This window comes from Rattus rattus, chromosome 4 (assembly GCF_011064425.1).
Source record: "Rattus rattus isolate New Zealand chromosome 4, Rrattus_CSIRO_v1, whole genome shotgun sequence".
NCBI classification, from domain to species: domain Eukaryota; kingdom Metazoa; phylum Chordata; class Mammalia; order Rodentia; family Muridae; genus Rattus; species Rattus rattus.
Window position 1 is genome coordinate 119,702,068 of NC_046157.1, and position 72,089 is coordinate 119,774,156.

The window sequence follows — 72,089 nt, forward strand, 5'->3', positions numbered from 1 at the left end:
GGATGTGTTCGTCCTTATGAAACACTGTGGCCTGGGTCCCAGTTGACTGTCATCATGCACCCCTTGACCATGTAGATGATACTGGGTACTCAGTCCTCTGCGGCTGCACATAGAAAGGCCTACGATGTATGTTCTCTTTTACATGTGGTGTGTTTTTCTGTTTTTAGGAAGGTAGCAAGACCTTGCCTGTTGTCATGACTTAATTAGCTTAGTGAGAGTTGGAACAGCCGCTAGATTACATATTGTATCCTAGTTAGGATTAAAGTATATTCGCTGTAATTAGCAACAGTGCTGCAAAAAGCCACCAACCGGCCTTTCTGTTCCCTCACAGGAGACCAGGGTCCTGCCAAGTGCTGTCACACGAGTTGACATCTGGCAAGTCCATCTACACACATCTTGAAGTTCATCAAGAATTTTAGTTGGTTCTAAAACCCCATTCATGAGTCAGTCTCTTTAATGCAAATGGGCTTTTGCAGATCATGAGTCAAAGGCCAGGAACACTGCAATAAACGGAGAATATTAGGAAGCTCCTGTTTCTAAAGAGAAACTCCTCACCAAGACCAGCTTCCTATTCTGCAAGAGCAAGTGCCCACAGTGCAAATGCCCTGAAACAGTGTCCCCTGTACAAGTCCCACTAGGTAGCATCACTCAGGGTGTCACCAAAAGATACACTCCTGGATGCTCTAGGAAAACTGTCTTTTCTGGTATCTGGAGACATCTCTTGGCTACAGCACAGCATCTTTAATTCTCTCTCTGATTTTCTTGCCTTAGATTAGCAGGGATGTTTGCAATTGTCCAGGGCCTGCTGGATTATCCAGGATTATCTCCACATCTCAGGGGGAGCAGTTAGTGACCTTACTTTATGTTGGTCATGTAATCCAACAAACCTGTAGGTGTTCTTTTTTTTTTTTTTAAGATTTATTCATTTATTATATGCAAGTACACTGTAGCTGTCTTCAGACACACCAGAAGAGGGCATCGGATCTCTTTACAGATGGTTGTGAGCCACCATGTGGTTGCTGGGATTTGAACTCAGGACCTCTGGAAGAGCAGTCAGTGCTCTTAACCTCTGAACCATCTCTCCAGCCCCCTGTAGGTGTTCTTTATAGGATGCAGACACATGCTTAATACAAAACCTTGCAAAGCCTGTACTGAGTGAGTTGATCGGTTGCAGTCTTCCAACACCCAAGGCGTGATATATTACATAGAGAAAAACATTGCAGAGACCCTCTGTGAAGTTGTTACATAATTTGAATAATTCAGATTTTGTTGAAAATTGCCATTGGGATGGCATCTGTCTCCATTTGGTCTCGGTTTGCACCCTCCACCCCCTGTTCTCTCTGTCTTGCTCACAGACACACATTCTGGTGTGTCTGTATACACATGCACACAGATGTATTTTCTGACGTTTCAAGTCAATATCCTGCCAATAAAAGTGTTAGGCTTGCTTTGCCCTCCTGCTTGTCTATGTGTGTACTTTGAATTTTGTTTGTGAAGTCCTATGTCTTCCTTCTTAGGTTTAGATTGGCAGTCCAATTAGCTATTAGAATAGCTAATCTTTATTAAGACCTTTATTAATCATTAAAACAAACCAAATCAATGTTGTTATTATTCTTTTTAAAATAATATTTTTCTTTGAGATTTTCATATATGTTTGGAATATAGTCACACACACACACCCAAGCTACCCTTTCCATCCTCCCATCCCTTCTCATGAGACTTCCAGTCTGCTCTTCCTCCTGTCCCCCTTTCCTCCCCTCCTCTCCTTTTCCTCCTCCTCCCCCTCCTCCCCCTCCCCTCCTCCCCCCTCTCCTCCTCATCTTCCTCCTCCCCTCTTCCTCCTTTACCTCCTCCTCCCCTCTCCTCTTCCTCCTCCTTTTCACCCATGGATTCCCCTCTTCCTCCTCCATAACTCCCAAACCACTTGTCTCTCTGATTTTTTGAAAATGATTGCCCAGAGGGTTCCTCTGGTTGGATGGGGCATTGCCCATCCCAAATTAGAATTTAGTTCCCTTATCAGGGCTCCTTAAATGTTTCCATGTATAACCTCATGTCACTGGAGAGTAAGCTTGCATGCTAATGAGATGAGCTTGTTTATTTTTCCTGAGGAATTAAATCTCTGCTCAGTATTTGTTTCTACAGGATAAAATCATTTTTAGCATTTTTCAGAGTTGATACCTTTATTTTATAATCATCAATGCTGAGCTCCCTGCTTGACATACAGTGTACAAAATAGCCGAAGTGTACGTAGAAATTGTTGGAGGTTCCGTTGGGATTGCCGGGCCTGGGATTTAACACTTCTATGAAGCTCATGTTGGCAACACAGCATTTTTTTTTTTTTTTAACTAATTTGGAACTTCCGTGGAGAGAGGACCAATAGCAGGAAACTGTTAAGTCTTCTCCCCTATAATTAAACTATTCTGCTATTCTAAAAAACAGAAGATTTTGTGTGGACAGGAGGAATCTCAGTCTAGACTAGAATCTGAACTTAGGCGTTTGGGTTTGTGTAGTGTGTTGTAAATACAGTTTCCTGCAGGAAGCTATGTGATTCATTGGGGTGAGAACTTAACTTGATTCTGAATTTCTCTTTGGTTACACATTCATAAGTCTTTTATCGTTGCCAAATGGGTCATGGCCTTCATAGCTTATGCAGTCCCTTCTATGCTTCCAACTGACTGTTTTAAAACTTGGGTCCTAGATAGAAGATTTTGTAGGGTGTCATAGAGGTGAGGGCGGGTACAGGGTAGAACGGGGCTTGTCATTGGATGAGAAGGAAGGATGGGGGGAGGAAAGTTTGAGGGAAGGGGAGGAGACTGGAATGGAAAGGAGGAGACAGGGAGAGTAGCCGCAGAGAGAGCATGGAGGCTGACGTTAAGATTCCACTCTGTGTATTTACAGGTTGTTATGAATATTTTAAGGGATGGATGTGTACAGAGCTTTGTATGTTTAGGTGGGCAATTATATCTTATCAATTGGATCACAGGCTGTTGTGTTGTGTGTTCTTTCTTGTGGCGAATTAAGTTTAAGAGAGTGTGCGGCGGCTGGGACACTAAGCCGCCATGAAGTTGGGATGTGTGTTTCTGGCATGGAAACCTGCCTTGGGAACTGGATGGGTAGAGAGATTGTTGCCAGGCTCAGAGAGAGGCCTTTGGCAGTGTTGTATGCGATGGAGCAGAGCAGTTGAGAGGCTTTGCTTACTGAGATTAAGATATCCATCAGATATCTTGGGGCAGTATGTGCTGGACCTAGAGCAGTAAAAAGACTGTATTAGTTTTTATAATTTTACAAGATTTTTGCCTTGTTTCTTGCTCTGTTCACCCCCAAGGAGGGGGGTGGGGCACAGGAGAAGATGGGAGGATGTCCTGGTACCTGGCTGTTTCTTGGAGGTTCTGATGATTGGCGGAGAGGAAGGGCTCCCAAGCAGTGCCACCTCCCACAGAGGAAGAAAGGATCTGTTAGGCCTCATAGTTCAGAAGAAGGAAGTTCACCATGGCACTGGAAGCCGCTTGGTTGTGACCTGACTGGAAAGGAGGGAGAGGAATACTGGGGGCTCAGCTACCTTTCTCCAGTTTTTTCTTTGTATTTAGTCCAGGATGCTATCCCATGGATTGGCGCCACCCATAATCAGGATAGATCTTCCCTCAACCAAACCTCTCTGGAAACAGCCTCATAAACATACACACTCCACCCTTCTGCCTCTTATTAATGTCCACGGGGTTTTTCTGTCCAGTCAGGTTGACAGTTTAAACACCATAAGGTACCCAAACATAAATTGTAACGTTTTACCACTGGACCCTAGAGGCTTGTGGCCATCTCTTCATGCAAAATGCATTCATTCTATTTGAAAGACTTCATACTCTATCTCGACAGTGTTAGAATTCCAAAGTCTTTTCCAAGACCTGAGACAAATCTTACCTATGAACTGCTATAAAATAAGAACAAGTAACATTCTTCCAATATATGGTAACAGAGTAGGAGTAAGAATTAGGGCATAACAAGGAAAGATCCCACCAAAACAAGACTGAAGCCTAGACAGAAAACACCAAGTCTTGTACCTCCATATCCAATATCTGGGGCATCTGCCCCTGGGCCTCCAGTTTTGCCTCCTGAAGTGCATGTGGCTTTTCCTTGGCTAGATGCACTCGGTGCCTGCTGTATCCCTTAGCAACCGCTGCATGTTTCCGGCCTCTCTGATACCCTGCTCTTGGCTTAGCAGGAAGCTGTGTTTTGATAAGCCTTATGCTTTCAGCATGCACTGAAATAAATGCATCCAAGTCCTCCCATAACTACTGTGTTGATGCAGAAGGAAATTCAGTAGAGAGCTTTGGTTGGCTGGATATCAACTGATTTAAATGATGATCTGTTCCTATTTAAAATCATTTTGGAAATTATATAATTCAGCAGCAGACCTGGTATTTAAATGGAATCCCCTGTGGACCTCCTTTTTATTATGGCTATCGTTTCTGTCCTTGACTTTCAAAGAGATGCCCACTGTGATGTTTTTCAGGTCTAATCTGATAGAGAAACCAGATGTGGGAGCTGCAAGCTGGGGTGTCCTCTGAGGGCAGGTAGCTATTCGTCTCCGGCTTTGAGAAGAACTTTGTGAAGAACTTTGTGTCAACTCCACCCTCTTGGATATTATGTATATTATATGTACAGTGTACAAGGCATTTCTTCTTCCCAAATGATTTTTATCTAATGTGGTAATTATTCTTATGTGCCTGAATGTGGTAGAAAGTGTCAAATTCATGCCTCCATGGGTCAGGTGCATGAGTTACCTGTGACTCTGAACTCATGAGGTAAGATCAGGAGAACTCTGTCAAGAGGAGAGAGGGGTTCGGGTCAAGCATCTTGTCCTTCCTCCTTCCATAATTGAGGGACATACCCAGTCAGTAGAGGGGCTGCTGCGAGAACCCTTGTGCATTTTCTACCTGAGAAGGGTGCAGTTGTTGTTAAAGTAGGTCATACCTGTGTGTATTGTGTTCTTTCCTATCTAGAACTTCCCAGATTGACTTCATCAGATTTGTGCCATCTTTGTTGCTGTAATAAGCTGTACTTTGGAGTAGTGTTAGTATGTATTTTGATCTACACAGCAAACATGTCTTGACAGACATTTGCAATTACAATTACATGTGTTCACCATCTCTCTGCATCGCTTGCTTCTGCCCCCTCCTCCCTCTTGGCCCTGTGTCTCCAGAGATTTTTGCCTTTCCTAGAATGTCATATAATGGAATTGCTATTTAAGAGCTAGTTAGGAGACAGCAAGGCAGACTGTTCAGGGGATCCTACCACAGAGTTCTACCGTCGAGAAGAGCTCAGTTCCTGTTGAGGATAAGTGGGAGTTCACAGCCTGACAGGAGGAGGGTGGTGTGGTGGATCCTGGAGGAGCCCACCTCACAGGATTCTTGCTAACGGAGGACAGGTGACCGATCAGCCATCCCACGCAGCACGGTAGGAGCCTAGGAACCTGGTCAGGTGTCAGCGGTGGATGATTCTTGCTAACGTAGGACTGGATGATGCAGAGATGGACACAAAAGCTACAGAGAACAGGGTTCCAGGGACTTCAGTAAAGTTTGCTCAAAGGAGACCCCGTGTCCAAATGCACATGCCCAGCCTTTCTGGCCTCGCTGGCTGCCTTCAGGTCTAGGGAGCGTCTGCATTTTCTTCTGCTCTTTCCCTAGCACTTAAACATCCCACCGCCAGGCGGACGGTTGGTTTAGCAGTTCACCTCCTGGAGGATATCTTTGGTTATTTCCCACTTTGGGCAATTTGAATAAAGTAGTGAATATCCAAGTATTGCTTTGTTTTCCGGAATGATTTTATATTTATAGGAACAGTTCTGTACAGTTACTTATGCAGGAAATTAGCCCCTAGCTAATTTCTCCAGTGTTAACATATTACATTGAATTGTCAAAACTAGCTAGCCTGGGCGCGTCGCTGTTGTCTAGGCTTTGTTTACATTTCAACTGTATTTTTACAAATTTTCTTGGTGTATTTTGCCATCCATCTCCAGATACCTCAGTGCATTGGTAGTACACTAATTGAATTTGAGTTTATAGGAGTGGTTTGGGTGTGTTACATTTATTAAATATCTTCAAAATCCTCAGCATGTGCTGAAAATAGGGGTGCAAACCTATCAGCTGTAAGGGACGGTGTCAGTTGCCAAGTGAGCGCTTTAATCATGAGATTATTATTCTGAGTGTTTTGCCCCCAAGTTCGCATCTAGCGTCAGTAAATGCGCAGTGTGCTTAGTGCACTGAGAGGGGCTGCGGGCTTTGATTACAAGATGCTGTTTCTCAGCAGCACTAGGGCCTACGGGTAGGTCATTCTAAGGGCAAGTGCTTCAAGGGGCTGGGAGGAGACTGGGGGCAGTGTGGCCATGGGAGCTGTCGTTGACAGCTTTTCAAATCTGTCAGAGGAGAGGGGTTCAGGTAGCTAATGAGCATCTTTAAATGTTTTGCTGGCAGAAGGGCTCCATGAAAGATGACAGAAGAAGTCATTGTCATAGCCAAGTGGGACTACACTGCCCAGCAGGACCAGGAGCTCGACATCAGGAAGAACGAGCGGTTGTGGCTGCTGGACGACTCCAAGACGTGGTGGCGGGTGAGGAATGCGGCCAACAGGACAGGCTACGTGCCTTCCAACTACGTGGAGCGTAAGAACAGCCTGAAGAAGGGGTCCCTGGTGAAGAATCTGAAGGACACGCTAGGTGAGTGTCCTTACCCCACCTGGAATAGCAGGTCATCCTACAGGAACAGCCAGGGTTAGCACTGCTGCTTCAGTGTGCGTGTGCGTGTGCGTGTGTGTGCGTCTGTGTGTGTGCGCGTCTGTGTGTGCGTGTGTGTGTGTGCGTGTGTGTGTGTGTGTCTGTGTGTTAGATACGTAGTGTGTGTATGCATGTGTAGTGTGTGTGTGCGTGTGTGCATGCGTGCGTGCGTGTCTGTGTGTATGTGTCTGTGTGTGTATGTGTCTGTGTGTGTGTCTGTGTCTGTGTGTGTGCGCATGCGTGCGTGTGTGTGTGTGTGTGTGTCTGTGTGTGTTAGATACGTAGTGTGTGTATGCATGTGTAGTGTGTGTGTGTTAGATATGTAGTGTGTGTATATGCATGTGTAGTGTGTGTGTGTTAGATATCTAGTGTGTGTATGCATGTGTTGTGTGTGTGTGTGTGTGTCTGTGTGTCTGTGTGTGTTAGATACGTAGTATGTGTATGCATGTGTTGTGTGTGTGTGTTAGATACGTAGTGTGTGTAGTGCGTGTGTGTGGTAGGTGTATAGTGTGTGTGTACGTGTTGTGTGTGATAGGAATGTGGGTAGTGTGCGTGTGTATGTGGCTGTGTATACAGTGTGTTTGTGTGTATGGAGTAGGTATGTATATGTTATGGGGTGTGTTATATGTGGTAGGTGTGTAGTGTGTGTGTGTTAGATATGTAGTATGTGTTTGCATGTGTAGTATGTGTGTATGTGTGTGGTAGGTGTATAGTGTGTGTATGTGCTGTGTGTGGTAGGAATGTGTGTAGTGTATGTATGTATGTGGCTGTATATTCAGTATGTTTGTGTGTATGGAGTAGGTGTATATGCTGTGGGGTGTATATGTATGTGGTAGGTGTGTAATATGTGTGTGTATATGGTAGGAGTGTGTGTAGTATGTGTATGTGTGTGGCTGTGTATTCAGTGTGTTTGTGTGTGTGGAGTAGTTGTGTATATATGTTGTAGGGTGTGTTGTATATGGTAGGTGTGTAGTGTGTGTATAGGTGTGTGTGTATGTATGTGCTATGTGTGTGTGTATGTGTAGTAGGAGTGTGGGTAGTGTATGTATGTGGTGCCTGTGTGTGTGTGTATGTGTATGTGCTGTGTGTGTGTATGTGTGGTAGGAGTGTGTGTATGTATGTGGTGCGTGTGTGTGTATGTGTATGTAGTGTATGTGTTTTGGGGCCGGTATTAATGTTGATAGCCTCCTACCTACTGGGGTTTTATATTGAGATCAAGATTCTCTGGATAAATTATACAGTTTGGGATCTTGGGTAAATCAACTCCTCCTCGTGGTGCTAAGGACCCCTACACAGCTGTCTGTCTCCTTGTATCCAGACAGTAGAAGACCCTGACTTAGAATCATGACAAGTTTAGTAGCTTTTCCTGTCAGTGTATCACCTTTTATCTTACAAACTCCCATGCTGGCCTCTGCACACAGAAGGAGAAGGTACTTCTCCCCCTCGTCTTAGGTGATAGGATAGTTTATTCCACAGCTTCGGGCAGTTGGTTAATGTGTAGTTGGGGTGATTAGCAGCATGACATCAGAAGTCTCTCAGATGGACACCTCCATAAGCCCTGTTCGGTTATCACATTCTTCACAGCTGTGCCTCGTGTCTTCCTCTGGTATATTAGTTCATTTCCTGACACTGTAACAAACTGCTTGAGGTTAGGCTATATAAAGAACACTGCTTAATTTGGCTTACACTCATGGTTCAAAGTCAAGTGGCTGTATGTATATCGCCTTCTTGGCAAATTTTCAGTATGGTACAAGTTCCTTATGGCAAGAGACCAGGATGGATAAAGAATTGTATGTGTGTGTTTTTGATACTGTCCTTCTGTAAACACCAGAATTTATGCAACTGCTATCACCCAAAGGCCCCACCTCTAACCACTGTGATAGGAACCAGTTTCTTTCTTACTACCTCTGTAGGGGATTAAATTCAGCACAAGGTAAGGAGATACATTCAAACCCCAGTAATCCATAGCACCTGATCAGACAGGGGTTCGCTACCTCAGTGGTGGGGAAGCATACCTGAGTGTGTACATTGTCCTCACCAACCATGGTTACTGCCTCAGATTGTCTGAGAATATAATTGGGAGGGCTCTGTGGAAGGACAGCTGAACTGAGCTGACAGTTTACAGTTGCTGCCTCCTCAGGTAAGTATAAAGTTGTCTATAGGCAACAAGGCCAGCTCGCCACTTGAGCTTTGTCGTGGAAGTAAGCCAGTGTCATCACCTGGGCTGAGTGTATGTAGGCTTTTTTGTGTGTTACCGGAAGAGAATTAGTTTCATTGGTGGGGGCAGGGTGAGGGGACTATGGGAAAATTGAAAACAAAATCACACTGAGTGTGGTGGGTGTTGCAGGGAATCCGTCTTCTTCCTTGTAAAATCCACAAAGGTCACTGCTCACCCTTCAGTGGGTGAAGCCTTCGGTCACTGGGAGGGATTTTGTGCTGTGGTTGGATTTTTCTCAGGTTATCGGTGGCTAGTGTAGACTCTGAGACTGCCGGGAAAGCTCCTTTTGTTATTAGCATTCTAAGTCTTTTTTTTTTTTTCTTTCTCTATACTTTCTCCCCTGTGTATTTTTTTTCTTTGGTTTAAAAACAGTCACTGGAAAGAAATGCTTCTGTCCTACTCTCAGGACTCTCAGTGAGGTGCGATAGATAAAGAGGCATGTTGAATGGGTCAGTGCTTCAGTGTGGTCCTGAGAGTATTTGACTGATTTTCTAACCCCCTCTTAACACACCCTCTGTAGTAATGTTGAGCATTGTTGACATGTTTTGCCTCAAAAATATCTCAGAATTCCATAAACCACAGAACACACAGGACTTGGAGGTGGACTAAGTGAGCCTCCAAGGTCATGGAGAGCTCCTCGAGTGACTGCCTTATTGACTTTCTTAGAAGTCAAGATAAGGCATCGGGTCGGAGCTCCGGGCTTTATCTTTGCCCAGTATATTCAGATTTCCCTGCGTGTGATCAGTTCCTCTTGTTTCACAACCCTAAGTTACAGAGCAAGGCAGCGCATCTTCCCCCTGGTGCTGGGCCTGCTTCCCTGTCACCGACAGACTGCCATCCAGCCCTGCTGGAATGCTTCGACTGCTAGAAAAGGCCAATTCCATTTTTGGAGAATACAGATTGTTAGAAAGTGCTTCCTAAAATAGAATCGAAATTTTACATTTCTCAAACTTCCTCCCCTTGGCTCTGACTCTGCCCTCCATCCAGGGCTATGCCAAGCAGAACAAATCGCTTTAGTGAGTGACAGCTCTTCTGTGAACTTCTGTCTCGGTTTCAACACATAGTTCTTTGGAAACATTTGCATTAAGCATGAAAGATTGCAAAAATACAGATAAACTATGTTTTAGATATCCATATTTATTAATAGGAGTTGATTTTTATAGTCAAGGGGCCTTTGGGATTCAGGGGGAAGTAGCTCAATTTTTTTTCCTACAATTTATCTGTGCATGCACATACAAAGGGGGGGGGGACATGTGCCACAACATGTATGTGTGGGTCAGAAAACAACCCACGGGCATCTGTTCTTTCTTTCTACCATGTAAGTCCCAGGGTTTGAACTAATCAATCAGGTCTATAGATTTGATGGTAAGCACCCTTATCCATTAAGCTAGTTCACTGGCTTGGTTTCCATTTTTAGTACTTTGTTGTTGCTGTCTGTTCCTTTGTTTTTATTACCTGTCATGATCACCGTTGCTATTGGACAAAGAGAGATCTTGTTATCTGAGTACAGGCTTCCTGTCGAGGAAGAAGGGGAGGCATCTTTACCACGATCTCTATGTGTGAAATCTTCTTTCTCTACAGCCCATCCTCCCCCAGTTTGTAGGCTGGGTGCGAGTGCTTTCTGTAATTCCTCCTGTCTCCCAGTATCTCTTTTAATATAAACCCCAGAGGCTAAATGTAACCGTTTGAGCTTTTCTATGCCTGTCCTTGGTCTGAATAAGGACAGGGAGACTTTTTTCTTTTTAACACAATGCTTTTGGCCTTAGCTTAGGCCAACTCCCCAACCATCTTTTAACTTATATTAACCCGTTTATTCTATTCCATGTCTATCACGTTGCTGATTTTCTCATTTTCATGCTTCAAACTTCCTCTGGGACTTGGCGGCGAATCTTCCTGTGCCTGATTCTCCCAGAGTTCCTTTCTCAGTTGGTGTCCTACCTTCTAGTCTGCCTTTTGCTATAAGTCATAGGCTTTTTATTTTAACCAATCAGAACGTGCCTTAGGCAGGCAAGGAAGAACAGAGACACATCCTTACACAGTACATATAGACATCATCCTTGCAACTGTCTCTGGCTTCCTGTTTAGTTACAGACTCTGGTGTGTCCTCAGAGTTAGAGCATGAGTTTGAGACTGGAAGGCGTCTCTGCAGTGTGAAGGTATCAGAACAATGTTGACTTACATTGCCTACCCCTTCTTGTAACAGAGTGGTGTCATTTATGTAGAATTTATACTACTATGGGAATTCATGCATGGATTATATAATACATGGCCAATCTGAGGGCCATGATAGAACTTCTGTAGTTCATGCCCAGTTTGAAGTAAATTTCACCTGAGTCACCAAAGAGCCACAGTGCTATGTACTAGAGCGTCTGTCTGTGAGGGGAGGAGGCAGTGGTGCTGTGTGCCTTGCCTCTGCTGAGCTCCGTTGGAAACTTGTCACACACAGTGTTTTCTTAGAGCTGATTCAAGGTGACAGTGTATTTGACAAAAACAGCTCTTGAAAGTATTAACATTCTTTCCTTTTAATAATTTGTAGTTGAGTAAAACATTCTCATCTCACATTTTTTTTTCTTGAGGGCAAAACATTTATCTACTGGATCTCCTTTCATGCTCGGATCCTGATCGTGAACAGTCAAGAAAATATTCCCATGCAGAGCATTGTCAAGAGCTGGTTCTGCAGGCGGTGTACTGATGTAGCTCTGAGCTCAGCAGTGAACCAGCCCAGGCTACTTCTGACCTTGACATTACAACTTGACCTGTATAACAGTATAGGCTTGATATTAGCTTTATGCTAAACCTTTTGAGATGGAGACACTTCTCCCTGGGAGATAATTTTCAAAGATTCTTTGCAAGTTTCTCAAACTCAATTTTTGTTGCCATTCTGACTCTAGCTAGAATCCACCATAGCTCCAAAGGAGTTGAACCTTGCTTGGGTGACTATGAACAGTAGATGAATTGAGCAGAAGCAATGTGGCCTCTGAAAGGATGAGAGGAAAATGGGGGTGAAGAAAGGCAGAGGTCAAGAGACTGGCATACCCCGATCCAGACCAGGGTGGTACATGTTTTCTTTGCTTTCACCAGTTTCCCTCCTGGGAGCCCTCAGGCCCTAGGGCTTCTCCGTAAGGGGATCCAGCCTGGTATGAGAGCTCTCTGGCAGACAAGGACGAGAACTATGAGCATAGAAAAGTAAGTTTTACAGTGAGTTCTTAGGGAATATTAAAGATACAATGCCTTTCTTGGGGACAGAAATTTTATTACACTTATTAGCAGCTTTCATACCTCTGTCAGGTTTGGTTTTTAAATTTGAGGGAACTAGTAAATGAATTTCTTTATTTAAAAATTAGATGATTAGACTAACAGTTGACATTCTTATAACTAGCCCCACCAAGACAGAAAGGGCTTGCCTTGTAAGCTGGTCTTGGCCTTACCATATATTCCAAATGCCCTTGAATTCTCAGCAGCCCAGAAGTCCTCCTTACTCAGCTTTCTAAGTGCTGGGGTTATGGGCATGAGCCACCTCATGTGGCGTCTCACGGTTTTAACAGTAGGACCACACAGTCTTTCAGGGTACCTTATATAGATTTCGTATGTTTGGAGAAAAGTAGTGTGTGTACCTGATTCAGATACCTCTCTTTGGGGTGGGATGGTCACCTGTAAGAACTGTGGGCCAGATCCCAGGGCCAGGCAATTTCTTTCCTGTTAGTGCCATCAGATTTTGCCTGTCTTCAAGCATACCTGTTTTCCCACAAAGGATACTTAGAGTCCCTCAGTCATTCTAACTTTTGTCTTCAGTCAGTCTGTCAGTGAACTGGTAGTACGTAGGAGTGGGCAGGAGCCAGGTGTCACAGAGTGCTAGGGCCATAGATGCCTGCAGCGCTTGTCTGATGAATGAAACACGGAACAGCTTGCAAGTCTCACCGCTCCCTACCCTTGCCAAATCAGCTTACCCCACATACATTTTTCCTGTCAACAGTAAAGATGCCAGAATTCTGCCTGGAAAGGATTTGGGAGCTTCAGAAAGCAGGATGGGGCTCTTGAGCCAGTGGGCATGTGAATGTGCTTTTTTGACTTAACATAGAAAGACATAGGTTGTTAAGTTAAGCAAAATGTGTGTCGTCAGTTGGTAACACCACTCCTGCCCTGAGAATGGCACTGTGGCCTCCCTAAGAACACCAGATAGGAAACCCAGAGTACACTTCAGCTCTGTCGTGTTTTGCCTGCATAGAGTTGACCATCTGGGTTGATTGGCAAGCCTCTCCATGCAGTAGATTGAAAACTGTCTCCAAGTCAGCCTTTATGGAATGTTGGAGAACAGTTTGGAAACAACAAATTTCTCATTCTGCACATGGAAAACTAGGGCTTAATTATCACAAATGGAGTGGGCTCCCAGGTTAGCTGGTAATAATGAATAACTGTGAATTTCCCCAGTTTGATGGATGCCCTTGTTTGTAGAGTTAGAATGTGGTCTCAGCAGCTTTGTCTGCTGTGGATCCTGGAAACAGGGTCCCTGTCACTTGCTTTGCATTAAAAGCATACAGACCCACTTAGGGAGTTCTTTAGAGGCCTCCCTGGACCTAAAGGCATCTCATGGTCAAGTGGATGCTATGGCATGAACCCCCAGCTCTGTAGGAGCATTTGCAGTGGTATAGTGACTCCAGTTTAGAATTAGCCTTTGAGAGACCAGACAATATCATGAGTGTGCACGGTGATGGAATTTAAGACATGGGAAAACAGCAGGTGGCTGGGCATTCTTCTGATTCCTCGTCAAGACGTTGTCCTGCCTGATTTGGAACTTCCTGTAGTCAACCTCTCTAGGATGAGAACAAAAGAAATGCCTGTTGCTTACTACATCTACTCAGACTGGACTGGTTTTTAGTCCCACCCCCTCTCATTATTACAAATGTGGGGTGTGGGGTGTGGGTGTGGGTGGTAGGCTCCCTGCTTTTACATTGTGAGGAGACTAAGTTCTCGTTTGGGCATCAGAGCACTAACTGCAATTACCGTGACTGTAAACACTCTCCCATGATGCCGGGCACGGCTGTAGCTGAGTTTGGGAGAACCTGGGAGGTGAATCCAGCAGCCTGGCTCTCATGGAGGTCAAGTGTGAGTGTGATAACCCTTGGACATCCCTTCTAAGCCAAGGTGGGGTGGAGAGCTAAATGCCAAAAAACAGTTTTATTGCACGGATGGCAGTGTAAACTGAATGCTTTCAGTAAAGGTGACCTGATGGGATGTCTTCAGATCAGGCAGGGCGCCTGGTCAGATGCTACTTCATATGCCCGGGTTTGAACTCAACTGAGGCTCACCTAATCGGAGTAAATAACGTTTGTCCTCATCTAAGCCATAGCATTATCTTTGCTTGGTCTGATTAGGGCTAAACTGTGCAGCTTGGCAACCATCTCTGTAGTGAGTAGAAGGAAGACTCCAGAGCAGTGGTTCTCAACCTTTCTAATAACTGCAGCCCTTTAATAAAGTTGCTCATGCTGTGGTGACTCCCAACTATAAAACTGCTTTCATTGCTACTTCATAACTGCAATGTTGCTACTTTTATGACTTGTAATGTAAATATCTGATATGCAAGATATCTGATATGGAACCCCTGTGAAAGGTCATTTGATCCCCAGAAGGTCATGACCCACAGGTTGAGACTCATTGCTCTAGAATTGAGTCTTAGAATACCAAGTAATTGCCACTCAAATTTGAAGGACAGAATCTATATCCTTAGTGCCCACATAAAAAAGCAGATGGGCATGAGGGCTCGCTTGTAATCCCAGCATCAAGGAGACAGAGATAAGAAACCCATGGGGCAAGCTGGCTAGCTAGACTAGTTGAATTGATGAACCGTGGGTTTAATGAGAGACCCTGCTCACTAAGTAGAGTGGAGAGTGCTTGAGTAAAGCAGCCTGTTACTTCTACACATGAGCAAAAGAAATCTTACCAAAAAATTAGGAATATCTCTGGGCTGGGTTAAGTCTTAGAGTGGAGTTTTAGTACCCATGAGCATCCAGCCACAGGGAACCTGAATAACAGCAGGGGTTGGGGTCTAGCCACATGGAAGGACAAACAAGCTAAGGACTAGACTGAGTCAGAACAGGCACTGGTGTCAGTGTTCAGTGCAGCCTGTACAGAGCCCCATGACCAGAGCCTTAGAGGAGTCCCACTTTGCTGATAGAGATGGCTTTTATATGGATGGTAGATGTCCTGACCCTAGTCTTCAGGCTGGGACTGCAGAGGACCATATCTGTTTTTAGAGGCTGGAAACAGGGTCTCAATATGACCCATGGATGACTTTCCAAGCCCTGAGCTCAGTAGTGAGCATGGAGAAGAAAGTGGTGCTTTCCAGACCTCGTGGCTCAATATGGAACACAGAAGCATCAGTCATTGATAACTCAGGGATTCTGAACCCGAAGGACCAAGAATGACAAAGAGAAGTAGAGAAAAAACAGGAAGAACAACAACAAAAACAAAACAGAAAACAAATAAAAACAACAGAAGCCTAGCCTGAAGAGGATAAGACCTGTATGAGCTGAGTAGAGAGCAGAGTGTTTGGTGGGACACTCTTGCCTGACTGTTAAGGATGGGGAGCTCGCAGTTTACAGTTTTGTTGCTGCTAGAATAAAGTACCTCAGACTGGTTGCTTTGTAAGGAAAGGAAAATGTATTAGCTGGGCGTGGTGACACATACCTGTAATCCTGGTACTTGGGAGACAGTGGCAGGAAGATCAGAAGCTCCAGGTCTGTGTTGGAAGCATAGCCGAGTTTGAGGCCAGCTTGAGTTACATGGGACTCTGCTTCAAAAGGGAGAGGAGGAAATGGCCTACTTAGTAAGACCTGAGTTTGAGTTCCCGGAGCTTATGTAAAATGCCAGGTGTGTGTGTGTGTGTGTGTGTGTGTGTGTGTGTGTGTGTACGTACAGTGTGAGCAGTATGTGCACCCGTAGCACTGGTGGGATGGGGGTGGGGTAGGGTGGAGCTGGAGCTCGCTGACCACTCACCTGGTTCCAGGTATTAGTGTGAGACCCTATCTGAGGAGAACAAGGCAGAAAATGGTCAAGCAAGATGCCTAATGTCCTCTGGTGAACAAGATGGCCGACATCATCTCTGGCCTCCACCTGTGTGTATATTGCTTGTACCCAGAATCTGCTGTTATACATAGTTCTGGAGGCTAAGTTGCTTTGCTTCTATGAATTTCAGGGTTTAGAGTCACTTAAATAATTTTTGTTTGGTGACTACTGCAGAGACCTGGTGTTTCTGAAGTGGGTCGTCAGTACCTCAAGCCAGCTTTCCCATCCTTTTCTTGTTTTGATGACTGGCCTTCAGCATCCAGGCCTCCTCAGTGCATGTTTTGTCCTCTCTGGATGTGGCTTTGGCCTGCTGAACCCGGAACTCCTGAGTTTTGTGAACACCTTGTGAGAGCTTAAAGGGCAGCTGCTCCCCCTCTCTGATTGCAGGTGACTGAAGAGTTAACACCAATGGACTAATGGAAGGGAGGGGTAACAAAAGACTACATCCTGTTAGTTAAAAGCTGTCACTGCTTCATTCCCTGGCAAAAAAAAGGGCTAAAGAATTTTACCATAGCATGCAGGAGCTGGTACACAGGTGTGGACTCCTTCTACAGTTGGGCATTGTATAGTCAGTCCCCCTGAAGCTCCACAGAAAGCTCACACAGCAGAAAATCCAGGCCAGGTCCCCAGCTGACTTTACATGTGTTTTCAGAAAATGGTCAGCAAGGTCCATTTTTGCACCAATACTCCCCTTGCACCTAGGTTCTGAATCTTCACCTATTTGATCTTTGCCTCACCCGTAATAGAGAAGTGAGTATCTCATTTTTCAGGAAAAAATTGAGTCTTGGAAGTTACTGTTGTACTGAAGAACACACAGTAAGTCATGAGGTTAAAATTGAATCCCAGTGAAGCCTGATCCCACTTTCTGCCATTCTTCAGTCTCTTGGGGGACCCCAGGGCGAAAGGAGTGAGCTGCCCAGTTGATTCCTGTGACTTGATTGCTCCCTGGCTGCACCCACGGTGCTGTTTTGATTTGCTACCCTTAACTGAAGTCCCTCAAGTGTCAGCAAACAGCTGTTTCAGCAGAATGGACTCTGGCCAAAAGTATTCATGTATTAATAACTGCCCAGTTCTATAATGTCACGAGGGGAAGTCAGAGGTGTTTATTCAAATGATCCGTAAGCTGACTGCTGCAGGAGTACTCAGAAATTGGTCTGTATTCTGGCCTTGTGGGTCTTGGATTGGTGGACATGCATACTATTCCAGCCATCCTTGGCCTTCAGAGTTCTCAGCATGATAATGATTTCTGTGACCAGGTAAGCCCCAGAACTGTAATCCTTTCTGAGTTAGTGTGTTTGTGATACTGTCATTGTTCAGGGCTTGTTAATGCAGCCATTTCTAAGAGAGGTAGTCTCACAGCAGACCTGATATTCTATCTCTCACAACATTCTGACCCTCTTCTGTGGTGTCCCTGAGCCATAGATGCAGGCTGTCCCACCTTTACATTGTATCTGTCATTTCTGTGATGTCCCCAGTACAGAGTAGTTAGACCTGAATACACACACACACACACACACACACACACACACACACACACAGATACATATGCACCACACACGTACAGACACACATACACAGATATACACATAGACAGACACACATAAACACACACACACACACACACACACACACACACACAGAAAATAGACCCAGCAAGTTGTATTTATGTTTGTCCATGGTGTGTGTGTGTGTGTGTGTGTGTGTGTGTGTGTGTGTGTGTGTGTGTACAACAAACAAAAAGGCTATCAATTTGAAATTGTGAGAGCACAAAAGGGGTTAAGACAGGAAAGGGAAAAAGAGAAGTTATATAATTATATTTAATCAAAAATGTTAAAAAAAAAATTAATTCCCGAAATGGCTGTATTTCATAAAACTACTAGTTGTCTCCAAGCATACCGCTAAGAAAATTGGGATATGGAGAAAAACTTAGATGAAGAAGGTACATCCCCTGGTGTCTCTTGGCTCTGAAAGAACCAGTTAGTATTTATACCTAATCTTTTGGTGTTTGTATACATTTCAGTTAAGTTGCTTGGATAGCTTCTCTCGCTGCTCTCACTGGAGTTAATGCAAAGCACATGGACTCTCTCTGCAGGGTGCCTGACACTGGCCAGGGTATTTCAGTTTTCTGACAGTCCCTGTACTTCTTGGTTCTTTTGGGATGCTTGGAGTTTTTACCCAGTTAAGGGAGATACTGACTTGTGACAGTGTGTTTGTTGTAGAAGTCCTGGGCTCCTCTGTACTGTCTGTTCTTTAGGACTAAAAACAGTCCTGGTGGCCACCCTGCCCTAGAACATGCTTCCTAGCCAAGTCACTCTGTGGGACTACTTCACTAAAGATCAGGACAAAGCCCAACACACCCCTGGAAAATTTGTATTGCAACATTAAAAAGCGGGATCTCAATTCTGTCTCAGATGTCCAGATGTCTCTTGAAGTCTCTTGAAGTCTGCCATGACTTCAACCCTGCCAGTATACCCAGTCTGTGGTGTACTGTCTACCATTGTGCATATATGACCTAAATGCAAAGCGGTGTTACCTAGAATCCATTACAACTCCATCTTCCTAGTAGAAGCAGTAGAAGCAGGCTGTCACATGGATTCCTGCTGGAATACTATGGAAACTTCTATAGGGTTGTGCTGCCAGAAACTCAGAATAAATTCGTATTTGTTTTTGTGTCTCATGCATTTCCGAGTATTTAGAACCAAAAATGTAAAACAACTTACGACGGATTTGTGGGAGGATAATTGGAAAATAGGGACAGATTTTTATTTTTAAATTACTAATAGGACAAAATCCAGGAGAGACCATGAGATGTGGGAGGGGTGCACCTAGGAAAACCTGCAGAAGCAGGTGCGCAGCTGACGTAGAGTATGTGAAATCCATGTTGCTCTGCCCACTAGGCTCGTGAAGACCCTTGTGTCTTCATGAAGGTCAGAAGGTCGGATTCATTACCGCGAGTCCCTGTCTCTGTTTATAGGTTCCGCACTAAACATTCTACCAAACAGGAGCAAGTTGAAAACAATCAGGATTACTGTTGTGTTTATATGAGTACGTATAGGTATCTGTTTTTGTTTTTGTTCCATACAGTACAGTACATCATTTCTGTAGTACCTGCATTAGAGTGGGTAGTTCTTGACTTACACTATGTGGGAGGATGGATGTGTTTAGGTTCTGTTCTGTGCAAATACTCTGTTGTAGTATATAAGGGATGGGGCAGACATGGCGACCATGGCAGATCCTGGGACTTGGCCCCTAAGCCAACTCTTGGATCCTAAGCCTAACTCTTCCTGGGTAACTGACACACTGATGGCTCCTTACATCTCACCATTTGGCAGCTTTCTAAAGAAAGTCCCCCTCTGAGCTAAAGAATTAATTCAAGCCGTGGAACAGAGGGACAAGAACTGAAAGCGCCTAGGGATGAGTAAGCCCATCTTACCGTGTTTCTGATTGTGTTTCCCCATATGGTGTGCATTTTTGTTAGCTCCTGTCCGTGTGTCTGAAATGGTCCTTTTCTCTACTGATGCTTACTTATCTCGGTGGCTAGGGCACCTTAGGGCATTGCTAACTGGCACCATGCGGCTATACTGACTACTGAGCTCCCCATACTGCCCTGAGTTCCTACTGGTTCTTGCTTTTCTTTGGCCCTGGCCTTGTGTTCACTGTTGGTGCTATGGGGAGGGCAAGTGGGCATCGAATGGCTCCTGCCTAGTACACAGAGAGGCTGAGGCCATTAAGTACAGTACAGGTGATGCTGGGCACATTTCTACCTGTCAGCCAAGGTGCTCATATGTGTCACCTTTTTGCCTAGAGCAGTGGTTCTCAACCTTTGGGTTGTGACCGCTTGGGGACAGGAAATCAAACAACCTTTTTATCGGACTCACCTAAGACCACCACATTATGATCATAACAGTATAAAATTACAGTTATGAGTGGCAATGAAAGTAACTTTATGATAGGGGTTACTGCAATGTGAGGAGCTAAAGGATCACAGCATTAGGAAGGATGAGAGCCACTGACCTAGAGGTTTGTCTTTCCAGGCTGCTGCTTCTTCTTTGCTGTTTCAGAGTTCACAGCTTCTCCAAATGCACTTGGTGGTGGTGGTGGTGGTGGTGGTGGTGGTGGTGGTGGTGGTGGTGGTGGTGGTGGTGGTGGTGGTGGTGGTGGTGGTGGTGGTGGTGGTGGTGGTGGGTGGTGGTGGTTTTCCCAGCTTTGGAATCCACTTTGCAGAGCAGTGGATTACAAATTTTGAGGCAGCCCCACCCGTGTTTCTTCAAGGACTCTGGTGTGGGTAACGGCTGTTTGCAGGAAATTTGCTCAATTTTTGTCTTTTTGTTTCCTTTGCTATGAAAGTTGAAGCATAGACAAAGCCAGGAGAAAAGTCCTGTGCTCCAGCTGTGCCCAGTTGACTGTAGGCCAGCAGCGAATGAGGACTTAGAGGCAAGAGCCTAGGGCTCTGGAAGACAGGGCATTGATCACCCCTGTGTGCTTCACCTGGAATAGCAAGTAGTCTGTGCAGCTACCCTTGCCTTGGAAATGGTGCCTTTATCCTCCCAGTACCAAAACCTTTTGTTCTGTAGGCTGAGCGGCCTCTCTGATTATTCCTGAACAGATACTTAAGCCACTTCTGACCCTGAGGGCAGGAGGAAGGTGACGTGTGCCACTGAGTGTGGTTGTAGGAGACAAATCCATGCAGCTCAGCCGAGAAAGTCTTGCCTCTTATCTTTTGCCAATTGATTCGCCTCTGACTCTGGTTCTAGCATTGACTGATCAAAATCCTTGTTTACAGCAAGCCCCTAGTCAACTGCCCCTTGAGTTTGTGCTGGATGCCAGTCACTTACCCCCAGGGCTTTACCCAGATACTTTACCCACGTGACCCCGCCCTCTTCACCATCCATATCTGCTGTAGATGATAACGGGGAACAAAAGAGGTGCTGTAGAATTCCCGAGGCCAAGAGCTAGGCAGCGTGAGAACTGGATCCCAAATGTGACTGGGACAGTCCTGCAGTAATGGCATTTGCAAGTGTCTTTCCCCATGACATTTACTTATTTTTAATTTATAATGTTCACTTCTTGTCGACAGAGTAATCTCAGAAACCTAAGGTGTGTGTTTAACTTTTGCTGGTGGTTTGGCACTTCCAGTCATAATGGAGAATGCCATGTGTAATCTGTACATTTCGTGCATATTTTACATACTCAAAATATTCATGCTCTTGGATTGGGTACATGTGTTGAGAGATACTGAATATGTATTTTTGTCAAGAATTGTAATGAGAAATTAAGGTATTTTCATTGGCATCTGTGTTACTGTTTGACTTTGGCTTTTTTTTTTTTAAAGAAGATCCCCTTAAATCATTTTCCCCAATCTTAAATGTTTAGTCACATTACTTACCTGCCTGCTAAGAAAAGAATATAACTTTCATATGTGCTAGGAATGGACATTCAAGTTCAGAGCCCTGTGCATAAAGAACCATGTGATTGTAGGGAGGGCCATTTGCCTAACACCTCTATCCCCACCTGGCTCTTGGTGCAGCTGCCCAGTGGAAGAGGGACTGCCTGGGCACAGAGAAAACAAGTAGTGGCAGTTCTCACCCAGCTCACAAACATGTCCCTTTCTCCCCATCCTTAGCATTAGCTCTGAATTTGGGGGTTTTATATGGCACTCAGTAGTCTCTCTTTATAAGGCACACAGTCCTAAAAAGGAATCACCAAGTCAGGAGAGAAGAAAGAGGGGCTGAGTCAGGAATTAGTGTAACCCCTTGATTTGTGTCCCCTGCTCCTGCTTTCTATGCTGAACCCAGACTCCACACTTTGGAGCATCTCAAAGCCTATCTGCTCATGACTCCAGATAGCCTATAGTTCCTGCCATGGGCATTCCTGGTCCTTATCTTGGTAGGCTCCTCTGCTTCCTGCAGGCTTAGAAGCCACATGCTCACAGGGACCTTCCCTTTTATGGTACTTGTCACCATGGTGACACTTAGTATTAAAAGCTTCTTGTAATTTTTTTTTAGTTGACTTTAATAACGGGCCCTAACTCTAATGGAGGAAATGCCCACACATTAATAGGCTCTGGTCATAACAGTATAAACATTTTAGCATACAGAAAACTTTTGGTTAGATTCAACAAAGGTTCCAGATCTAATTAGTGGCAAAAGTTGTTGTTGGCATCTGCCCTTTGAGTCCTCACGAATGACTTGTAATCTCCAGAGGGCCAGAGGAGATTTCTCTACTTCAGGCAGAGCTCTGAAGAGCAAATAAGCAGAAAAGACCGAGAAGAAAGGTGCGGTTTATAAGGTAAACCTTGTAGTCATGGCTGATCCTAGCTCAGTGCTTAAGAGCAGCTACCGTCTGGTAGAATGCCCCTGAAATCTCCTGCGGCCTAAGAGCCACCTGTTGTACAGGAGACCATGCAGGGGTGTACAGATGTTGGAAGACAGGACTCTGCCCCATGTCACTCTCCTAAGCCCACACTGGCGGAATAGTGAGTAGATGCATATCAGGATGCAACACTGGGCAATAACTTGTCCTCCACCCACCTTTGGTGGTTATGCTATGGCAGAGGTGGTCTGGTTTCCATTAAAAAAAAAAAAAAAAAAAATCGGGGTTGAAGATTTAGCTCAGTGGTAGAGCGCTTGCCTAGCAAGCGCAAGGCCCTGAGTTCGGTCCCTAACTCCAAAAAAAAAAAAAAAAGAAAAGAAAAGAAAAAAAAATCACCGGTCTTTCAGATCCCACTTCCACTGCCCTGTAAACATCTGAAAATTTTCTGGCGTAGTTGGGTGTCTATAGGACCAAAGCAGCCGGCCGACCCGACCGACCCCAACAGTGTCTGAGTCCATTTTGATTTAAACTTGACTTTGTCTAAAACTGGTTTGTGTTTGGTTCCATGTTCTACTCCCTAAGTCATGATTGGGGTTTCTTTGATACTTTCTAAGGCGTTGGCCACAGTAAAATGCAGCTTGACTACTCTCCACCAAGTCAGATCGCTTGCAGAAAACCGGCTGCGTGGTGAGGAAAGCCCCCTGGGTATAGATACTGTCTGTCATAGATTGCTAATGAGAACTCTGAGCAGTGAAACCTAAGACATTGTAGGCGCAGAAAACAATGTGCACCACCTCTCGGAGCCCATGAGCGTGGTTTATGGACCATCTGCTTGCTACCTCCTGTCTCTCCCACAACCGAACTCGGGAGGCCTCAAGCCATGAGTGTTGTTTTCTGCTTGTCCACCGTCAGCACTTTGACAAATAGGCACCAATGGTCTGGTACTTTAAAAAAGGTGGGAGTGGGGAGTGAAGGTGGGGGAAGGATGTTTTATTTTCTCAGGATTCTCGACTGATGAGACAAAAAATCAGCTGAAACCGAAGTTTAAAAAGAGGAAAAATACTGACGTCCGTTTATGTTGTGAGAACGTATGTAGGATTCCGGGAGTGTGGGTCATTGCTATGAGGACTCTCTCTGGCAATTATTTTGCTCACCTCCACCCTTCATTCAGTGCCGAATGCTACTGGCATCTGCTGCCTATGGCCCTCTCTGTGGTCCCTGGAAAGACCACATGTATTCCCTCTGGCTCACTGTGCAGGTAGAATGAGACCTGATGACCCAGGTGGAAAAGACTTGAACTTGGAAGAAGTGCTGATCGGGTTAGAACTTGGAGGCATTGTTACCTTACACGGTCACCCGTCCAAATATCCTTACGGTTATTGTCATCGTTGCAATTCATAATTTAAATACCTGTGGTTTTTTGATGGTCTTAAAGCAATCCCCATGAAAGGGAAGTTCGACCCCAAAGGGGACATGATCCGTAGATTGAGAGCCACTGTTGTAGAGGAACACAGTTTACAGACGTTCTTCCCAGAAGTGGCATCATCCCCAGTGAGCTGGGACCACCCGCGTTATTAATCAAGAATTAATCTGCTGAGCCCATTGTTTTCTCTTGAGGTTCTCCCCAAATTACTCTTGATTTGTATTGAGTTGACAAAACACTAGCCAGAACACATAGCAAAATTTGGGGTTTGTCTTTTTTCACTTATTCTGTTAGATTTTGTTAAATTATTTTAAACTTTATTCTGAAGCAACTGAGTTGATCTTACCAGCATTACCACAACACTAGATGCCAATCACGTCAGCACATAGGGATATGAAGTCACTCAAAAGCCAAATATTAAACACTTCCTCTCACTGAGAATTATCTGTGGTCACTTTCTACCATCCTCAGTCAGATCTCATGGCCTTTAATAACAAGGGCCTTTCAGAATTTTTAGTTGACCTTAATAATAGCTAACTCTAATGGCAGAAATCCCTACACATTAATACCCTCTAATCACAGCAGCTTAAAGGAAGGAATGTGTTTTGGTTAAATATCACTTATGTTACAGATATGATTAGTGGCAAAATTAAGTGATTTGCCCCAGAGTTCCCCAAATACAAGCACACTCCATCTGAATGAGTTAGCTTGAATATATTTCAGAACTATCAAATTTGTTTGACGTTTTCTCTTAAATCGCGGGCTCCAGCTGGAAGATGACAGTCAGAGCATGTCTCAGAGGTGTTTGTTATAACAGCCCTTCATCTCTGAGGGAAGAGGGGTGCATAAAAGATTTTGACTTTAAAATGCCGATCATTAATAATGCATGACACATTCAGACTTTTATTAGAACTCGGTCTTTATTTAATTTTATTCAGGAAAGTTAAAATGTGCCTGTTATCATCAATAAAAATGTAGCTCAGGTCCAGAGAGCTAACACCTGGTGCCAAAAAAGAGTCATGAAAATGGAAAGGCAGAGCCTGTAAATCCAGCTCAGCTGTTAGCTGTTACAGTCAGTGCCGTCTCTCTGCTCACAGAACAAAAAATACCATCCCACGGAGTGCATGTTATTGCAGTACACTGACTTGCGGCTGGTCTTCTCTCAAGTCCATACAGAGCTGGCTTCATCAGCAGCATGGCCACCTTCTGTAGCTGACAGACCTTACCCACCTTGGGCAGCTTTGTGCTGGGGAGGGTAGCTCCTGGTGCGGGACAATTCAGCTGGTCCAGTTAGACTCTCTGAGGTTCTGAAACCTGTGTCAACTGCATACTGTTGGTAGCTCTTCCGCCTCGGGCTCTGCGGAGAGGAAACAGCGCTGGAGCTGTTCCAGTCCTGCAGGAAGGAAATACCAGGCACAGGTACCTGCAGGAAGGAAATACCAGGCACATAGGTACCTTCAGGAAGGAAATACCAGGCACATAGTTACCCGCAGGAAGGAAATACCAGGCACATAGGTACCTGCAGAAAGGAAATACCAGGCACATAGGTTCTTACCTCCAGTCTCTTCGGCAGAACACAACAGGGCTTAGGGTTTACTGCCCACAATAGGAGCTGGCCATGATACTGTGGCCTGAGCCTTTGTGGTCTGCCACAGCTGATGTATTGAAACCTCACCCTATCTAGCCCCTGGCCTGGTCTTGGGAGGTATAAGGGGTTTGAAAGGTCTCAATATGAAGGACTCTTCGATTGAGGGTTAGGGAAACCTATTTCGCCCTTCCTACCTGGTGGGGACATAGGCATGGGAAACAGGAGGTGGGACCTCACCTAGTCTGTCGGCTCTGATTTTAAACTTCAAATTTCCAGAACTCAAGAGACTAATTTATGTCTCTGAGTAGCAGGTTACTCTTCTGGTGGATCTCTAAGGTTTCTTAAATGTAAATGCACAACTTTATTTTTCTGTGGGAAGAAATAAACACAGGGCCTTGAAAGTAGTGTATAAATGTTTGCTACCCTAAGCCCAATACCATAATCTTATGATAATAGATTTCAGAGGATTGAAACTTTTCTCTGAATACAGATCTTCGATGTAGGTGTTAAGATCTTGCTCCTTGGGACCTAGAAAACAGCATCTTGAAAGTGTTTTGTATAAGGGATTTTTCACTGGGATTTTCTGTTCCTTCTTTGTTCTGTTTCTTTTATTTTCCCCAGGCCAAAGTGTTGCAGTTTAAACACAATTGAACAATCTATAGATAAAGCCGTTACTTTACACAGTGTGATACTTTACCTGCCCCAACACATGGCTTGCTAACAGTTGGAAATTTTCTAATGCACTAATTCTAGATATTCTCATTCATTTGACTTATGCAAAGCAAGCAGCCACAGTAGCACACAGGACCGAAAAGCTCACACCCCAGGTCAGTTCTGTAAGGGATGATTTTATGATTAACATGAGAATTGGAAAGAGGAACACAGCATGTTGGATCCTCATGCAGATTGGTATGGATACCCCAGTGTGCACTGTGTCTGGACTGGTACAGAATGTCATGTACTAGGCGTGTTTGTTCTGGGTGGGATTTAGCGAGGACAACAGGAAGGATCCCACCGTCGATGCCTGCATCGGGAGTTGGTTGTTGGGGCCCTAGTTATAAGGACAAGGGATTCTGGAGACTGCACTGGAAAGTTATTGTCCCTTTATGTGGTGTAGATGGAGTGAGCAGACCCTCTGGTTAAAAGGATTTCTGATCTGCTATGTTGATATGAGCTTGCTGTTTATGCCAGTAAATATGGCTTGGGTCCTTGAGAAATGGGTGTGAAGACTTGCCCCTTGAGAAAACATGTTGATAAAATACATCAAATTCTAGGAGAAAGGTCATACAGATTTTCCATCAAAACCTTCAGTTATTTATTTTTGGTTGTGAGCTTAGCCATCTAGTCAGAGACCTGGAATGGAGGAGACTCCAGGGAGTCTATGAACATGGCTGTAGCTGAGATTCTTAGCAGTAGGGCATGAGGTACTTGAATTCATGTAGCCTAGGACCTAGGCCCCACACACATATGTAGCAGATGTACAGCTTGGTCTTCATTCGGGTCCCCCAACAACTGGAGTGGGGGTTGTCTCTGACTCTGTTGTCTGCCTGTGGACCCCATTCCCTAGCTGGGCTGCCTTGTCTGGCCTCAGTGGGGAGGGATGCACCTGGTCCTGCAGTGACTTAAAGTGCCAAAGTGGGTTAGTAGGGGGGGGGTTCTCCTTTTTAGAGGAGAAGGGGAGGGGAAGAGGCTATGGGAGGAGAGGTGGGGGCTGTGATCAGGAAGTAAAATGAATAAAAATAAAATAATGGAAGAAAAAGAGAAACACTCTTCAGTCTTCTGCCTGGATTTAGTATGTCAGCAAATCTATTACTAATTTATCAGTCTATTGTAGAAAAAAGGGTTCAGCGTTTTGAGAGCAAAGGGCTTGAATGGGGGAAGTCAGAAGGGCCAGCATGCAGCCAGACAGTAGGAGGACAGCACAATCAGAGGAGCAGAGGGGAGGGGTCTTGGGGCAAACTGTTCTGGAGGGAGGTAAGAGGATGAAGAGTAGGATACAAGCTCTTCTGGCCTAGTCCTGACTCATTGCAGAATTGCCACAAGTCTTTAAATTCATTTAGTTCAATTTCTTACCCAGTGCAAAAGCACAGGCACCTTTTTTGTGCCTTTGTGCCTTTTTTTTAGTCCGGAGATCCGAGATCCAGGAGATCACTGATGCTGCCCATCCTTCCAGAAGGATTTACTTTTCTCTGTTCTTATTATCTTTTGTGTCTTAGACCTACTGGCACTTGTTAATGGGTAGAAGGGAACAGACCACTTTCGGTAAGTATCAGCTTTTTAATAAATTCATATCTGTGCCACACGGCTGGACCATTTTCTTTTCCAGCTAGTCGCTGTCGTTTGTAACCAGTCTTTGTGCATCCTACCCCATCCCGTTCCCGCTAAAAAACTTCCATGTAGGAGTGGGCATGGTGTACAACGTGTGTCCAGTGCCAACTGAATCCTTTGCCGTGTCTTCACAGGCCTCGGGAAGACGCGGAGGAAGCCAAGTGCTCGGGATGCGTCCCCAACGCCAAGCACTGATGCGGAATACCCAGCCAATGGCAGCGGTGCTGACCGCATCTATGACCTCAACATCCCAGCCTTCGTCAAGTTCGCCTACGTAGCGGAACGAGAGGATGAGCTGTCCCTGGTGAAAGGCTCCCGGGTCACAGTTATGGAGAAATGCAGTGATGGCTGGTGGCGTGGCAGCTTTAACGGGCAGATCGGCTGGTTCCCCTCCAACTACGTGTTGGAGGAGGCGGACGAGGCTGCAGCTGAGGCCCCCAGCTTCCTGAGCCTGCGTCGGGGCACTGCGCTAAGCAATGGGCAAGGTGCACGGGTGCTGCACGTGGTGCAGACGCTGTACCCCTTCAGCTCTGTCACTGAGGAGGAGCTTAGTTTCGAGAAGGGGGAGACCATGGAGGTGATTGAGAAGCCGGAGAATGACCCTGAATGGTGGAAATGCAAAAATGCCCGAGGCCAAGTGGGCCTGGTCCCCAAAAACTATGTGGTTGTCCTCAGTGATGGGCCTGCACTGCACCCCACGCACACTCCACAGATCAGCTACACCGGGCCCTCAGCCAGCGGGCGATTTGCGGGCCGTGAGTGGTACTATGGCAACGTGACACGGCACCAGGCCGAGTGTGCGCTCAATGAGCGGGGCGTCGAGGGCGACTTCCTCATTAGAGACAGCGAATCCTCGGTAAGTGCCCAGCTGCTCCTATGCTAGAGTCACTGCCAGAAGAACACTAAGTGCACACAGAGTACCCTGACCTGTGAGATCAGGGACTCCAGCCAGCCCTGGTCTGCGGATATTCAATGATCTTTCAGTTCATTGCCTGGTTCTCCATTGTCTTACCGAGCCTTGTAAATTAGGCGTAATCATGTGCATAACAAAAAACTTATTTCTAGGATTCTGTTCTGTCATGGTTTTAGGTGTCTGCTGGAGTTTTTGGAACTGTCCTCAAAAAGAACCACATTGTGCAAGTGCCATGACTGGTACACCATTCCCGTGTCATATAGCGTTCACTGACTATAGTTGAAATAGCAAGACGGTATTTGAGGGCACATCCTAAATTAGATAAATACTATGTTGACATAGAGTCGGCTGCTCCCAATTTAGCTAAATCTAGGTTGGGTAGACTGCGAAGTCCCTGCTGCTACTCCTTTTCCTGGTTGTGGGAAGATAAGAAGAGTGATTTTTCAGCCCTCAAAGGTTGGCCCGGTTGAAAGGCTCCCGCTTTCCTAGTTTAGAGATGCAGGCTTCCTTTTCCATCCCAGTCTACCTATGTGGAAAAGCCCTGTGATTATTCGCTCAAAGACTCCATCTGCATCTGAGTGCACAGCGGGCTCTCAGCTAACAGGTGCCTGGCCTCTGACACAGCCTGTGTGCTGGTTTGTTTTTCTTTGTAAACTGCATAATCCCAAGGTTGCCTCTGCTGCAAGCCGAGCCTCTGAAAAGCTCATCTCTCAAAAGCTCCTAAAGTACTTACAAACAGAACCAAACAGAAACCTGGGCTGCTCGGGGAATGAGGCCACCTGCCTGGCACAGCCAGTCTCCCTCTAACAGGTGTCTGGCTGTGGGGCACTCAGGCTCAGTGGGACTATCGGAAAGAACCAGACAGTTTCACTAAGGGCAGCCTTACTGTGTGCGCCTCCTGCAGATGACCCAGTTTGTAGATACCTGTCTTCCCACTGACTCTTCTAAACCTGTAAGCAAGAGTTTAGTCCAGTATTTCCAAGGGTTACCGGTTCTCCTAGGCTTTGGTTTCATGTTTTACGTTCACACTGTAAAAGCAGAGTGTGTGTGTGTTCCACTCTACCAGCTCAGTGAGCAGTGTACACTCCTGCCTCACAGAACTGATCTGAGAGGAGGTCACAGCCCCTCATGGAGAGGGGCCACTGAAGTTTGTTCTTTATAGCCGAAGAGGCATTGAGCTAGTGGAAACCAGATCCCTTTGTGGAGTGAGCAGCTTTTCAGGGCCGGCCTCAGCCTTAGAAAATCCTGGGCAGGACTCTGAATGCTGACTGCCTCTGAAATCTGAATACTGAGATGCCCTGATCAAGAACGGGGTGTCCGTCATTGCTGGCGAAGACTTCTCATGGCATTGTTCTCTCGCCTTGGAGGCTCTGTGCCTGGCTGCCTTGACATCACATTCTGGGCCTGTGAGGAATTAAGGACAGCACCAGAGCAGAAACAGGACAGACGCTAACAAACCAACTAGAATACAAAATGCCTGGTCCATCTAAGAGCCAAATGCGTGAGTTTGGAGTAGCTTCTTGGGAGAAAGAGGGCTAAGAACCACATAGTGGGGAGGCACTGGCCTCCTTATTGACAGATGGAGTCTCTAATCCAAAAGAGACCCATTACTTTTCTGTGTGCAGATGAACAGCCTTCTTCCCCCTGATGGAGGAGGCATTGATTATTTACCGTTTATTTTAACCCTTTATTCTGCCAGGTTAAGACAGGTTTTTGTTTCTAGGGGTGTGGGGGCAAAGAATACTTTATTAGAACATGTGCCACTTCCAGAGACACTGACTGGGCTGAGTCTGTGTAGGGCTTCTGCCCCCGCATCCTTGGGACTCTTAAGCTGTGTTAAGTTTTACCTGCTGATGAACGAACGAATGGGCCAGATTCAGGTTTATGGTCTGTCTTTCCTGTCTGTTCCTAACTCCATTCCGTGACAGGAAAGGGCCTGTCCTGGTGGATGCATGGTGACTCCCCGGCTTATTTTGGTTCCACTTTCTGCCGCCTGTCCCATGTTCTGTCACTTCTCACGTTCTTTTGGGATTTTTTAGGTCAGAGCCTCATTCTCACAGCCAAACCCAGGTCACACATAACATTAATTCATGATCTAATTGCACATCACAGGGTTGGGGTAAAGAAGGTGTTCCCAGAGGCTTGACTCTCCCACAGGACTGAGGCAGGTTGTAACCTCCAGTGGGGGGTTTGGGGGAGATGTTACTGTGGGAAGCCTGACTCCTGAATGTGAACAGTAGTTTGAGGGAACACATCTTCCTGATATGTGTCGATTAAAATGTATTTAAGGTGATTACAAGGTACATAAGGCTCAGGATGGTGTTCTCCGCTGATAAATGCCTGTTTTCCTTTCTTGAAGTATTAAAATCTACCCATCTCTGGGATACAAGAACGTCTGTACTTCTGAGGAGAGGGGTGTACATTGCAAGTAAAATGAGCATTGCTCTGTCTGTGCTTCCAGGCTGGGAAAGCACTAGGCATGTCCAAACTCAGCTGACATTGCCCTAGACTTGAGAAACAAACAAGCAGACCTATTTGACTCAACCCTCCATCCCCAACTGCAGTACCCACCATCCTTTCTGTTTTTTCTCTTACTTTGCTTGCTTATCTGTAATGACGATTCTTCTTGAAAACTAAAGGAGGCATATTTCCCCTTTCAACCAACCCTCTTGAACTAAATCTCCCTGATGTAGAGAATTCGCAGAAGCCCTGCCTTCCTGAATGGGCATCAAATCCTTCCGTGTTTGCCTACATTGATTCTGCGGGAATGCGTAAGAGGCTGTATTTAAAAGTAATTTCTGGCAAGCAGTACAAATGTCAGCGTCTTACTTTCTCACTTACTGGATGCCTTTCCTTGTAAAAAGGTGCTCAGAAGGCATTTGGTGCCAAGTAAGGAGACCTTCTGAAAGGTAGAGAAGAAGGTGCTGGGTTGACCTATGACAGCATCTGCAAGAGTGGTGTAGGGATTGCTCCCCCTGTAGACTTCTAATCCCCAGAGAGCTAATAATTACCCTCCAGTGCATTATGTGCCACGATAATTATTAGGTGTTTATTAGTTATTAGTGTTTGTCATGCTTCACACTCATTTCAGGCCGAGAAAAAGTCCTTTGATTAAAAAGAGATTTAATGTTTTATTGACCACACATGCAAAAATCAGTGGATGATTCATTTTCCCTTTTATTTTTTATTTTTTTTTTTTTTTGGTTCTTTTTTTTTTCGGAGCTGGGGACCGAACCCAGGGCCTTGCGCTTCCTAGGCAAGTGCTCTACCACTGAGCTAAATCCCCAACCATTTTCCCTTTTAAAGATAATCAATATTACTTGATTAGGAAATAAATATATAATAATTTGAAAACAAAGAACCTATTGGTTTTTTAAGTTTTATTGTGTGTATATGGATGTTTTGCCGGCATGTGTGTCTTTATACCACATGTGTGCAGTGCCCTCGGAGGCCAGAAGAGGGCGTTAGACCTAGCCCTGGAGTTGCACTGAGTTGTAAGCCGCCATGTTGGTACTGAGAGTCAAACCTGCATCCTGAAAGGTCAACAGCACTGCTAACCGCTGAGTCATCTTCCCACACCAAAATAATGTGATTTCTAGAATAATGCGTTGCAAAAAAAACCAAAAACAAACAAACAAACAAAAAACCCCAAGAATAATGCGTTGCGACAGTTTAAGAAGTTATCTCTTACAGAAACGTTTTTAACTACAACTTCATTGACCCACTTGTCAAGATGGTGATTCTTACAGTGCAGCTCAGATCCAGATCCCCCCAGGAGCTGTGAATATAGGGGTGACTGCCCTCCCTTCCATCCTTCCTCTCAGCATTTCTCAGAAACTCTTTCTGGGTCAGTTTGGAGCACAGAAGCCGTCAAGTCAGTTCCTCTAGGGTTTGCATTGTCTGGCTCCCTAGCCCAGGGCTCAGCCCCTAACCAAGTTGGCATGAGGGAAAAGCAGGTTACACCCTGAACAACATCTGTTTATCTCTCCTTGTCTTAGAGCTTCTATTGCTGTGCTAAACAGGATGACTAAGAGAGACTTCGGGAGGAAACAGTTTATCTAGCATATACCTTCCATATCACAATCCACTGTTGAAGGATGCCAGGGCAGAAACCTGAAGGCCGGAACTGAAGCAGAGGCCATGACGGAATGCTGCTTCCCAGCTTTCTCTTCATGGCTTTCAGCCTACTTATAACACCTGAACCACCAGCCCGGGGGTGTCAGTGCCCACGGTGCGCTGTGTCCTCTCACATTAGTTAAGAAAATGCACAACAGGCTTACCCACGAGTCAATCTACTGGGGACACTTTTTCACTTGAGGTTTCCTCTTCCAAAATGATGCTACGTTGTGTTGAATTGACCTAAAACTAGCCTTTACATTCCGATTTTAGAAAAAGTCATTTTGGTCAGGCTTTGTATACAGTACCAAATGAAAATTTCCTAACTTTACACCTACCTGTTCTTGCTTTGTAAATTTGTTTTAATCTAATATATTCTGTTTATGCTTTTCCCCTACCCTGAATCTTAAACTCCATCTCTAAACTCCATGTCTCTTCTCCCTCTCCAAAAAGGCGATCAAAAAAAAAAAAAAAAAAATCAAACGAAAAAATTTTAAAGAAAATGCACACATACAAAAACACAAAATGAAAAGTCATGATGTACGTCTAAGAGACCAGGAAGACACAAACAAACAAAATGTGAGATAAAAAAATTTTACAAAAATGCTACTGAGTTCATTTGTTTTGTATTGATCATCTACTGCTGGGCATGAGGCCTACCCTCAAGTGTGGTTAATGTATCCAGTCAGACTCCATTGGAGAAAACTAGAGGAGGAACCCTTCATTTTCTCCTCTCAGAGATAGGGCCACATCTAGCCCGTTCTTGCTGCCACAGTCTCTGAGAGATCATGAGTGCCTCACACCTGCTGTGTCTGGAAGATACTCTTTCCTTAGGGTCCTCATCTCATCCCCTCTGGATCTTAAAATCTTCTTCCTTTTCCTCATAAGTCCCTAAGGGGAGGAGCTTGATGAAGATGCTCTTGTTAGTGCTGAGTGTTCTAAAATCTCTCACTCTCCACACATTTTCCAGTTGTGTTTCTGTCAGCCACTGAAAGAGGAAGCTTCTCTGATGACTGATCTGTGGGTATAGCAGTGCGTCATTAGGGGTCATGTCAATGCTAAGCCACTTGAGAAGAACAATAGCATTTGGTTTCCTCCTAGGCTCATGGTCTGTCCAGTCACGAGTTCTTGGCCTCCTAAAGCGGTAGCCAGGCGTGAGTTCCATCTCATGGAATGGGCCTCAAGCCCAGTGTTACAATGGCTGCTTATCCTGCAATGCTTGTACCAGTATTGCTCCGGCGTATCTGTGGACAGGTCACTGTCGTAGATTGCAGCGTTTGTAGCTAAGTTGATGATTGCCTTTCTCCTCTGGTAGTGTGCAGACTAATTCCCAGTACCATGAACCTAGTCACCTAGGTGTGAAGCCTCTAGTTAGGTTCCAGCTTGACTTCTCAGTGTTCAGTGTGATATCTAAATATGTTCTCATCAGCAATAAGAATTTACCATCGAGCCTTAAGCTTAGAAGGCTCTATACATGCTTAGCATGCATAGAATGCTTAGAATGGGCTCTTTTCTCTAAGAGCCATAGCCCATTGCCCGACTGTTTCACTCATTCTCAAGTAAGCCAGAGCCGTTGGAGGCAGACTCCTCTTCACCAGCCTTTGACCTTCATCCTCACTTTGAAACAGGTAGCACACCACTGTGTCTAGGACCTGTGAGAAGGATATGATTACTTGAGAGGCTAGCCCTTACTCAAAGATGGCTCGTCATGTACATGCCCATACTCCAAGCTTCAGTTTCTAGTCCCGAGTGTTTGGCGCAAAGGATACTACACCTACAGCGCCGAATCCACGTTGACCTCTACGAGTGAGATGCAGACCTGTAGGAATGTAGGAAGTAGAGGACCACGTGCGACAGCTTGGGAACCACAGTGTGTCTGTGAGATGAGTCCTCCGCTCCAACAGCTGTCTGGACAGTGGTGCTAAAAATCCCTCACCCATCGTCATCACCTTGTCGGTAGCCCCTCAGTTACCCCGGCAATGTGTCTAACTCCCACAAATCACATACTCAGGTCTATCATTTCCTTCAGCTTGGCTTTTGCCTGTCCAGAGCTCAGTACAAATGTGGAAAGCTGAAACACCAGCCCTACCTTCTGTGACACAACATTATGTACCGCCTTGGGAAACAAATCTTTCCAATCCCATTCTGCCCGTCTTCTGAAAAGTCTTGGCTGACCTGCAGGCTCTATCCAGAGGCTTCTTCTATCCCTCTGTACACCCTTTCAATGAGGGTTATATCAGGAACACTTAACCATGTCTACCTTGCCTGGCATTGGAGCCTAACAGAGCTGTGGGGTTGCCCAGTTCATCCCACATTCTGTTCATGTGTGGGGTTGTGCTGTACTGTGGGCTGGAGTGGGTCAGGCCCCTGGCCTTTGGAATACTGTTGCTGCTACTGCTAAAGGGTCTGGACGCTAGCTCCTAAGCCTGCCAGCATGGTAAGGGGAGAGGAGATCATCCACTGTCAGCTAAAGCAGCTCTTCAGACTAAGAAAAAATGTCAAGTTGACAGTTCAACCTTAAGAGTATTCAGAAATGTTCTCGTTAAAATCCCTTAGATCCACAGCTTCGTTTTTGCATAAATCTTTATGTAGAGTTCTTGCAAAATTGTTAGTACGGGGTAGAAATGTTTTTCACCCAAAGTAAAGAAACTTAAAACCCAGGATCAAAGATACCTTTATCACTTGAGTTCCTAAAATGCTCATGTGGCTAATGTGTGGACTCTACTAAGGGGGAGCTTCTGGGGTGGCTGTTTTGCTATTTGGTTTTGTCTGGTTTGCATTTTGACCATGGCTGCTGTAGACACTGAGTATGTGTCCTACAGATGGAGACTTTCCTTTGCCTCACAGAGAAAGGAGTTGTAAGAGTTTGGCTTGCCTGCTGGCAATTCCACAAGCATGCCATGTAGTCTTGAGAGGAATCTGTAGACATGGACTTGGAATGTGTTTGTCTTTCATAAACACATGCAGAGCGGGGTCAGGGCAAATGGGGTCTGTGGACCAGCAAGCCCATGTGGGGCCCTTCTGCTGTAGAAAAGTAGATACTCCCTGTCTCACACTTCAGTGTCCTTTGAAGAGTTCTTTGCCATTCCCCAAAGAAATTCCACAAGAAAGGTTTATGTTTAAAGAAACTGGCAGATAAAATCATCATCACGTAACTCGTTCAAGGCAGCCTCTCAGACACTTTGCCCAGGCCCAGACTCTGTCCATCTCCATGACCCTCCATACCATTAAAAGTGCCATCCTAAAGCCATAGAGTGTCACTTAACAGCTTTACATGTTCACTGTCAGTTAACTTTTATGGACTTAGCCTCCACTGTGATAGGTTGAAACTAGAAGAACAGTTAGCTTCAGAACTGCTTTCACAGTTTGTCCTTTTGCCTGCACTCCACCCACAGCGTGTTATTAATGCCATCTGCTTCAGAGAGGCAGAGTGGCTCCAGCAACCACAGGCAGTCAGTGTCCCTAGGACTTTTGAAAGGTAGACAAAGATGTATTTATAGAAGAATGAAGTTCAGAGAGTCCCTGATGCTGGGGCCATCTCTCCACTTTGTCCTAGTCCCTAAGAAAGACCGAAGTAGTCAGCAGGTGTCTCAATTGGGCAGAAGCTCCATTTGATCTCCAAGAGGCATCACTTGGGGACAGTGCCTCCTCCCCATGACTTCCACTGCTGGTGGCTTCTGTGGTAGGAAGGGAACAGCCTCCCCACCCACCGTGACACTTCCGTTTCCTGGATTCCCATCAAAGTTTCTCAGATCTTTTGTAGATCATCACTTAACCTTTACTTTTTTGTGGTAAAACGTCTTTAAAACCAAATTGGCTGTTGCAACAGTTTTTTAGTGTGCATCTCAGTCAGTAGATGCTTTCACAGCGCTGTGCAGCTGTTAATCCTCAGAGCTTCATTACTGTTCCAAACAAACTCTAACCTCATTGAACGCTGACTCCCTAACTGCCTTCTTCACTGAGATTCCTTCCCCACTCTGAGTTTTTATATTTAGGAGCCTCTTTTAAGTAGAATTATGTGGTGGTTGTGCCTGATTTTATTTCAGTTATAATGTCCTCAGAGTTGATTTATGTTGTAAGCAATGTTTTAGAAATTGTCCTTCAGTAGTGAGTAATATTCCATTTTCTGTATCCATCCATCTGGTGATAGATTTTCAGGGTGTTTCCAGTTTTGTTTTTAATTATTAATAATGTCGCTGTAATTGTGGGTATATACATTTTTCTTCAATTAACTTTTGAAGACCTACATGTGTTTCCCACAATGATGTTTCTCAAGTCCTTGCCACTAAACATTTCCTTGACAAAGCCAGACGTCATGGCAGGAGCAGCGGGGTTAGAAGTACTGTTCTTATGCCATGGAGTCTGCTGTACACATTAAATTTAATATGTGGTAACCGCAGTGGAGTCCCACATTCACCTTCCCTGCCTTGCTCTGTTTCACTTTTTAAAGCTCCAGTTTTAAAAAAAAAAAAAAAAAAAAAAAGCTCCAGTTTTATGATAAGCATCAGGCATGTAACAGAATCCACGGCAGACGCTCTGTGGCAGTACTTCTCATTGTCAGCGACGAGCTTGCTAGAAATGCAGAGTGCCAGGCCCCTCCCCCAGTGAATCTGATGCTGGGACTGGAGAAGTCCTACCTTGTGGGATGTATGCTTGTTTGAAGCCCATGGTAAAATTATAACTTACTATCACTTAAACCGGGCATAGTGGTTCACAGCTATGGTCCCAGCAGTCAGGAGGCTGAGGTAGGAAGAGTTCAAGACCAACCTGGGCTACATAGTACGTCCCAGATCAACCTGAGCTACAGAGTAACAAAGAAACAAAACATGTTCTTTAGTTATATGCAGTAAAACATTGGACAAAGAAGGACAATATTCTTAAAGTCTGTACAGTAAAGTAGTGTATCGGGGAAACCTATGGGGTGGGCAGGAAAGAGTAGACTTCCGCACAGCTCTGTTTGAAGATGATCTTGAGATCTCTGATAGTTTCTGTGTTTCAGGCAGGTGAAACTTTGAAGTTATTCTCTAGTTGAGGATTAGTTTTGTTTACCAAAATGAGTTTCTTTCGCACTAGTGAAATGCATGTTTGGTGTTCTGTGGCTTATGTGGCCTGTGGAGTAAAGAAAGAGCCAGTGCCACCAGCATTGATGGAAACATTTCGGTCAGTTTTGACTTAAAAAGAGGCTGCATTGGGCATCTAGGGAAGGGGGCAAACAGAGCCCATTTCACCTCTCCTGCATTGGTCCTTCATTTGGGGATCAGGGGACATCTTCAGACAAAGGATATTTACCCTACTGAAGTAAAAAGGGAAAAAAATATTTCCGAAAATGAAAAGGAGGGAGGGGATGTAGGGTTGATAAACCATTAGACTGTCCCCTCTTTGAGATGCAGGGAATATCAACTTAAGTACATATCGTTCAGGATTGAGACAGAGATCAGAGTCTGGCTCAGGTTCATGTGGGTGGTCAGGACATTTCTTGTCCAAAGTGGAGGTTAATTAAAAACCAGGTCTGTCTCGGCAGCAAAGTTCCCTCTTCCCTTATCTCCTTACAGCCATCATGCTTAGACAACAAATCACTTTAATGCTTATTAAAGCTCTCAGAGACGAAGGAGAAAAGAATATTAAAGATCACTCTTGATGTTTGTGTTTTTCTGTGATTCAGTTTTGAGTGAGGAAGAGAAATATTTTCCCAAGTTACCTGCTTTTTGGGGAGTGCAGAGGCACTTCTGAGGCTTTTAAGACACCGGGCTAAACAGGTGCCTCGGTAGGAACCACCTGACTGTAGAAAGCACCGGTGAGCATCTTCCAGGTGTTTTTCTAAAAATGCCCATGCACAAAAATTGCTGAGATGCAAGATTTAAGGAAGGGAACAGTGGGAGAGATGTTCAGATTTGGGAATATATAAGTGTTCTGAGCAGAGCAAGAGTGTAAAATTAAACCGGGTTCTCGGACTGGGGGCGGAGGATTCCATAATAATGAATTCTACCAACTCGTTGTCTGTGGAGTCACCTGATCATGACCTCCCAAGAGAGGTGTGGATGGATTGTACGCATTGTTGGTACGCTTGGATTTCACTGGGCTGTGAAAGAAGCCCATGTCTTACAACAGAATAGGCAGAGAAAGAGATGCACAGAGCAGTCCAGCGTTAGGGAATGTGAAGGAGGTCCAGCCCTCAGCTCAGAGGAGCGCCAACCAGATAGATCCAGTGCTAGGAGAACAGAGGGAGGGCATAGAGGCAGATGTTTCAGATTAGAGAAGGTACAGTCTCAGCGTAGCATAACCAAAGCTTAGTCTAGTCATAGAAAGGTCTGATCGCTACAGTATACAGAACGGTAGAAAAAGGTGTCAGTCCACTTTCACTACCCCTCCCTCTGGAGCCTATTCAGCAACTGACTTCTAATGACTAGAAGGAAACCCAAAATGGGCAAAGAGAGCCTGGAGTTATCCTCTGTGACACCCTATCTGGTTGAGTGAGCTGCCATGTTGTGTTATACTCACACAGCCTCGCAGAGGGCCTTGTGTGCTTCCAGGGAAATCCTGAATCGAGCCGGATGACTGCAGCTTCCACCAGTGTCTTATGTTGTGTTTAATAGAGGACAAGAAGCAGAGCTTCACATGTGATGGGGAAGCATTCTCCCTGGGAGCTGTGCTCACACCCCGCTCTCTGTGTGTTTGAGAAATGTGTGCAGGTTCTCAGACAAGCTTTGTTTCAGAGTATTGGATCAGACCACAGTACCCTACTGTCTCTGATGGGAGGTATGTGGCGTCTATTCCCTAACTATCCATAAAGGCAGACACAAGAGGTACAAAACAGACAGATGGGGTAATCTTTCTAGGACTCGTTCCCCTGCCTGGTGTTCTCTGAGGTAGATTGTTTGGGGTCCAGAATAGCTCCCATTTCCAGTAGACTCAGGAGGTAGGTATGTGACAGGAGTAACTATTAACCCTTTCCAGAACGTCCTAGCTCTCCCATTAGGGGAAGCTCTCCATGGGGACTGGCCAGACAGAAAAAGAAGGGCATCATTGTGGACTACCAGGGAGGTTGGCTTGTAGGCCTCCATTTCTGAACTGCTTTGCTCGTGAATCACATTCACGTCTTTTCTGGTGTCATGTACATTTATTGATTAGTGATTACAGTACTCTTAGTGGCTGGCCCAAGGTCTATTGAAACCCAGGTGGCTGTAGCCTCCCATACTAGTGACCTAGCCCTGCTGTTGAGTTTCTCTTTCTAGAGTAGGCTTAAAAACCTCCCTTCATAAAGTTCCCAGGTGACATCACTGTTGCTGGTCTAGGGATAACTGAGTTCTGTCATCTCCAGGCAGAATATAAAGAGGGGTTCAGAGGTACTGGGGAGGGAATCTCTCATTTATAATTTGACATCGGCCAAGATAAAACATTATTTTAAAATACTTTTAAAAACTTATACTGTCCAAGTTGGGGATTTAGTTCAGTGGGTTTACTCCTCAGATCTGGGAAAGAAGGGAAGAAGGGAGAGAGCTGGCAATCATGCTATATATGTAAGGCTTATCTGAAACATAAATTAGGGTTTCATACTCTGGCCACATCCCCAAACTCTTGTATATGCAAGTATTCCAACATCTAAACATTTTGTTGAGAGGCAATAGGGTGCTGTAACATGAGGAGATGGCTACTGGCATTGATTGTTCATTTCCAGATTGCCTGAGGAAAGTCTTATCAGTTTGAATTAAGAACACTCTAGACTCCCTGGTATTCCTACTCAGCATGAGTTGATTGTGTGCCCTTGACTTTAAGGTTTCACTCAAGAAGCCCATGAAATTAAAAATTCCTTTCCTGGCTGCATCATTTTACTGCTGTGCCGTAGCAAGCCCATACACGTCATGGTATCAAATTAAGGATTTGATTAAAAGCAAATTTCCCTGTTCGGAAAGTCATCTTAGTTAACAAACACAAGGCATATCCTGTGTCTGCTACAGCCATCCCCAGATACCACCCGGAAAAACAAGGCTGCTTTGTCTTGGTTGATTAAAGAATCGTCCAAGTAGCACAGTCTGGCTCGTGGCAAGCTGACCCAGGGAGGGTACCCCATCTTAGAGCAGGCCTACTTATAGAATATTAATAGTGAGGAGCTGAAATATAATTCCCCTGGAATTGGGAAGGGAGGGAACTGAGCAACTCCTAACTTGCATGTTTCACTGTACTCAATTGTCTGATAACTGCCTGGCGACCTTAGTGTGTGCCTTTTAAGTAGCACCTGTTGACCGCTTTCCAAATGGGTCACCCAGCATACCGAGGTTAACTCGTATCCCTCTGTAGCTATCTTGGTTTTCAGGTCAATGACTGGACTATCACATGGTTACATTCAAGTAACCCTATTTAATACTGGCATCACAAGGCAGGAACCATGGTGCTGGCAGTTTGAATATTCCAAAAGAAAACAAGCGGCACCCTTCAGCATTACTGGGGACCTTGGAGCATAAAAGGGTCTGTCTTTGATAGATGATGTTCATGGGGCCAGCTGCCATACTCAACCTGTGACATCAGAGTTCCATGATCCTTTGAAAACAGTGTCAGGTTCTGTGTCTCGCCTTCCCCGGGGCTCATGCATGACTGTGATGGTGAAAGCCTAGACCCCGGGGCCCATGTCTTACTGGGCCTTCTCCCAGCTCTCCAGCCCTGGAGGTAGCATTCAAACTGTTATCCTTCCTTTCTTCCAGTAGCTGTGGCTGGTAGGCGATCCTGCTGCCTACCAAGCTTGAACCACTCCAGGCTCCTGTCTTGAAATGGCTGAGGGCAAGTATGGGCCCACGCTATCACACAAGCCACTAGGTTTTGTTAATTTCCCATGGAGGTCCTGCTGGGAGAGAGGGCCAGCTACTGGCTTCTGAGTAGCAGCAAGTTCCCAGGGAAGGGAACAGCAGGAGCAAACACGGAAGGTCCTATCATGGGTTCTGTCATGGGCGTGGATTTACTGCTTCAAGGTTGAGGGGCATCCTGACCCTGCCCAGGCAACCAGACTTTTGATAACAGCCTATAGAGAAGAGCCAACCAGGGGACAGAGCACAGTCCAGGGACAACATGAGATGGGAGTCTCTTTCCTCCCTACTGAGCCACGCTGCCTTTTTAGCCTCACTGGATGGTAGGTCCTCCTTTCCCGACCATAGGTCCAATACACAGTGCAAGCAAACCACTGCCGCCCGTAGCTCAGCCTTAGCGCCTCTGTCTGTAGAGGCCTTTCCTAACTCCACCCCAAGTGCTCAAGCGTACTCACATGCCGTAGTATGTGTACACACACTCGCACATACGCAGACAGACATGTTTCCCAATCCTGTTCACTTTTACATACAGCTTTCACAAATGCACACACTCCTTCATATACACAAAGCACACGCCTAAAATTGTTTCTGCTCACAGTCATGGAACAGCCTCCATACCCAGCTTCCTTCCTGGGTGTCATTTAAAGTGTGTGGCTCGTGCCTATGGGCAGGGCGTAGGTTACCTGACACATAGTCAGCATTTAGTAAACACCGAGTCAATTGATATCTCTATTCAGTTGACTTCCTGACTGATTTTATTTAACACACTAGCACCCCCCCCCCAAATATACTCAGTAAGTTAGGCACCGAGCTCATCACAGAATTTAGCCTTTTCTCACTGAAATTTGTGCTTGAACCACCGTGGAGCCATCTCTGGGATATCACAAACCCTTTAAAATCCACCCACGTTGTCCACCGCCCTGACCGTATCTATTGTTAAAGAGCTTACATTTTAATAGAAACCAGAAGAAACACTTCCAGTTGTCTGCCTGCATGAAACCCACTTTGAATAATTTCCAGTTTGTCAGAAATAATTTGGGGAAATGGAAATCTCAGGGTTCTTCTGCCTCGAGGTTAACCCAGCTGCCATTCTCTCTGTAATGTCTGTAATGAGTTCCTACATGTCAGAGACCCAGAGTGCATTTATCCCTGAGTCCGTGTGAAGCAGAATTTCATTAGTGCTTGATTGTGAACCTGAGAGCCCTGGGCTGCCAGCCAGTCCGAGGACACTGGGTGAACGCAGGGCTTGTTAGACAGACCCTGGTCTCTGCAGGTGCCTACCCTGCTGGTAACTCCCTTCTGCTTCCTCCCCAGCCCAGTGACTTCTCCGTGTCTCTCAAAGCATCAGGGAGGAACAAGCACTTCAAAGTGCAGCTGGTGGACAGCGTCTACTGCATTGGGCAGCGGCGGTTCCACAGCATGGACGAGCTTGTGGAGCACTACAAGAAGGCCCCCATCTTCACCAGCGAGCACGGGGAGAAGCTCTACCTCGTCCGAGCCCTGCAGTGAAAGCAGCCATTGGCCCCCTCATGCCCTGCCCATTGTGGGCCTCGCTGCCACCTCCGCCTCCCAGAGCCCAGCACTTCTGGCCACCTCCACCCATGTGGCCTGGATCACCTCTGTGGCCCAGTCTGTCCTTCTTTTCAGCTTTGTTGGTCAACCATAGCTACCCAGGCCCTCATAGCCATGCCCATGGCCACCACCACCTGGTGGTGAGGGTCAAAGGGAGCAAAGCTACGCACTATTTTCCTTTTCAGTTGGAAACGGTCTGTTTGAATCTTACACACACATACAGAGAGAGAGAGAGAGAGAGAGAGCGAGAGAGAGAGAGAGAGAGAGAGAGAGAGAGAGAGAGAGAGAGAGACCGGGGCTTACTCAGAGGGCAGTGAGGCTCTATGTAGTGAATATGTGACCTTGGCACACTCCGAGAGCTGTGTCCATGGGTGTTTGGTGCCTCTCATCAGCTATGCTGGTCCAGGCCAGCAGCCTGTGTCCTGGGCCTGCTTTTTTTTTGTTGTTGTTGTTTCTGTTTTTGTGGCTCCAGGCTCTGCAGGAGTCCACAAATGTGCGGATAGCAATACTGGAAACCCTGGGGAGGTGGTGGTGAGGGAACTTCCCAGTGCCTTGGAGGCTGTGCTTGCAATAAAAGAGGGTTTTGGTGAGAGTCGGTCTGCAAAAGAGGGAGGTGGCAACGCAGAGAGAAAGATACTCTGGTGATGTACCCCAGGTGTGCCATCCACATAGTGCTTTTGCCCTTTGGCTTGTTTGAATTTCACAATTATGTATTTAATTCTCAAAATAATACGTATCTGTAGCTGTTTGTCGACACTAATAAGAGATGATTAAGGAAAACAGCTGATCTCTTGGGAAGGGGAGCTACCAATACTTTATACACACACTATATATATATAATATGTGTATATTATATATATATTATTTGCTTTACAGGGAAATTTTTCAGGGTTTACAAGAGAATATGTGATTAGTAGTAACAGAACGTTTATGAAGAAATTACATTTTCATTTTTCTTTACATCTGAACTTCTTTACAGTTTGACTATAGAGTCTTGAGATGGCACATTCCTACAATTGAAGAAGGGGTCTTGGGATCCCCTAAACTTGCATACCCAGTTTTTTGAATATTGTAATAAAAAAAAGTATTATGACATGGCTGTGCGTTTGTATTTTGGGAGACCTGACTCTCTTATGGAGAAGGAAGAGCCGCGGGAATCATGAAAAACTCACCACAAAAGGAATACCGTGTTGGATACCGTGCTTGCTGAAGCCAAGCATGAGGATCTGAGTTCAAATCCATAGGAAGTTGGGTGTTGGTCCCGTGTGTAATCCTAGCACTGAAGACAGACCCAGCGCTGGCTGCTGAGGCATTCTAACCAGTCCCCGTGCACTGGGCTCAAAGAAAGTAGATGATAGTGAAAGACCTCCAAACACACATGGACACGTGCACATTCACACACATCACAAGCACACAAATGAGTGCTCTCAGAGGACCTTAACACATGGATTACTTCTGTGTTTTCCTACCCCTTTTAGTTTGTAGTTGTGGCAGTGTGTATGAGGCAGGGGTGTGTGTGTGTTGAAGTCACAAGAGTTGGTTCCCCACTTTTACATGGGATCTAGGAACCAGACCCTGGTCATCTGCTTTGCTCAGCACGCACTTTTGCTTCCTGAGCCATCTCCGCAGCCCCGCTGTCCACATCGCATGTTGAAGTACTCAGCCTTGGGTAGCAGAACTCCAGGAGAACCTGAGACACAAAGCTTGAGGTTTGCTCTTTGGAAATGAGAGGTTTAAAAGTATATAATTAACTGAATTGTTAAACCCAAGTCCTCTGGCTGTCTCCAAAAACACTGTGGTATCAATCAGTGTTTACTGTTCGGTTACTTTGCAGGAATGTGTCCTGTGTGCTGGCTTGGTGTCACGCATTCCTTACAACCTTGTGAGGTAGCCCCACTGACATGCCCATTTTAAAGGTGAAGACAGAGGCTTAAAAATCAGCTCACAAGGTGCATGGCTGCTCTGGTTGATACAGGACTGTGCCCTGACAACCCCAGTCTTTTATTGTATATTAAAGTCACTTGAAGGTGTGTGGTAGATGTGCGGTTGGGTCCCCTGATTATAGGGAACAGGCCTTCATTCAGATGAATGGCACAGGTCATAATCGTAGACATCTGTTCTCTTCCTCACCTGCGGAGACGGCAGAAGTCACTGGGAACTGCCATGCCTACCTGCTGGGTGTTACATTTTGGCCTTCTGCCAGTATTCCTCTAGCGAGTGACTGCACAGCAATTCAGGGAGAAACAAGTCATTAAAGAGGCAAAGATACACTCTAGAACTTCTGGGATTTCGAAGACTGATCGCTGTTGACAGCTGTCTTTGGTCTTGCCCTACACTGCCTTGTAAGAGTCATCAGGCTGCCTGAGGTAGGTTTAGCTCAGGGGAAGGCGTTTCAGATGCTGTGCCAGGGCTATTGTGTGTCACAGGATCCGCTCACCATTTTTCTGACTGGGTGAACCCTTCTCTTTCATTAGTGGACTTTCTGAGAGTTGTAGTGTGCTTCGCCTAGACTTTGCAGAACTAATGTGCCCTAGAGCCTTTGACTCTTCAAGATGAAAGAATTGCTCCAGCCAACTCCAAGAGCCCCTCTGCCTTTGGAAGTCCAGGACCATTAGGCCTCACAAACTACATCCAAAGAAATTTTCCTTGAAGTATTTCAGCTTTCACTTTTTGGGGGGTCGGGGATGGGGGTGGGGTCAGTCTCCACCTGAAGATGGAACAAAAGTTCAGTAGTGGAGTCAGTGACTAAAACTGAAGATTCCATCTCCAGACTGTGCTACTGTTGTTCTGGGGATCCTGACATTTCCCTTTTAAGAGTAATTCCTTCAACTCTTGGGTTTCTGGTTCACCACTAGGTTGCTTCACTGGGTGCCTCAGCCACTCTAATCCTAAGGCCAGAAACATTTATGGGTTTTAATTAGGGTTGGTGCTGGAATTGCACTCAGGGCCTTAAATATGCCAAGCATACAATACCCATAAGCTAAATGGCCTCCACCACCATTTTGATCCTGGGGATCAGATCCAAGGTCTTTTGTACAATGTGTACTTGACCACAGAGCTTTGCCTCATTTCTCTAAAGTCTTTGCTTGTTTGTTTTTGAGACATGGTCTTGCTATGTGTCTCAGACTGACCTTGGGATCTTCCTGCCTCAGCCTATAAGTGCTGCCCTCAGGTGTAGAACTCCACACCCAGCTTCTCTGTATTATCGACAAGCTCCGAGGAGATGCCATTGTAAGTGGGTCAGCCCTACATTTGGACTCTATTGTAGCCTGCTTAAAGCTTAAGGAAGATCACCTGTTCTCAAAGATATACACACACACACACACACACACACACACAGAGAGAGAGAGAGAGAGAGAGAGAGAGAGAGAGAGAGAGAGAGAGAGAGAGAGCGCACTCTCAACAGATCTTGGACAGCACATACTTTAAGCAATAGCATAGCTCCCAGACTGAAGCCTAGCCATACAAATGACCCAGTTAGTTTTATATCAACTTGACATAAGCTATAATCATTTGGGAAGGGAGAACCTCATTGAGAATATGCCTCCACCAGATTGGCCTTGGCCCGTGGGCATTTTCTTGACAGATACGGTAGGGCTTAGCTCACTGGCAGTGCCATCCATGAGCTGGTGATCTGGGTGCTATTTTTTTTTAAAGTCTGAGTAAGCCAGTAAGCAGGATTCCTCCTTAATCTCTGCTTCAGTTCCTGACCCCAGGTTCCTCCCTTCAGCACCTACCTTAACTTTACATACTGAACTACAACTGAAAGATGAAATAAAACCCTTTCTTCTCCAGTTGCTTATTGTCATGTTTTAACACACAATAAAAAATCCCAACTAAAACAGTACATTCTGGAGAAGGCTGCCACTTGACACTAAATGGGTGATGCCTGAAGATGGTTGTGCCTAATGATCCTGAAAGCTTTTTAGAAACATAACAGGAACTGGAGAGATGGATCAGTGGTTAAGAGCACTTGTTCTTGTAGAGGACCAGGGTTCAGATCCTGTCACCCATATGGTAGCTCAGAACTATCAGTAACTCAAGTTTCAGAGGATCCAAGGACCTCTTCGGACATCTGGGGGCACTAGGCACACACATGGAGCACATACAAGCATGATGGATAGATAGGTAGGTGGATGGATGGATAGATAGATAGATAGATAGATAGATAGATAGATAGATAGATAGATAGATAGATAGGTAGGTAGGTAGGTAGGTAGATAGATAGGTAGGTAGGTAGGTAGATAGATAGGTAGATAGGTAGATGGATAGATAGGATGGGTGCATGAGTGGGTGGATGATAGATTACATTTCCTAGATCACACATTAGATGATCAAAACATTCACCCCAAGGCAGGAGCCAAATCTTGTCTTCAGACTGCTCATGGATGAAGATATGAGATCTTACAAGCTTAATTAATGACCTGAGGAAGGTCCAAGTCTAAAGAGCCAGTGAACTTGTATGAAGCACATGTTGTTCTCTGGTGTAAAGGATTTGATCACTTCAGAATTCACCAAGGTTATGCCCTTACCTGTGGTATAGCTTCTAGAAGTTTCCAAAACTGCCTCCATAGCCTATAAACCACTGGTGCAGCCCTGCATACTTCATGGCAACAATTTAAAGACAGCCTTATACATTTTGGTGAGGCTAGCTGCTTTGTATGCATTCTGTAACATGCACGGGGATTAGAACCATTGTTCAGCTTATTAAATGGGTTTAATAAAAAACAAAATAAGTCTGTATACTAAAGTGTTACCTAATTTAAATTATAATGGGTGGCCTGAGATTTCAGACCACATGTGCTGGTGATAATACAGTATGAAAATAATTCCTCCCTGGAATTCCCATCTAGTCATAGATGCCAAAAGGATTTATTTCTACAAGTGCTTCGGAATTCCCATTAAAACGCAGCAAAGTCGTAATGAAGTCATGTCACAGAAGTAATGAAACTAAAGCATTTGCCTAATCAGACTCAGTGTCCACATGAGAGCTGTCTAAACCGTTCTGATCCTATTGCAGTGTGTTGTGGGTATCAGAGTCAGAAGCCCCACCTTTGCCAAGAACTTCCTGAGCTTGTCACTGCACATGGTCTGCCTGTGCCACATGTGCCTGAAGTTGTCAATTCCACAAAATCTTCAGGCTTGCGTCTCATCTCAATCCCAGATGGTGATGGTGGCACTGATCACAAAGTTATCTAGAAACCATGTCAAGAAATAAGAGGTGATTGTAGCTCACACTTTTGATTATCACATAGTCTACCATGGCTGTGACTTAGTCAAGCAAAATACACGAAAAGCTGGTTTCGTTGTTTTTAGACGCCATGGAACCAGATGGGTTAAATTGCTACAGATGCTCTTGTACTATGATGGAAAACCGTCAGATCTGCACTAGACTCGGTCTTCCTGGTGGAATTAGAAAATAATTTTACCTTTAGAATTTTCACCCAAACACTAGTTAACACAGTTACCAATTTGAGACTGAAACGACATCTATTAATAGCAGTTTCTATGTTGTGGAGCATAGAACTCATAACCCAGATGACGGAGAAAAGTTAGCAGGGACCTGCTAAGCCCAGGCCTGCTTCCTTGCTCCCATTAGTGCTTACCAACCTCTACATGTTGGATCACATGTTACCTGCAGTGACTCTCATTTTCTCTGTCAACACATACAGTGGAAATGAAGTGCCACAAAGATGGGGCCATTGCTAATCGATGTCACCTAAATGTTCCATGTGATTGTTAATGTTAGTGAATGAATTGAAAGGGAGAAAAGAACAGTGTAGTTGAAGAATCAGTGTGTCTGAGAAGGTGTGCGTTGCTCTTGAGAAAGAAATGTCAGCACCCAGGCTCAGGCAGCAGAGTTGGGTTTGTTTTGTATGTTTCTGACAATTTCCAGACAATGGTCTATACATTGGTTACTTTTCTTATTATGACAAAATACCTACATACTCAATGGAACAGAGCTTGAAAGATGCTCCAGTGGGTAAAGTACTGCCTGAGAAAACATGAGTATGGGAGTTCGTTTCCAGCACCCACGTAAAATGCTAACTGCAGGTAACCTCAGTGCTGGGGGAAGTAGATTCAGACAGGTGATCAATGGCTTGCTGCCCAGGAAGTCTTTCCAGTGGTGAGCTCCCAGTCTTGTGAGAGACCCTATCTCAGAAAGTAAGGCTGAGAACAAAAGAGACGGGCACCCAATGTCAACCTCTGGCCTCTGCATGCATATGCATGGATGTATGTACATGCACACTCACCAACATGCACACACATGTGTGCATGAGTGCTCAGGCACACATACACACACACACACACACACACACACACACACACACACACACACATACACACACACATGCAAGTCAACTTAAGGAAAGAGGGCTGATTTTGACTTCTAAGTAATGGTGGCAAGACCATGGAACTACTGAATACATTTTACCCATAGTCAGAAATAAGAGTTCAATGCTGGGGCACAGCTCTCTTTTTTTATTCAGTCTAGGAACATAGCTCAGGAGATGGTGCCACCCACATGTAGGTTCAGTCTTCCTCAACAGTTAAGTTGTTCTAGAAACACCCTCAAATACACACCGAAAAGAGGGTCTCTGTGATGATTCTAAAATCCAATCTAGTAGATACGGTAGAGATCAAATATTACAGCTTACCAACTTGATACCCAGACACATCATTTTAAATCATAACATCCCATCCCAAACCCCTAAGACCTCATTTTCATTTCATGATATGGAATACATATATCCTACCTCTAAAAGTCCCTGTAGTCTTTAATAGTCTCAACACTTTTAACCATGAATCCCTATAAACCAAACTATATACTTCCAATATAAAATTGTACAGAATAAGCATCCTAATTCCAAACTTGGAGAATAATAAAGAGAAAACAACACGCCACACATCTAAAATGTGTGATGAAATTATCAGGGATCCAATAGCTTCGGACAGCCCTTCCTCATCTCGCTCACCCATGCAGAGCACATGTGACCTCTCTTTGGAGCCAGCTCTAATATATGCCTATACCTTCCCACTATGGGGAGTCATGGGTCCAGTATCTATAACCTTCAGTGGTCTTCAAGGTAACTTAGATTTCCCCTTTCTCGCTTTTCACAAAGGCTTTTCAGAGTCATCTTTACAAAGATCCCAGTCCTGCCATGCATTCCCTGGGCCCAGCAGCTCCCTTGCTTCAAGCTTCCATGAGCTCTTTCCTCTTGCATGTGTGAAAAACTAGCAGCAAGTAGATGGCTCTGCTAAGTCTGACACTCCAGACACAATTTGGCTGCCTCGATCACAGCTACGATGACCTCTGCAACTTGGTGGCTGCTCCTGGGAAAACACTTCCCTAGGCCGTTCTTCTCCAGGAAAGAACCCTTTCAATGAAGTCTCAGTTCAGTCTTCCATTCTACAAATGAATTTTGAGTTTTGAAAGTTAGGGCTTTAATGGATGTATGTTACTCAAGTTTACTTTCAAACTAAATTGCGTCTATAGCAGGCCTACTCTTCAGATAGTCCATTAACTCATTAATCCAGAAATGGAATCATCAATTCACGAAGGCAGATTACCCCATGATCCAAACATGCTCATGCCATCTCTCGCTCTCTATGGGTATTAAGTTTCAACATGTGTTTTGGTAGAGGGACTCAAGTACATAAAACTTATCTTTCATGACTAATATTTTCCACCCCTAGGTTTCTGATCATTAACGCTCCATGGATTTGATAACAATTACCTTCTTAGGAAGCAACCTGATTGTTCTTGAATCTTCTCGAATGTTGTCCTAAATGTTCTTAATCCCCACCAAATGGATTGCTAAGCATTTAGAGTCACAGTCCTCTCTCTCCTCTTCATATTACTATAAAGGCATGACCTTCTCATTCTCTCTCAGACAGAAGCTCCTCAGTAGGAGCAGTCTCCGGGGAAGGGTTTTGTTGGGTGAAGCACGTTGCTGGGAGTCATCTGGAGGAGCTAGCATGGACAACATGTGTCTTTGTCAACCTGGGCTCCTGTGAGGGCACTTCATCAGACCCATAGTCTTGACTGACATAAAGACCACACAAGTAAACACCTCCAAGTTCCCAGGCCAGACCCTTCACTCCAGGAGAATATGGTGGGCAGGCCAGAATGCTAAGTAGTAACACACTGACCTCCATAAGCTGAGGCCTCTCACCTGACAAAGTTAATCATGACTATTATCAGATACGTAATTTCTGGGTTCTTTTTCTGACATGCAGTACTTGACATCACCTTGCTCACATGGTAATGTTTGACCACCATCTGAGTTTGTTGGGCTCTCCCCAGTCCCTGAACTTCCTTAGTGGAGGCTTTGTAACTTCTCAGCAGAACTTGTGAGTTCCCTTCTAAGGTAACTCCAGGCTGTAGAGTACTCCAGGATACATGACATCTATATGGTGCTCCAGGCAGAAGCGCATTGTTCCCAATACAGTTGATTTCTGCTCCTGAGTCTTTAGACTCGTCACATAGAAATCAAAAGTTGCTGTTCTTCTCGAGTTCCAGGAGATAGCATGCCCACAGCACCATGTGATCCTTCTAAAATACACTTTGCTTTAGGCAAGAGAAACACTCCTCCAAGATGTGTCATGGATCAAGAACACCTGCCCGTTGTTCTGCATTTAATTCTTTCCCTCCAAAACTGACTCCCAGATCCCATAGGCCATGGTGGCAAACCTTACTCCGTAGTCTGTTCTTTTTTATCTAGGATATGGCAGCCATTGTAGTACCTCAGGACATGACCCTTACCACAAGTCTCCATGTAAGCTCATAACTTACCTGTGAATGGATGACAGGAGATGAGTAGAAATGGTTTTGTGTGAGAGTTTCTGATCTCATGAATGAATGCAGTGCAAGTAGCAGGAAGAAGATAAGGGGAAAGGAACATCATATTTTTCCTGAGAGCCCATTTCCTTGGATTTTAATCCTAGCACACTAAAGAAACTAGTATCCCAAGAAATGGACTGGGATCAAAGTTGTGGGTATAAACTAGATAAGGATATGGTAAGTCCATCTGGAACCTAAGCAAGAAGTCTACAGAATAGCAAGTGAGGCTCATCCATAAAGTTAACTGGGTCTGGATCCACACCATTAATAAATGCAGTGAAGCTGCAAACATCAATTATTCATGCTACTATCTTGATGTGGAGCCCTCAGGTTGAATCATAGAGCTTGTTTGTGCAGTGTCTTAACACTGTAGGAATTCCAGGAGAGCCAAAACAATCCTGAACAATAAAAGAACTTTGGGAGGAATTAATATCCCTGACCTCAAGCTGTACTACAGATCAATAGCAATAAAAACTATATGGTATTGGTACAGAAACAGACATGTTGATCAATGAAATCGAATCAAAGACCCAGAAATAAGCCCACACACCTATGGGCACTTAATTTTTGAAAAAGAAGCCAAAACCATACAATGAAAAAATGAAAGCAGCGTCAATAAATGGTGCAGAACTAACTGGTGTCTCCATGTAGAAGAATAGAAATAGATCCATACTTATCACCCTGCATAAAATTTAAGTCCACAAGGACCTCAACATAAAACCAGATACATTAAGTCTCATAGAAGAGACAGTAGGAAATACCCTTGAATTCTTTGGTACAGGAAACAATTTCCTGAACAGAACACCAACTGTTGTAGTCTCAGACTCTAAGACCAACTGATAAAATGGGACCTCATGAAACTATAAAGCTTCTGTAAAGCAAAGGACACTGTCAATAGGACAAATCAGCAGCCTACAGATTGGGAAAAGGATCTTCACCAACCCTACATCTGACAGAGGGCTAATATCCAAATTTTATAAAGAACTCAAGAAGTTAGACACCAACGACCCAAATAACCCAATTAAAATATGGGGCACTGAGCAAAAGGAGACGTCTCAGCAGAGGAATTTCGAGTGGCCAAGAAGCACTTAAAGAAATGCCCAAAGTCCTCAGTCATCAGGGAAATGCAAATCAAAACATCTCTTGATGTTCTGTCTTACACCCATCAGAATGGCTAAGATTAAAAACTCAAGAGGTAGCACATGCTGTCAAGGATGTGGAGGAAGGTGAACACCTCTTCATTGCTGGTGGGATTGCAAACTTGTACAACCACATTGGAAATCAGTTTGACAGTTTCTCAGAAAACTGGGAATAGTTCTACCTTAAGAACCCAGCTATGCCACTCCTGAGCATATACCCAAAAGTGCTCTAACATCCCACAGAGACACTTGTTCATCTATGTTCATTGCAGCCTTATTCATAATAACCAGAAACTGGAAACAACCTAGGTGTTCCTCAACTGAGGAATGGATCGAGAAAATGTGGTACATCTACACAGTGGAATACTATTCAGCTGTTAAAAACAAAGACATCGTGAATTTTGCAGGCAAATGAATGGAGCTGAGTGAGGTAATTCAGTCCCAAAAGGACATCCATAGTATGTACTTGTAAGTTGATATCAGCCATAAAATGCAGGTACCATCTTAACTCTACAAACCCAAAGAAGCTAAGCAAGAAGGAAGGCCCAAGCAAGGAAGCTTGAACCTCACTTAGAAGGGGAATAAAATAGTCATAAAGAGGAGGTGGAGTGAGGAAACTTGGAGGGAGGGGCAATGTGGAGGGGTATGGGGGCTTCAGGATCAGGTATGGGAAAGGACAGGAGATATGGCTAGAGGGCCATGAAAATGAATGAAAATCTGCAACTGATGGGGGTGAGGAGGTGGGGGGCAGGCATCTCCAGGACAGGACAGAAACCTGGGATAAGGAAGGCATCCAAGAATCAATGGGAGTGACCTTAGCTGTGACTCACTACACTGGGGATATGAAACCTGAAGAGGCCACCTCCTGTGGTCATGCAGGAACTGCAATGGAGCAATAGAGACATCAACCCACCCACAAAACTTTCAGCCCCAAATCTATCCTGTCAACACAAAAATGCAGAGATAGGCGATGGAGTAGAGATTAAGGGAATGGCCGACCAATAACTGGCCCAACTTCAGATCAATCCCCTGGGCAAGCACCAGTCCCTAATAATGTTAATGATACTCTGTTATGCTTGCAGACAGGAACACGTTGTCCTCTGAGAGGCTCCACCCAACAGCTGACTCAGACACCCATAGCCAAACAGTGGAGGAAGCTTGGGGACTCTTATATAGAGTAGGAGGAAGGATTGTGGGGCCCTGAAGGGAATAGGAATTCCAAGGGAAGACCAACAGAGTCAACTAACCTGGACCCTTGGGGCTCTCGGAGTCTGAACCACCAACCAAAGAACATACACGGGATGGACCTAGGCCTCCTTGCACATATGTAACAGATGTGCAGCTTGGTCTTCATGTGAGTCCCAAACAACTACAACAGGGCCTATCCCAAAAGCTATTACCTGTATGTAGGATATGTTCTAATAGCTGGGATGCCTTATCTGGCCTCAGTGGGAGAGGAAGCGCTTAACCTCACAGAAACTTGAAGTGCCAGGGTAGAGGGATACCCACCTGCTCAGATGAGAAGGGGAAGAGAGATGGGGAAAGGACTGTAGGAGGGGGTGACTGCAAAGGGTGCGGTGAGCAGGATGTAAAGTGAATAAGTAAATTAGAAATTAAATTCAAAACAAAACACCACAGTGATTCAAAACCTTCCATTTTCTATGAAAATATGTAAAGACCTGAGGTCACACCTTGCAAGATGGTATTGTTGAAGAGACATTGCTTTAGTATCACAGAGAAAAACACTTAGCTCTGTTCCTCTTAACACTCCATCCTCTATCTGGGCACTGTTTTAAAGTTTGTTTGTTTTGTTTTGTTTTTCTTAGAAAGAAACTGGTGCTACCTTAAGTTCAGGGTCAAAACATGCTACCGGGCCCTGTACCTGTAGTGGATCCAAGTAATAACTGATCAAAAAACCAACACTGGGAAAATGGATGTAAACATTCCCTCTGGCTGTCTGAGCTTTGACCCTAGAAGACCCTTGGCTATCTCAATATTTATTTTAAAAAACATCAGGTAGGTTTCTGCATGTGGCACCAATAGACAAAAAAGTCAATGTATGCAAGTGTTCCATTGTGTTAAACCATTACACTGTGAGAAGACCTCTCAAATCACTCTTAGATTTCAGACTCTGGGAGTTTTGCCTGAACACCCACTGAAAATTTACAGCAACTTCCTACCTATTTGAAACATTTTCTTTTCAGTTTCCAACACCCACCGAACATTAGTCCAGGGGAAAGGCAGGATCCATTTCTCCTTTCTCAGCACTGTCCTTCCTCAGCCACAGGCACACTGGCTATAACCCTAGGGATTCCTTCCTGTGAACAGACTTTCACAAAGACTGCTCTCATAGCTCTTTCTCTGTCCCTAGAAGTCCTCTGGTTGAATCTCTTGGGCTGGAACTTAAGCTACAGCTAAGTATAGGGACACAAAAGAGCTACTGTGTGAGCTGTAAGTCAGTAGGAGGTAGTGGGGCCCAAGGCTGACTCACCAAGTACATCTGCCTGGTTTTCTTGGGCTTGAGTGGGCAGAGCTTCCTGGGTTGCCATGGGTGGAGTTCCCTGAGTACCATGGGCCTCATTCCGCTGACCTGTTTCCTAACATTGAGGCATGGCTTCTAAGTCTGCCTACTGCCCCAGCTTGCATTTCTACTGGCCTTGCCTTCTTCCTACAGATGTAAAGGCCGGAAGGTTAAGCCCTAGACACTGTAACCTAATCCACAACAGTTCTTGAGCCAGTGCAATCATAGCAGTCCATAGCTTACCTTGAGTTTGGAGATATTAGAGGTATTGGTTACAGGACATTTTTAATAATTAGTGTATTGGGCAAGCTCCTTTCTGCCCTGTACAATATTTCATAATGCACATTTTAAGCCAGATTAAGGTCCATTGGCCAGGCAGAAGTTAGGGGGCAAGGCCAATGGAGCAAGGCTAAGGTCTAAGTGAAACAAGGAAGTGAGTGAGGGTCACAAAATCTGGTTTAGGTTATGGCCAGTCAGTAATACCTCTAATATCTTTAATATTGCTGTGATAAAACACTGACCAAAAACAATTTGAGGAAGAAAGGCTTTATTTCAACATAGATGTTATAATCAGTTGTCTAGAAAAGTTAGGGAAGGAGCAGCAGACAGGAACTTGGAGGCAGGAACTGAAGCTGAGACCATGGAGGAATGCTGCTTATTGACTTGTTCTCCATGACTTGCTTGACTTGCTTTCTTATACTGAGGATCACCTGCCCAGGAATTACCATCCTGGAAAATAAGGCAGGCTGGGGATATTCTTGAGCCTGGCAAGATTAGGAGTGAGACACAGGCTGGTGTTTCCTGAGACCTGAACTGACCTGCACTGTCATCACTGATCACTTGAAGACACTGGGCACATCTGCATGAAGACCTGATTAAGCGTAATTACATACCTATTTGTGAGGGAGTCATACCAAATATAGAAAGAATAAAAACTATCTCATAAGATTTTATGTTGATTACACATTGAAAGCATAATAAATTGAATACGTTGGGCTTAATAAAATATTAGTATTTTAATATTTTCCATTTTACTTTTAAATGTGTCTACTAGACATTTTTAAATGGCATGATTTAATCGCAGTGTAATTCTGGGTTATAGTGTTGCTTGGGCCATTCACTTGTCTGAATACCCCAGGTCCCCCCATCTTGGTTCCCAAGTTCTGCACAATACTGTACTCACAATACAGTGAACTCAAACAATCAAATGCTATCAGACTGGAAGAGCAAGAAAACCAGAAATGATTTCTTGGGAACTAAGAACAAGATGATCCTACTCATAAATTTAGTAGATTGGACAATAGTGAGAAAATCTTCCAAAATAGAAGGAAGGGAAACTATATGACTGGATATACAAGAACTAAAAGTCAAATTACCAAGGATGCTCATCTTCAAGAAATTGGGAGAAAAGCATGGAAGAAAGCAGTTTAAATTTTTGGCTCCTTCAGGCCCAGAATTTAGATCTTGTCGACCCTCATGGGAACTTGCTAGGTAATGTCTAAAATTGCAAAATGGAGGAAGTTCTGTGTCTGGCTGCCCATCAGATATTTGGCCTTGAAGTATTGAAACACTGCAGGTTCTTGGAGAGAAGTAGCATAGTCAGATCCCAATGCAGACATCTAATACTATTCATATCACAGAATAGGTAATTCAGTACTAAATGCATAACATAAAAAGAAAAAAGTTAGATAATGCTGCAAAACTATATGTTGATGAATTTAAGATGAAAGTAATTTGTAGTTCACAGGAAGCATGGAGGAGGAAACAAAGGCAAAGGTGACCCCATTAGCAACACGCATTACCTCTAGCAATGATTCAAAGGCAAACTCAGTGCTGTGTCTCTGGTGTCCTAGCTACTTAGGAGGAGGTGGGAGGATGGCTTGAGTCAGGTGTTCAAATCCAGCCTTAGATCATAGCAACACTCAGCCTCAGAAACAAGCATGAGAACAGCAGAAGCTACAAAGAACTGAAAGAAAAACTTTTAATATATTTTACTAGTAAGGGCTTTAAAAGAGAAACCAATATGCTTAATGTTCAAATGAGCACAAGAATAGGTATAATCAGGGTAACATAAATTTCCACATGAAAGAATAAGGAAACACAAAAAAATAAAGTTAAAATCAAATTTCCACCTTTTAATTGTACACCAGTTATGGTATATGATGCTGGGGTTCACTATGTGTGGTTATTGGGGAATATGCTTTGTTTGATTGAGAGACTGAATCCAATGCCTTGCACATTCCAGTTAATTCTAACACTGAACTAAATTTCTAGGTCAAAAGAAGAAACAAATGAACACAATCTATTAAAATTTTTATGATATTGATATTTTACCAGCATCTAAGTCTGTGCAACATGTGTGTGCCTGGCATCTCTGGAGGCCAGAGGGACATTGGATCCCATGGAACTGGAATTACAGACAGTTGTAAGCAGCTAGGTGGGTCCTGGAAATAAAATTCAAGTCCTCTGGAAGAGCAGCTGGTGCTACTAGCCACCGAGACATTGTTCCAGACCCAATTGGATAAACAATATTATAATCAAGCTGGAAAATTTCTACTGCTAAACACACAGAAAATTCTATATATAAGAGAGATGATAAATAGGTAGATAGGTAGGTAGATAGATGATAGATAGATGAGAGAGAGAGAGATGATAGATAGGTGGTAGATAGATAATAGATAGATAGATAGATAGATAGATAGATGATAGATAGATGATAGATTGATGATAGATAGATGATAGATAGATAGATGATAGATAGACATATATACATATCCACAATAATATCTGTCTTCTGTATCCATAGGTTTCCACCATAGATTTAAAAGTAATTGGAAAGGATCCTGTTTGTACTAAACATGTACACATCTTTTTTTCTTATTATTCCCTAAACAAAACAGTAGAACAACTATTTATAAATCACTTACATTGCATTGTGGGTTAAAAGTAATCCAGAGAAGCTTTAAAATATACAATTGAGAATATAAATATATTATATGCAAACACCATGTCATTTAAATAAGGTATTTGCACACCTATGAATTTTAGTAACCACAAAGGATTACTGCCCCCTCTTTCATGGATGCTGAGGGTCAACTATATACAAAATCTCATAATGTATTATTTTCCATATATGTAAATGAACTTTTCTGCTCTATACATAGCATAGCAAACCTATGTAAACACACAGAGACTATGGAAGACAAGTGTGTTCTTAGTGATATTGCTTAGATTTGATTGTAAAAGCTAAAAACAACTAAACATTCACCAAAAGCCCAGTAGTTAAGTAAACTGTGGTGCGATCCGCAGTCATTATCAGTAACATGGCTGTGAGACTAGGCATGAATTAGCCACTGACTGAGAATTCTCTGAGAAGTTATGGGTCGTACATGATTATCCATGAGTGTAGAACCAAGCAGAGCAGGTTTGCATACACTACGGTCAAATATGTGCAGACACATGCCTAACTAAAGAACATGAAATGATTCCAAGGACTAACAGCAAGGTCAAAAGCTACCCTGAGTGAAGGAAAGAAGCTGTGACCAGAGAGGGTCCTGTACCTGACTGGACAGGGGATGTCTCCTGTCTTAGAGTGATGTGAAGACACCTCAGTTTTGAAAATAGTCCTCAACTGTGAGATACAACATACAAATACAAAACACGCAGACTTAGCTCTATATGTATTTGTGTAGTACATTGTGTTTTCAAGTTGGTGTTCATGTATGTTTACATATATGCAAACACATATGGAAGCCAGAGATCCAAAAGGGTCTTTCCCTCAATTTTGAAGCATAGTCTCTCATTGGACCTGTAGTTCATTTAGGCTGTGTGGCCACTGAGTTCCAGTGAGATCGCTCTGTCTCGAAGCCCATAGTGCTAGGGTTACAGGTGCAAATTGTCAAGCATGACATTGAGGCCAAGTGTTGGAGATTTAAACTCAGGTCACCACACGTGCACCATCATCACCTTGCTGACTGAGCCATCTCTCCAACCCTCGGGTAATATGTTTGTAAAGCAAATACCCACAAAAATACCACCCAAATCAAGAAAAAGACACATGTCCGGCCGTGCCCTGTGGAGCATGTACAGCCAAATGAGGCTGAGGATAATTATTTGCAACTCAACACAAAGTCATACACTCGCTTAGAACACTCTTTCCTGTGCTTTGTTCTGTTGTTTTTGGTATCCAGAGCATAGGATTTTAAAATAACAACGGCATGTTGCAATGTCAAAAGTTTGGACACACCTAAGAATATCGCTAAAGCCCCGAACCCATTACCTGTAAATTTCTTCCCTTTGAAACAGTTCTTCCCCACAGAGAGCGCCATTATTCTCACTTAGGAACAGCTTGTTCTGAACCCTGTCCACTGTTTCAACTCCTGTGGAAAAAGCTTGAGAGCATAGTTGGGTTTAGCCTGCATTAAAATTCTATTTAGGGGAAATTACACAGTACAATTCTGCACTCAGCTTTCCCCTCCATTGTCTATTGATAAAAAGGAAAAGCAATGTTTGTGCCTCCACTTCACTCATTTTTATTACCAAGTAATAAATCTATTGTGTTAACAGAACTAATGTATTTATCCACTCTCAATAGTGTATACTATTTATTACGCAAATATTAATGAGTTGCCCAACTCCAAGAAGTTGTCAGACTTAAAAAAAGAAAAGCCTGCTGAAAAAAAAAAAAAAACAAAACCAGAAAGTGGAGAGTGTTTGCTTCATTTTTTACTTCAAGTTTTAGTTTAGGAAGTGACACTGTGAGTTACCCAGCTTCCACACCTGTGCTCTGTGGAGCGATAGCCCTGGTTTACTGTAGCGGACACCGGGACCTCTATGACAGAGTATAGATGCTGAGCGTACCCTTGGAGTGTATGGGTGTAGCCCAGGATATATTCTAGTGGAAACGGAATTTGGAGGGTTTCACAGCCTTTGACAGAAGCTTATGAACTCCCTGAACTTTAAGCACCCAAGTAACTAATAACCAAATGCTAATTTTTTGAATCAGAAAATCCCTTTCAGGAATCCTGACCTGGAAGCTTTCTGGGATCAAGCAAGGCTATTTTCTGTGTAAAATGCAATCAGCCAAGCTAAGCAGGATTTCGCTGAGACAATGAGTTGCCCTATTGCACTCCATTTCTGAAGCTGCGATTGTATCATCTCAAAGGGTAATGCATGTGGAACATGAGCTCATTTACCCTTGAGACGTCAGGAACCACTGTGTCTTCAGCTCCACATATTACAGGAAAAGCCATTACTGTAATCCAGAGTCCTTATTTTAATATGCTGCCCCATCATCTCAAGACATATTCAAGTCTAAGTGGACTGATGGCAGTGCAGGTCACAGGTGGCCACGTGAGTCCTCCACGGTGCTTTCTCAGCAATCGGCAGTTGCAGATGCTTTATGATATAAAGCTACCCCATGCGTGGGGTACCAGATATTAGAAATCGATGTCAGTCACTGAGACTACCTGTGAGGCCACAGAACCTCTTCATCTGTCAAGTTGTTATCGAAACCTTTGTGATAGAAAGTCTAATGTTCAAGAACATATAACAGTGTTCTGAGAGATGTCTAAGCCATTAAATGCACTGGTTATTCTTCTAGAAGACTCAGGTTCAGTTCCTAGATCTCGTGAGGTAGCTCACGATGATCTCCAATTCCAGTTCTAAAAGAACTGCATACACAAGTATGCATGTATTATGTAAACACGCATGCAGACAAAACACCAGAACACATAACATAAAATGGTATTAACAAGGAGGAGGAGGAAGAAGAGGGAGGAGGAGGAGGAGCAGCAGCAGCAGCAGCAGCAGCAGCAGCAGCAGCAGCAGCAGCAGCAGCAGCAGCAGCAGCAGCACAATAGATTGTTTAGAAGGCCCAGGACCAGCCTCAGAGGTGGTGTTGGCTCAGTTGGGTTCACAAGGCACATGCTGTTCAGGGCAGCAATTCCTTCGGTGTTCTGCAAGACTTCGGCCGCCCAGCTGAGGACAGTGCACAGTCCTAGGGATATCAGGTTTGCTCATTACCTGGGACCATGTTGTCAGGGGGATGGGTACTAGTTCAATTTTCAAGCCTCTAGACGGCCCACACAGCAACCACAACCAAGTTCATGTGTGTCCTCTGAAGCCCAGCCACTGAAGACTGGTGCCTCTGTTCAGGGCCTGCACTAACTCTAGCTGTCCAGCTACCCCTAGCTGTTTTCTGCCATCTTTCTTTGTTTCCAGCTCAGCCTGTACTACTGAAAGTAGGCTGGGAAGGTAACAGAGAACACTTTCTTTGTTGGACCTGGTATTTTAACACCGAGGGAAACAGGACACTCATTGTGTGAGGCTAAGCAGCCTGTTTATGAGGCTGGAGAAAGGGCATCTGAACCAATGAGGCGTTTTTGTGGCTAATCACTCTGCCAGGGAAAGTGCTCCCTCCCTGGCTATGTCTGTGGTTCCAAAAAGCTTGGGAAGAACTGTTCAGACAACCCTCTCTGACAGGGGCTATGCCTTCAGGAGCACGGAAGATCAGCTGCAATCTTTTGCAGTTTCTCTAGGCAGCTTGTCTGGAGCAAACATAAGGGTGGACTTTCTGTTAGACTGGAAGTCTTTTTGTTCAAGGCAGAGTCCCAGAGCTGCTAATTAGGAAGTCAAACCGCCCCGCCCTCGCTGTTCTTGCTTCTTCACAGGAAAACAAGCATTAGGAAGAGTAGTTATGATATAAACATATAGAATGTGATAATAAACCCGCAGAGTCTGTCTTAGTAAAAGTGCTTTGAGGAGACTTTAACAATGTGTTAAACCCACAGATATAAACAACGCTTTCACCTCTAAAAGTGGAACTTCCGTTGCCTCATCCTGGTCTAACTTGCCCTTCATAGGTAGAGTTCAGAAACTGGCCAGAGAACATTCTGTTTTTTTGAAACACAGGAAAGCCCTGAGTAAATCCATTGATTCCACTGACTTTTAATTACTTGAGTTTATCACTAGTGTTAGAAGTCACGGCACTGAACAGTAAAGTCACAGACCCTTGCCAGCCCTGTTGCAGGAAATGCCTCTACTGCCTGTCAAATCGTTGGTAACTGAATTCACACTTATCCGTGTGATTTGGAGATACTCTGGTACCTGTTTCTTTTCTTGAACCTCTGCAAGTGTTCGAGGGCAAGATTTTGGTGTTTATAGGGCCCCAAAAAAATCTTCACAGAGCAGGCACCAGCTGTGTTTTGTCATCATGTGTCCGAGGAAAAACCATGAAGTTTAATTATCTGTGTGCAGGCCACAGATTACGCCATCTGCCTTTACTTCTAGCCCACTCCCCTACATCTACCAAGTCCATTTAGCTTATAAAAATCTCTAAACTCCATCTTGAGGGTGCTGATTGGTGTCTACCCACCCCCAACCTTCCACAGTTCGCTTCATGATCGATAAACTTGCCCTTTAGGTGGCTGGGCAAAGTACTGGGTGTGGCTTGGTGTTACCTCCAGCACCCTCAAGTAAACAGAGCCAGCTTAGGGGAAGGAAAACTTCCTATGATAAGAACAAGTCAGAGAAAGCAGACAGGATGGAAGCAAGGGGATCAAAAAACAACAGCAGGGTGAAGATGAAGCAACGAAACAAATGGAGACCAGGAAGGACAACCCATGAAGTGGACAGGAAGTCACACTTTCTTGAGTATCCAGGAAACAGATGAGAAAGGCAGTTCAGACAGAGAAAACCATCAGTAGAGTCAAATATTCTTGAAAGTGAACCATTGCAAGGAGGAGGGAAGAGAAGGGGTAAATGAATGAGAACCCCAACTGGATGTGCGTGTGTGTGTGTGTGTGTGTGTGTGTGTGTGTGTGTGTGTGTGTGTTTCCTTCATGTACATCTGCATATCACATGTGTGCCTGGTGCCTATAAAGGCCAGAAGAGGGCACTGGATCCCCTAGAGGTATAGTTACAAATGGTAGTAAGAAGCCATGTGAGTCCTCTAGAAGAGTGGCCAGTGCTTTCAACCTTTAAGTCATCTCTCCAGCACCCTGACTGGATTCTTGTGAGGGACAATGAATACTGAAACTGCAATTGGAAGTATACATGGGTCTACCAAGGTGTAACAGCCAAGGAAACAAAATATTAAAGCTGAAAAACTCTGTCTCTGTCTCTCCCAGACCCTCTCCCACATGTGTTGGAATAAACCTTGAACAAACTCTGTCAGACCCTGACCAAGCCCTTATATTGAAATTCCAGCTCCCTCCCCATCACTGCTGTCATCAAACTCAATTATCCATTATATATCACATATCCTGATGGCCTGAGCAGGACAGTTTCTAAAGATAAAATGGCCTTGTCTAGACAAGCAGCTCCAGGAGGAAGAAACTGAGCTTGCATATGGCCCTAGCAGTCACACTTAATTCCTCACTCCCCAAACTCCAAGTGTCTTAGTTAGGGTTTCCATTGATGCGATGAAACACCATGAACGAAAAGGAAGTTGTGGAGGAAAGGGTTTAATCAGCTTACACTTCCACATTGCTATTAATCACCAAAGGAAATCAGGACAGGAACTCGATCAAGCATGGCAGGAAACCAGAAGCTGATACAGAGGCCATGGAAGATACTGCTTACTGACTAACTTGCTCCCCATGGCTTGCTCAGCCAGATTTCTTATAGTGACCCCCCCATTGATCACTAATTGAGAAAAAGCCTTACAGCTAAGTATCACGGAGACGTTTCCTCAACTGAGGCTCCTTCCTCTGAAGACTCTAGCTTGCTTCAAGTTGACACACAAAACCAGCCAAGTATCCTCTTCTCCTTTCACAGATACCTTTCCCTCTGTGTCTGCTGATGGCTGTTTGAAATAAACAGTTCCAACTGCTAAAGTCAGATTGAACTCTTTGTTGACTTCTTGTCTCTTTAAGATGCCTCAGAAATATGATGATGATGACTGTGTGTGTGCGTGTGTGTGTGTGTGTGTGTGTGCGCGCGTGCGTGCGTGCAAATTAGAAACAATCATAGGTCTCTAAGCTGACAACGGTTCAGAAAAGACGATGGCCACAGAGGAGTCTCACTCAATGCATTCAGTAAATACTATTTTGAGCGCCTTAGATCAGAAGGCAGAAGATAATTCAAGAAGTGAATGAGGATATTACAAGGGCACTGAAATATGGAGCCCAAAGACAGGTGTGTGCTGGGATAGAGGTGGGACAAATGGCATTAAGTGACTTCAGGGAGCTCTTGCTATTTCATGGCACACTTCTTTAACCTCATTCTTTACCCCACTGTCACTGTCTCTGTACATCAGAACTCCTGACTGCCTAGTGTTTCTAAGGTGGTTTTTATAACTTCAGGCTCTAAGTCACTCAGTCACATTAGGGCCCAAATACCCAGAGGAGATTGGAAGCCTCAGCTCAAGGAATTGCTGTTAAGTTTCAGCTTTCCCTGTATAAGTAGTACAGAATGGTACTGGAGAGGGGGAAAAAAGGCACTTCAGAATATTTGAGAATGATGCAAAGAAATGCGTTTTTAAAAAGTGTTAAGCTAGAATTTACTAACATTTAATGGCTCCCATCAGTCTCTAGGCCCCCAGTGTCCCATAGGGTTAAACTCACTATACAGGTAGATTTTTAAAATATGAATATAGACACGGTTATAGACTGTTTGAGAAACTGACAATGTGCAGAGCGGTCACTCAACATCTCTTCTAGCAACATGTGCCTAGAATCTTCTAGTCTACTGAGATAGTAGGCAAGGAGTTCATTCCTCCCAAGTCTCCCAAACCCTGAGTTCTTGACCTCACCAAAGATCCACCTTCTGACATATGTTAGGGACACTTCATTTAGAACCAGTCAAATGGTCAAAAAATACACCTTGCAATGTCTGCTCCCAAGATCAGAACACAGGGGGTGGATCCAAGACAGAGAGAACAGGATGTTGGCGGGTTTCTCAGCCAGCATCTTTGTTGGAAACAGGTTCTACTAGGTGACCCACAATGTGTTCTTTCAGCTCTCCTGGGGATCTCATATGCCATTTAGCAAACTATGATAAATCCTTTTGACTTAAGCTAGCTCAAGCAGATTCTGATCTCTGCAACTGAACTCCAAGGGAAAGAAACACGAGGACTGTCTGTCAGAAAACTCAGGTATGAAGAGCCTTGCCATCCAGCCATAATAAAGCCAGTTATTCTTAACCACCAAACTGATGAAACACCTACAGCCCATGCCTTCCTGCCTCAGCCCAGGCTTACTCCTTGGGACTTGAGAAAGGCCTGCTCTACATAATACAGCCCAGTAGACCCAACAATTGAGCAATGGGGAAATAGTGATTGGAAATCTAGTAAGGCTTCCCATTTGCTGTGCATGAGCAGTTGAGTCTACGTTGTAAGGTCTGACAGGATCTTAACAGTTTTAATCTTTCAGAAGAGGGAAAGTGGATGGTATAAGACATTCTTTGAATTGCAGGAGGACTCAAATCTTCACCACTGTACTAGCTCCTAAAATACACTTCATAAATTGTGCTCAGGATGGTGAGGAAGTGTTCCTGGACTTGAATGTATTTTATCAGTAACTGGAGATCCTCTACGTCCCCTCCCCCTCACGCGTATGTCCAGTGAGAATTACAGGAAGGCAGAACTGGAATGGTGGTTACTGTTATGATAACCAGGGGAAGAACAGCAGCCAAGAACCCTCACAAAATACTTATTGCTGTTTTCCCATGAGTCAAACGAATATAAAGACAATCTCCTATGGACCAAATTTATTACTGATCGATGAAGTGCTTCCACCATTAGGCAGCAGGCAGTGGTTAATTAGCACAGAGCAGTGGTGCAGATTACATCGAACATTTGTTTTACATTCGAAAACTCTGGAAATGAAAATTAATGGATTCATGCTGGAACAACCCTGTTTGTGGGGGACCAGTGGCTCTGAATAGCCCAGCAATTATTCATTTTCCTTTGACTCCTTTTCTATGATGGAAAAAAAATAAAAATGATTTCAAGGAGTAAACTGCTGCGTGGAAATCTGGCAAGTTTTTCCAAGAGCTGAATCGCTCTTTTGTTTCCTGACCTGTGATGTGAGATCGTCAGCTGAAACCAGGTGTCTGCCACCTCTTGCCAGACTGGCCTTGTTCAAACCTGCAAATGCCAAGTCCTGACAAGGCTCTGCCCTGGGACTGGACACAGAGGGAATGCATGGCGGCTAGAAGAGGCTGGGCATGCAGGCCCTCTGCAGGGTAAAGGCACTGTAATCTTCACATTTCAAAAGGTAGGTATGGTCATTTGAAGCTATGGACATATCCTCTACAAGGTAAGTCAACAGTTAATTTAGTTGTCATGGATGATGATGATGAGATGATGATGATGATGATGATGATGATAAAATAATCAGGACAAATGAAACCCAGATCCATTGACTTCTTTTTTTTCGCTTGTTCTCTATTACCTACTCCCAGGGAATATCAGACATCCCTCAGTGAATGCCTTCCGAAACTGGAAAGTCTAATCTACTCACACCGTCTCTTGATACTGATAGGTGTAATTTTCTCCACATATACACACAGTACAGTATGAACACACTGGATGATGGAATGATTCATGGCCCAGAAGGGGCACAATAGGGCAGGTTGAGATTTTATCACACTATTCAAAGTAGGGAGCAATTAAAAACTTATGACTTTTTTTTTTGGAACTTGCCATCAAATGTTTTCAGATTGTTATTGGCCAAAGGTAACTGAAACCTCAGGTAAGGAGGTATTGTATATGCAGACCAAGGAGAGACCACACCTTGTGACTCACAGATCGATAGCCCTGTGCCTGGCACAGTGAGACCATCGTGTTTGACAAGTGATTGTTTATACAAAACGGAAAGGACCAAAGAAGCAGGAGGAAGAAGACGGCACCACCAACCCACAGGTGACATTCTCCGTTTATATCCTTTTTATCTTAGAGAGTTCTAGATCTGGGACACCAGCTAAACACTGTGGCAGAGCAGCCGATGAGCTGCTTGAACTGATGTCCTAGGGAGGAATCCCAGAGTTGTGTGGGGTTAGGAGTGGAGAGGGAAAATGAGTGTTTTAGAGAGGCAGATGAACATCTTGAGTCTCTCCAGCCAAACTCAGCCCCGGCTGGCTGTAGCTTACTACAATCCGGGCTGGAGATTGGCCTTAAACCACCACACCCTGAATGGCTGAGCCCGTATATAAAATAATTCCAATGATTATTGAGTAAGGTTTTAATATAAACACTTTATAATTTTAAAGTCCTCTGTTAGAAATTATATTTCCCACCAGAGTTGGAATTAGGTAATACATAAGATTCTCTCCATTACCCCCAGTACTTAAATTATATAAAATTAAATACATACACATATATATACATATATGTACACATATAAACATATACATATAATTTCCAGATCTCCTGGATAATTATACAAGCCAGAGGGCAGTTGCATATTCCTGTGGGAAAGAAATTATATCAAACCAGGTCAAGAACAATGGTCTCCTCCATTGGTATTAACAAATTCGTCACTATTGTATCATGCCGTCAGCCAATGATGCAGTGAGCACAATGTTAAAAATGTAAAAAACAACTGCTATTTCTCAGAGGGTCCAACTTTTGTTCTCCTTCATTTGAGCATTTTCGGAGGAGAAGCTGGGGTGTAGGCTGTAAGAAACCTTGTTAGAATGTCAAAACTACAGCCCACAGCCAAACCTCCCTCAATGCATCTTCAGTAATGATTGAAAAAAAAGCAGGGATCTGGTCTTAGCTATTTGGAATATTACTGTTTTAGTTACCTGGTGTTGTAAAATATGTCGCTAAGACCAACTTCAGATTTATTTTTTGGCTTAAGATTCAAGTGGATATAGCATACTGAGATAAGATATTTGGTATGAGTGCAGGAGGGGGTCATATCCCTCACAGCCAGAAAGCTAAGACCACGAATGCTGCTGCTCAGCTCACGTCCGTCTTTTTTCATTCTGTCTGGCCTTCTGCCTATAAAACAGTGCCAATGTTTAAATTGTGTGTTCACCCAAATATAATGGGGGAAAATCCCAGACATTGCCAGATTTTTTGCGATTCTGAATACTGTCACAGGAGCACAGTCAATGTCACCCACCACGGTCACTTACAATGATTCGCTGTTGGAGAGTCACGATATTCGTTAACAACTAAAGGCTCTGAGAGAATTCCCAGGAGGAAGGGTTTCGACCAGCCCTTTGTGTTCCAAGTATGCTAACACCAACCGTCTCAGGATTCTGCACAAAGACCACTTCTTAAAACACCCACATGAGAAAGATATATCAGCAGTCTCAGGAGACTGTGAGTCTTCTTTCCCAGACCTGTATCCTGAGATCATGGAACGCCTTCCAGAAACATCTGCTTGATCGGGAAAGTTTGAACCCAAGAGTGTGGACCCGAGGCAGGGATCTGTCTGAGGCTAGAACAGAACATGCTAGAAAAGCATCAGGGATCTTTTTCTCAATGGCCTGACGGAGATAAAGCTCGACAAGGATCTCATATTTTCCAGTAGAAAAAGAAGGTCAATTCCTAATAATTACATGCTTAAAGTAATCATCCTTTAATATAGTTTTATTTCAGTATAAATTCAGCATAAAATAAATTAATAATTATTTTCTTTTTGTGATTACGCGTATATAGCCAGATCTGGTCTTTAAATTCTGTACCTAGCTGTTGCTGAGGCTGAATTCCTGATCCTCAGCAACTTTCCTGAGTATAGTTCATTGCCCGAGGGCCCTTCGTCACTTTCGTCTATGCTGGGGTCTAGCTAGCTTCTTCCCTCTGCTATTATTCTATCATGACGCTTGACTCATAGGGTTCCGAAGAATAGCAACGCACTAAAAAGCTTTGTATTGACTCTCCAACACTTTCAAAAAACCCAACTGCTTTTTGAATTTACTCCACATCTCTAGGCTCGAGCAGGAAAGAGGATAGCTACAAGCAAGGCCTTGAGGTTGAGCTGGAGGTCTGTCCTAGTCTGTCCCATGCCAGCGCCAACCCTCTCGATCTATGTTGGGAGGCAAGGCCTGCAGAGGTTCAGTAATTGTCACTGTCCATAAAACCAATTCTTCAAATAACTGGAGGTATTCTGATCTACCAAATGAAATGTCGACCAGGCTTAAGACCTGTGAGTCTGAGTGTGAATTCCCTCTGACCTCACAGGTTCATTTGATGGCTACCATGCCCTACATCCAAGTCCCTATAGCCCAGTGAGTGGTTGATTTTTCCTGTAGCCCAATCTTGCCTCTGAAAGCCTACTAAAACCACAAAATCTCTGCTGTCCATGTAGGTGGAGTTGTTAAAGGTAGGATCTAACATGAAGCCCTGCCGGCGGTTTAGATCACAAGCGCACCCAGGCGGTGTCTTTACGGAGTTCTATCTTCCTGCTTTCACCACCTCCCGGCCATCTGTATAATGCCATATATCTGGTCTCTGTGGGCTTAATGTCTGGTTATTGCCTTTCAGGAGGATTAGACTCATCCAACCACTGAGAATGCCTCCTCCCACAGCTTTCTCCTGCCATTTTCCTTCTATTATATATATATATATATTATAAAGGTCAGTTGTTGCCTCCGACTGTGTTTGACCAGAGAGAACAGATTTTGGAAAAAGAACTTTATCTCAAGACGATAGTTTTGCTACAACGTAGAATGAGTCCAGCGTGAGACTTAAAGATTGCAATGGGCAAACACTAACATCCAACCAGTCACAATAGTTCCCCGTGTCACTGCCCACACTTTTGGAGCCCTCTATATCATCTTGGCTGTAAAGAGTGTCATCTCTGGGATCTCATTTATAGTGTATTTCCCAAAGCTTTGTTTACTTACCAGAGCCTTATCTCAGCCCTAAGTGTCTAACACAGTCCTGGGAGCCCCTTACCTCCCCTGTTCTGCCTTCTTTCTTTCTCTCCTGCTTTTCTTTTCCAGTAAATTAACAAAAGCACAGAAAAGGGAGAGTAAGAAAATTCACAGTGACCCCTTGTATGGTATGCCAGGTTTAAAAGTCTTTTGTTTTTTGCAGGTTTGAGAAATGACTAATGGCTGGGAGAAACCATTACTGCTTTGAAGAAGGACTCAATTCAGCCTCCCAAGATCCACATCTTACGGCTCACAACTGCTTGTAACTTGTTCTAGGATCTGACACTGTTTCCTGGCATCTGCGCACCTGCACCCTAAGAGGCACATATCACCACCACAAACATATAATTGAACATAAAATCAATCTTTTAAAAAAAAGTCTATTGATTAAAAGTCTAAAACAAGTCTGAAAATATTTTTGGCAGAAATGATCATAGATGAACTAAACTGTTTCTGAACTCCAGAAAGGAGTGTTCTAGCTCACATACAGTGTATACAGAGGACAAATCGAATTAGAGACAAGACTCAGACAAGGCCAGTTTGTAGGTTTCCAGCACTGCTCATATGCACTGCATATGACCAGAAATAACTTATGGAAGAGTTTGTTTTGTCTTACAGTTTCAGTGAGTTAAGAACTCTGTGCATAGCAGGGAAGAGGTGCCAGTGTGGTGCAGATATGGGGTGTGCCACAGAAGTTTAGAGATCGTGATCTTTAACAGCAGGCATGAAGTAGACCTAGCAACTGAAGTGTAAGGTTTTAAACTCTCTGTGCCCATGCCCAGTGACATATACTTCTACACACCTCCTAAACATCTTTTCCAGTGCTACCTAACTAAATCATGTTCAACATCTGTCTATGGGTACTTCTCTCATTCAAACCACCAACACACCCTGGTCTTCCCCATCTAGGCCTCCTTGCTTTTGTTAGATCTGTGGGGGACTGGCCATCTTCTGTGGCATGAGAGAGCCAACACTTCAGGAAGTCAGTTTTCTGAAATCTCAGCAAGCTAATTTGTTTTGAATTAGTTTGGGGCCATGAACCCACTGGCATGTTTTGTCAGAGTCTTCCAGAGCTAGTTCCTTTTTGTCCACACTTCAAATTATAAGAAAGATTTTCACTGCTGAGGGAGCAGCCCAGAAGAACAAGAAATGGCCAGGCTGAGACACCAGCTTGTCTGCTGAACACAGGAAAGAGAAAACACTGGATTTCAGGAGCAAGTCCACTGTTTAGGCTTCCCATCTGTACCTGGTTCAGATGGGTTTGAAGAGTATGGAAAAGGTGTCTGGACCCACACACACACACACACACACACACACACACACACACACACACACACACACACATTTTCTCTCTCTCTCTCCATAAAAGCAAACTACACATCCTACCATTGTTTCTTAGGGCTAGACTCTACTCCGCAAAGGATCAGATGTTTTCCTTAAAACAGCAATGTTGATCACCCAAAAGGAAACACACACTAAAATGTGTATTCACGTCCCATCCAGCCCGCAGAATGTTCCAGAGAGAAATGCTAAGACTACAAAACAACTCTGAAACAAAGCTTCAACTACATAAGAATGCAATTTCTAAGATGGCAATGTCCCCAACTCCACCTCAGCCTGAGGCAACTTCAATATTTTCACCGTTGCACAAGGCAAGGC

At 44.4% G+C, this 72,089-nt stretch overlaps 1 protein-coding gene across 1 annotated transcript; it reads left to right on the forward strand.

Annotated features, from left to right (window-relative positions):
- Positions 1-6,466: 6,466 nt before the first annotated feature.
- Positions 6,467-44,188, forward strand: Nck2 (NCK adaptor protein 2). Its single transcript, XM_032901033.1, has 3 exons — positions 6,467-6,709; positions 27,832-28,553; positions 42,836-44,188. Exons 1-3 carry the CDS (start codon positions 6,484-6,486, stop codon positions 43,028-43,030), a joined length of 1,143 nt encoding a protein of 380 aa, XP_032756924.1. The 5' UTR covers positions 6,467-6,483; the 3' UTR covers positions 43,031-44,188.
- The last annotated feature ends 27,901 nt before the right edge of the window (positions 44,189-72,089 follow it).

Coding starts and splice junctions, on each gene's coding strand:
- Nck2 (XM_032901033.1), top strand. CDS start 6,484: ATGACAGAAGAAGTCATTGTCATAGCCAAGTGGGACTACACTGCCCAG. Junction 6,710..27,831: donor GAATCTGAAGGACACGCTAG/GTGAGTGTCCTT, acceptor GTGTCTTCACAG/GCCTCGGGAAGACGCGGAGG. Junction 28,554..42,835: donor TTAGAGACAGCGAATCCTCG/GTAAGTGCCCAG, acceptor CTTCCTCCCCAG/CCCAGTGACTTCTCCGTGTC.